The sequence below is a fragment of the Lacerta agilis genome, chromosome 14, assembly GCF_009819535.1.
Source record: "Lacerta agilis isolate rLacAgi1 chromosome 14, rLacAgi1.pri, whole genome shotgun sequence".
Classification (NCBI taxonomy): Eukaryota; Metazoa; Chordata; class Lepidosauria; order Squamata; family Lacertidae; genus Lacerta; species Lacerta agilis.
This window is the reverse complement of record NC_046325.1, coordinates 42549898-42605303: the sequence shown is the minus strand read 5'-3', so window position 1 is coordinate 42605303 and position 55406 is coordinate 42549898. Positions and strand designations below refer to the sequence as shown.

The window sequence follows — 55406 nt, the reverse complement described above, 5'->3', positions numbered from 1 at the left end:
TGGAAAGTGTAAATTTCCCTGTTCTGTGTGTCTTGTCTTTTAGATATTTGATAAACGCAAAAGGTAGGGTGGGGAGATGATTTCTTGCGGGTTTCTTATGCTTCCATTATATCAGAGCAATACTAAACAGCAAAGGGTCTCTTGCACTTTTATTTATTTATTTTTAAAATGTATTTATTAACTTTTTTCGAAACATCAACAAAGCACATAAAATAAAGCAATACAACAACTACAAACACACCACAAATACAAAAAAACAAAAACTATACGAACTACAAAATACAAAAATACAAAAATGAAAAATACAAAAAATTATTTGTTAAAGACTGCTTCTTTCCTTAACATTGTTGCTTGACTTCCTCACGTCTGCCCTTCCTGCGTTCACTGTCCTTCATCTTTAGTAATTTCTTTACATTATAGCAACCATATTTTTTTTAAAAAAAATCTTATCCATTTCTTAAATTATTTTCTTAATTCATTATTTCACATTTCGTTAACACTTAACATAGTTATAAATCTGCAGTCTAACATTTCTTCCAAGTTCTTTCTAAATTTCAGTCTTACTATATTTTTTCAAATACATTTTAAATTTCTTCCATTTTTCTCCCACTGCGTCGTCCCTCTGGTCACGGAGTTTCCCGGTCATCTCAGCAAGTTCCATATAATCCATCATTTTCATCTGCCGGGTCTCTTGCACTTTTAAAGACTTTTTTGAAGGACTCATTGTTAAAATATAAAAGCAGGATATTTTATTATGAAGCAGCGCAACGTTGTATTTAGGGACTTCTTATATGATCAGACAAAATCTGCTTTATACATTTGGCAGCTTCCCAAACTGTTGCAAATTTTCCACTGCAAGGTTTGGCAGTGCAAAAAGCATGTTTTATCATAGACCAAAAAAACCAGCCCTTGGTGACTTAACCCGCGGAAAAACATTTTTTCTCGAACAATCCCTAACCTGTGGGGTCACAATTTCATCAAAAATCAGACATTACCCAATTCACTCAAAAATGGTGCCAAACTGTTGCAAATTCTCCCCTGTAAGGTTTGGCGGTGGAAACAGAAGGGTTTTTATCATGGGCCAAAAAATCAGCCCTCGGCACCTTAACCCGTGCAGTCACAATTTTTTCCAAAAAATCCCTAACCCACGGAGTCACAATTTCACCAAAAACCTGACATTATCCAGTTCACTCAAAACTAGTGCTATTCACTCCTTTAGGTCCTATGAATGGTTCTACCGTTGTTCAAACATAACTGGCTGAGGTATAACCAGGCTGATATTTCCACCTTCTTTAAGAAAAGAAGAAGAAGAAAAAAACATTTCTAGAAGTTGGCTCCAGTGCAGGAGAAGCAGAAGGCAAGACCACCCAGAGAAAGTTCGTGTTGTTGCTGTTTCAAAATGGCGGCACACCTTGGAGAAGGATGGATAGCCTAGCTGTTGTTAATAATATTTAAAGGTGAGCTCTCTTGTGCTGGAGATGTACGGTGGGAGATGCATATCCCCAAAATAATTTAATACTTGTTTTCAGGTGTGGGGTAGAAGGGTCTGTGTTGCTCATGATGAAAAGTGGCCTGAGATAATCCATACAGTAAATGATGCGTCTCATTACTTTTCCCCAGGTATAAGTTATTGTAATTTAATTTCTGGAGGGGAAAGTGATCTCCTCAATGGAATTGTAACCTTGTGAGGAGACGCTTTGACGGTATTTATTCCTTGCGTAAAGCTGAAAGAAGAGGCTTTCTTGAGTCCATTTTTGTATGTGTATTTTGTTGCTGCTTTTTGAACAAAGTGGTTGGTAGGACATCTTCTGGGCAGCTCAGGAAGGACACATGTCATTATAGTAAAAACAACACATGTCAAAACTCCCAAGAATTTTTAAAATATTCCTGCCTCCCCCACCCCCTCCAATAACCGTATTTTTCGGTCCATAAGGTGCTCCGGACCACTAGACGCACCTGTTTTTTAATTAGTTTCCTGGTTTTCCTCCTCTAAAAGGCAGGGAGGGGGTGCGCTGGAGGGGGAGCCCTTCACAGCGGCTCATCCCTGCTTGCTTTAAAGGGACATGGGGACGGGGGGAGAACGCTCCATTTCTCCCCTCGTCCCCATGTCCCTTTAAAGCATGCGGGGATGAGCCTGCTTTTGGCACCCCGCTGTTTTCTCCACCACACCGCACCTTTGGGATCGGAGGGCAGCGTGTGGGGTGGTGGAGGAAATCCTCCACCAACCACCCTGCCGCCCACCGACCCCAAAAGCAGGCATTGCAGCTGCCTCACCCCACCTCCCACTGAACGTGAACGCGGCGGGGGATGGGGAGAGGCAGCAGGAAGCGAAGGGGATGATGCTGGATCGTGCCAGCACCTGGCAGGACCCAGCACCTGGCATGATCCAGCAACATCCCCTTCGCTTCCCGCTGCCTCCCCCCATCCCCCGCCGCGTTCGGCGGGAGGTGGGGGGAGGCAGCGGACATGTTGCTGGATTGTGCCCAGCACCTCCGTTCGCCGAAAGAAGCTTCTTTCGGCGAACGGAGGTGCTGACACGATCCAGCAACATCGCCGCTGCCTCTCCCCACCTCCCGCCGAATGCAGTGGGGGATGGGGGGAGGTCGCGGGAGCGAAGCCTTCGCTCCATAAGGCGCACAGGGATTTTCCCTTCCTTACCTCAGTTCTATGGGGCTACTTAGGGCTGTCACATTTAACTTCCTTCTTCACAATTTTAGCTGAATTGGGGGCCAATATTTTTAATTTTTATTTTATTTTTTAAATGCAAATTATTTGTACTGCAGAAGAGACCAAGCCAAATGAACCTTCCCTCTTGCTGATAAATTTCCTGAGTTGTGGCTGCCTTGTTTTTCACCACATGATGGGGCTATATTATCAACTTCTGTCTAAGTTAAGAGAAGCCAGTCTTTGGAATGTTTGCAGCATTCTGGAGCTAAAAAACAATCGCATCCAACGCGGTAGTGGTCTCTGGCTTGTCTTGTGAAAGGAAGAATATCTGCTGGCATTGCTCGAACTGCTGGCTGCACACCAGCTCATTTCAACAAGGCATTTTTATTATTTCAATTTAGATTTTTAATTGCAGTTCTGGGTTTTACTCTGTTCATTTGATTAAATTAATATTTGGACTACCTCTGTCCTGGTCTGGGTGTATTCTAAGGGTGGTACATCTCACTCCACAAGTTGCTTGTAGATCAATTCGAATAAGATTATAGTGGGAGGGTCTTGCTGGCCTCTGTGGGTCATGGAGGCAGTCATGGTGTGTGAACCATTAAGAGAATTTTGGATTCAGCAGAGCAACTGGCAGGGGCGTCTTACCCATAGACATTATTGGTGTAGGGCACCAGGGCGCCAGATTTGGGAGGGCAGCACAGCCACAGGCTGAGTGTCCAGGAAGGAAAGTCAGGGCGTGCTCCCTTCCACGCTCTGGGGCAGCCTGCTCCTCTCCTCTCAGCCACCCATCGGAGCGCACTGCATCCGGCTCAGTGAATCCCCTTTCCATCCCCTCCTGCCGGGGCTGCCTGGGCACCTGGCGGGTGCAATCAGGGAGGGGTGAGGTGCAGGGTGGGTGTGTCTCTCCCGCCCCCTCTGGCCGCGTCGCTGCCTGCGCGCCTCCCTGTGGAGTCTGCAAGCGGAGCAGGGAAGCGCCCTGTGTAATCCCGGTGCCGAGTGAGGATGGGACAGCTGGCGAGCCACCTGATCTGCTTGCTGGCCCTCCTGTTGCGTGGACTTCCCTGGATGGGGGCAGGTAAGGGGCGCCAGGCGCTTAGAGGGAGGCTTCACAGGAGGCCGTTTGGGCTGTGATCCGGTTGCCTCTTATGTGCAGCGCCGAGCACGTGTCGGACCATGCAATGTAAAACGAGCCGAACCAAAGTTCACCCCCTTAAACAAGGTCGACAACTCTGGGAAATTGGGGGGGGGGCAGAGATATATTTGCACCACGGCGCCGGATGTGCTTAAGACAGCCCTGGCAACTGGCCTAGTGACCTCCAGGAGCAAAGGCAATGCAAGGAACCCTGAGCCCTTGCCCCAGGATATAAATACAATAAAAATACAGCCGTACCTTGGTTTTCAAACAGCTTTCGTTCTCGAACTTTGGGGCTCCCGAACACCGCAAACCCAGAAGTGAGTGTTCCCCTTTGTGAACGTTCTTTGGAACCAGAATGTCTGACGTGGCTTCCGATTGGCTGCAGGAAGGTCCTGCAGCCAATCAGAAGCTGTGCCTTGGTTTTCGAACATTTTCAGAAGTCGAACGGACTTCCGGAACGGATTCCATTTCAGAACCAAGGTACGACTGTAATATGAACAAATCCTACCTACATTTTTAACATCATGAAAGCAGTTGGGAAAAGAAATGCTTTTTTTCAGAAGCAAGCCAGCCCCCACCTAAACCTAATCTGAAACACCCACCTAAGCTAACCCAACCTCTCTCCTCTTTCCTCACTAACACCTCTGATTCTCCTTCCTCTCTCTCTTAATGCCTCTCCTCTGATTCCATCACTGGACACTTCTGGGTGGCGACTGTAAAGCCAGCAGCAAGAGATGCCACAAAGGAGGGCAGGTCACTGTTCCCTGGACAACCCACCACCAGAACTTGATGGTCCTTCAGAACTTTCAGACAGAAAGTTGGTCTGATGGTCCATCAGCCAGGTTGCTTCCAAGTTCAACACCTCACTCCATTCCCATATCTCTGTTTCGGGTTCCAAAGGCCCTATAGATGATTTCCCTTACTGCAATGTAACATAATGAAACTTAGTGAAATGGGCATAAAAAGGCATATTTGCAGAGCCCAGCGCAGTGGGCCTGGGGGGGGGTCACTGGGAGGAAGGGCTTCGTTGTTGTTCAGAGCACACCAGGCACACCTATCCTTCACTGCCTCTCGCAGTTTGGCCAAACTCATGCCAGTCGCTTCAAGAACACTGTCCAACCATCTCATCCTCTGTCGTCCCCTTCTCCTTGTGCCCTCCATCTTTCCCAACATCAGGGTCTTTTCTAGGGAGTCTTCTCTTCTCATGAGGTGGCCAAAGTACTGGAGCCTCAACTTCAGGATCTGTCCTTCTAGTGAGCACTCAGGGCTGGTTTCTTTAAGGATGGATAAGTTTGATCTTTTTGCAGTCCATGGGACCCTCAAGAGTCTCCTCCAGCACCATAATTCAAAAGCATCAGCCTTCTTTATGGTCCAGCTCTCACTTCCGTACATTACTACTGGGAAAACCATAGCTTTAACTATACGGACCTTTGTCGGCAAGGTGATGTCTTTGCTTTTTAAGATGCTGTCTAGGTTTGTCATTGCCTTTCTCCCAAGAAGCAGGCATCTTCTAATTTCGTGACTGCTGTCACCATCTGCAGCGATCATGGAACCCAAGAAAGTGAAATCTCTCACTGCCTCCATTTCTTCCCCTTCTATTTGCCAGGAGGTGATGGGACCAGTGGCCATGATCTTAGTTTTTTTGATGTTGAGCTTCAGACCATATTAGGAAGGGCTTAGAAGCAACCAAAATGTTACTACACTGGCTTGGGATAAAAATGGCCACAACTTTATTGATTACAGATGTAGGCTGGTTTGGGCATAGACATTGGGTATGTACCCTGAATCAGCCAGCCCGATTGCTGAGTCATAACTCCGTCAGGGTTGATCCTGGGGTTCAGGACCCCTCCACGACTCAGATAAAATAGGGCAATCCCACCAGGATGCCATCAACCTCCATCTGAGCTTTGGGACAGAACCCTACCCAGGGTGCCCCGAATTTTGATCCTCTAGGTTTTAAACTAAAGAATCCAACCCAATGTCTACCTGCCAAAGTAGGGGCAGTCGCTATGAGGATGGCACACTCCCAGACAGGTCCAATTTGTCTGCAGGTAAATTCCTCCCTGGCCCCAAATACAGCAACTGAGTAATTCCATATCAAAGCCATGCCTGCGTAACCCCTGGGCAGAGCCACAGGGATGACCACTTTTGGACGGCACTGCCCGGTCACAGTGCAGCCAGCTTTTAGGCCCTGGCAGCAGCAGACCTGACAGAAGACTGGCTTTGCCAGGTCCACCACCAAGGACCACCCCTGAGGCCACTAGGGTCACGATTGGCCCAAAGGAGTTTAAATTTTGGCAGGCAATCCCACCAGCCCCCATGGCCAACTGGGATGCCAGCTGGTTGCATGGACAAGAAAGTTTACACACACACCCTCTGGTTCTCCAGTAGCTGTGTAGGGTCACAACTGCCATTGACGTCTGGATACAGAAAGTGGTATTTCTATTTTTGTGCCGTCCTCCAGAGACAGAACAGACCTGCATACCGGACTGGTACATCGATACCACCGCCTTTCCTATCTTGAGCCAATATTTTTTATCTCTCCTGTTATAAAAAGAAAACACCTAAAGTCTCTTCCGTCTTAATCAACCCACCTTTGTAGATTAGTTAAGTAAGTCATGTTCACAGCGAGTGCTTTTTTTTAAACTTTGATGCTTTCTAGCCTCAGATGTGAGTTACATTCTTCTACAATTTCGATTTTGATCATATGTCTTTGAAACTTCTACCCAGTTACTCTTTTTAAAATGCAGGGGGGTTTGTATTTGATGTAGTTTTATTGGCTACTGCTAAAATTGTTTTGCTTTGAACTTGCTTGGATAAACTTGGTTTAATCAAAATTATCACAGAAGTTCATGTCAAATCCTTTCATGAAGTTGGGTATTTTGTGGCATCCATTACAGTTTTGAAGGATAGGCGTGCCTGGCGTGCTCTGGTCCATGGGGTAACGAAGAGTCGGACATGACTGAACGACTGAACAACAACAACAATATCTTGCCTAGGGATGCGGGTGGTGCTGTGGTCAAAACCACTGAGCCTAGAACTTGCCGATTGGAAGGTCGGCGGTTCGAATCCCCACGACAGGGTGAGCTCCCGTTGCTCGGTCCCAGCTCCTGCCAACCTAGCAGTTTTAAAGCACATCAAAGTGCAAGTAGATAAATACAGGTGAAACTCGAAAAATTAGAATATTGTGGAAAGGTTCATTTCTTTCAGTAATTCAACTTAAAAGGTGAAGCTAATATATGAGATAGACTCATGACATGCAAAGTGCGCTATGTCAAGCCTTTATTTGTTATAATTGTGATGATTATGGCATACAGCTGATGAGAACCCCAAATTAACAATTTCAACTTTGGGGTTCTCATTAGCTGTGTGCCATAATCATCACAATTATAACAAGCAATTAATCTCCAGTAGCTAATGAAAACAATTGCTTACATAAATGGACTTTTCCATGATATTCTAATTTTTTGAGTTTCACCTGTAGCTACCGCTCTGGCGGGAAGGTAAACGGTGTTTCCGTGCACTGCTCTGGTTTTGCCAGAAGTGGCTTAGTCATGCTGGCCACATGACCCGGAAAAACTGTCTGCGGACAAACGTCGGCTCCCTCGGCCAGTAAAGTGAGATGAGCGCCGCAACCCCAGAGTCGTTCGTGACTGGACTTAACTGTCAGGGGTCCTTTACCTTTACCTTTACACTCCCAAGCTGGTTCATGTTTAAGGTAAAGGGACCCCTGACCATTAGGTCCAGTCGTGTCCGACTCTGGGGTTGCGGCGCTCATCTCGCTCTATAGGCTGAGGGAGCCGGCGTTTGTCCATAGACAGCTTCCGGGTCATGTGGCCAGCATGACAAAGCCGCTTCTGGTGAACCAGAGCAGCGCACGGAAACGCCGTTTACCTTCCCGCTGGAGCGGTTCCTATTTATCTTCTTGCACTCTGATGTGCTTTCGAACTGCTAGGTTGGCAGGAGCTGGGACCGAGCCATGGGAGCTCACCCCATGGCAGGGATTCGAACCGCCGACCTTCTGATCAGCAAGCCCTAGACTCTGTGGTTTAACCCACAGCGCCACCTGGGTCCCTGGTTCATGTTTACATGAGTATAATCTCATCTTCACCCAAGGGACAAGCAAAGATATCCTGTCTGCTTGGGAAAAGGGTGCCAGATTTCTGCAAGACCTTTGAGTGACTTCCAAGTGTTTCTGCAAGTTGCATGGCTAGTGCCCTCTGGGCAGCTTATGTGCTTAGGGGGACATGTTTTTTTAGTGCACAGTCTTCAAATGCAGCCCCACATAACTCCGCCTGTGTGTCAAACAAATGCAGCATTGTTTAATTTCTTTTTAAAACAGTGCAAAGAGCATCAAATGTTATTGGGCATTGCACGCAAAGCATGCTACTTAGCACTTTCTCAGCTGTTGGCTCCTGACAGGCAGAAGCATGTGGTTTCTAAAAATACCCTCAAGAACACACATTATCTTTCCAGTAGGAGAGTGTAAAGTAAATGTTGTGGCTGTCGCATGCACAACAATTGTCATTTTTGGAAAACAATGTTGTGTTATTTCGTTGGGCTAATGTAACAAACTGTGGTCCTACAGGACCAAATTCTCCCCACCCATCCAAGGGCACTTTGAAGCTGTTGCTGTGTCGTCCCCGTCCCCCCGCGGCCCCCTTTGCTATGGAAATTTGGTGTTAGTTGGGAGGTGCCAAGGCAGCCCATTTATAGGATTGGTCATCTGGAAGCCGGGAAGCCTTTAAAGAGCAGGAGTGATAAGAGATTTGTGTCACTTGGACGCCCTCGTGTTGCGAGCTTGGATGCCTTGATATAACAAAAGGGGGGCATGGAGAACGTGGACGTGTTCACTTGCGAAGCCAAAGGCAGGGGGCTGAAGGCAGTGAAGGAATTTTGGGCAGGAGACGTCATTTTCGCAGAACGAGCTTATGCTGCAGTAGTATTTGACAGGTAAGGAGGACCCCCCCCCCAATTTAAAAAATGGAAGTGTGTGGCTGAAAATTTGGACCTCGCTGCTGACAGTGAATGGAAGAGGGAGCTGATGTGGAAACAGCTGGGTTTAATTCATCGCAGTCTTAGCAGGGGGACTGCTGTGACTCCTTGTCTAATTTACTCATGAGAAGCCAGGGGCATTTCAGGAAGAGAGATGCATCCGGCTGCTAACTAGAAGGTTGGTGGTTCGAGCCCACCCAGGGACAGCTGTGGGCAGGATTCCAGTAAGAGGTTGGACTCGATGACCCTTCTGTGATTCTGTGACACTATAGCCAGGATAGAGCCGGTGCAGAGTGGCAGCTCAAAGACTGAGCTGCGTCAGAAAGTTCCCAGTTAATTTCTCACCTCTGCTGCGATCTCACTGGGTGGCCTTAGATAGGTCACTAGTTCTCAGCCTCAGTCTCCCCGATCTGTGCCATGGGGATAATTATACTGATCTGCCTTACATGGCTATAAGAATTAGTGAGATATGAAGATGCTTTAGCATTCAAAGCACTGCATGGCTGGCAAACATTTACCACCATGGTCACCTGCCACCAGCAGTCCTGCATATGAATGACTCGTTTGTACTATTCCACTGAGGCTACCAGACTGCATGCTACAGGGATATTTCCGCCTCTCTCTTATTAATACTGTACGTTTACTGTACTGAATTTTACAGAGATGCAGGTGAAACTCGGGAAAATTAGAATATCGTGGAAAGTTTCATTTCTTAAACTTAAAAGGTGAAACTCATATATGCAATAGACTCATGACATGCAAAGCGAGATATGTCAAGCCTTTATTTCTTATAATTGTGATGATTATGGCGTACAGCTGATTAGAACCCCAAATTAACAATTTCAACTTGGGGGTTTTCATCAGCTGCACGCCATAATCACCACAATTATAACAAACAAAGGCTTGACATATCTCGCTTTGCATGTCATGAGTCTATCTCATATATTAAACTCCAGTAGCTAATGAAAACAACTGCTTACATAAATGGACTTAACAAAATTGAAAATTCTTTCCAGTAGCACCTTAGAGACCAACTGAGTTTGTTCTTGGTATGAGCTTTCGTGTGCATGCACACTTCTTCAGATACCCACCTATAAATGGACTTTTCCACGATATTCTAATTTTTTGAGTTTCACCTGTATGTCTCTCAAGGGGTGGGAGTAGGGTTAACCGGGCTTTTTGTTTTTTTATTTTATTTTACAAGATTTATATACCATGTGATGGTAAGAAAACCTCTAAGCTGTTTACAGAAATATAAAGCATTAAAAGTCTAAATTAAAAAGTTAAAGAAAGGTACTTAAAATCATTCAAAATCAACAGCAGCTACAAAAAAGAAGAAGGGATAAAACACATGTAACTTCTGCATTTCTGGATAGGCTTTTTTACCATTTGCCCAAAGGTGCAGTATGCCAATGAATATTTCCTCGTTGAGTTCCTACCTTCCCTCTTATTCTCTCTTTTATTCCTTCTTCTCTGCTACTAAGTGGGGGCTTTAAAACCTGGTGATTGTATTCACATAAATATATTATTTAGTTTGGATCAAGCCTTGGAGAGGATTCCCAAAAATCACTGGGAATTAATTATTATTTTTAATTTTTTTTATAATTAATTTCCAGAAACAGGATATAAGCATAACAGTATCAAAACAATTGATTCCCCCTCTCCCACCCTTCCTCTGCAGCAGAAGACGAATGCAGCAAATTTGTACATAAACCTATATGTGCCAGTCCTCAGGGCGCTCATTTGAATACTTTATAAAGGGATGCCATGTTCCAGCAAAATCATCCGTATCAGTTGCATCATTCAGGGTGTGAACTCTTAGTGAGTTTCTCAGATACTTCCTGTTTCCATGGTGTGATATGAAGATGACCAAGTCTTTCCCAATCTTTTGCTATGAGCAATCATGCCGCTACAAGAAGAAAAGTGTTAAGTTCCTTGTGCAACAATTTATGTTGAGTACCGGTATCTTAAAAAATTCTTAATAAACCCAAGCATGAACCCCGATCTAGTGTCCTGAAGGCATTAGAAGGAATTGAAGAATTTGGACAATTAGTGGGGTTTAAATTAAATAAAAGCAAAAAGAAAATGTTGGTGAAAAACATGGTAAAGGACCAGATGGAAGAGTTACAACAAAGATGTGGTATAATGGTAGCAAAGAAAGTAAAGTATCTGGGAATCTGGTTGACTACAAAGATTATAAATTTATTTGAAGATAATTACCAACTGGTCTGGAAAGAGATTAAAAAAGATCTAGAGATCTGGAATAGATTAAAGTTGTCATTTAATGGGAGAATCTAAGCAATCAAGATGAATATGTTACCGAGGATGTTATTCTTATTTCAAACAATTCCAATAATTAAAGGGACAGGACAATTCAAAGAATGGCAGAAAATATTATCAAGATTCATATGGCAGGGGAAGAAACCAAGGATAAAACTTAAATTGTTAATTGATAAGAGTATCTTAGAACATTCTTAATAAACCCAAGCATGGGTTGCATTGTACACCCTAATACGCAATTTTGCTTGTTTCTGTAAATACCCTTTCCCCAAAATGGTTGCACTTTCAATTTAGTTGAAATGCTTTTTGAATCGAGCAGTTGTGAAGCCCCACTGGCTCCCCTGACTCACTCCGCCTTGAAACAAGCCACTTGCAAAGGTTTCTCTAACTCCCTTCTCCCTGGTGTGAACACTATAACTCCCCTGTGCACTGTAGTCAGGAACGGTGAATTTGTAGTGCATGCTCCCCTTAAGTAAAACCCAGCCTCAAGTGTCTTCTGTAATGAATCAGATCTTAGTTAGGGGATGTTCAGAAACCCATGGTGTTTTAGGAGTTAATGGGCACCCCAGTTTGAGTGGCAGATACCCCTTGGGAGGCGGGACCTTCCGCTCTTTAAAAGGAGGGAGCAGCTGTTAGTGTGGGGGAGAGTGGTGACTGGAAGAAGGAGGGTGTGGGGCCAGGTTAGGTTTAGGTTAGGTTAGGTTAGGTTAGGATTGTTGAAGATGTGTATATGTTGCTGAAAGAAAGAGCTTACACTGTTATGAAACTAAGCTTATGAACCATTACTGAAACCGTTATGTTCTGTAAGAAATAAAGATCTCTTGTTGTTGAGCTAAGAAAATATCGTCGTTCATTTGGTCCAGCGAGTTATATAGGCTCTTGAGGAGGTGAACTCAGGGAAAGGACAAAACTAAACTGAAGGGGGATAGTTTGTGTCTTGGAGTTCCCTCAGGAGGGGCTAGCGGGCGGAAACCCTGGTATTGCCACAGAGTTGCTAAGAGGGCTTAGCTAACTGGTATAGTGAGGGGATCTGATAAGGAGAGACCCCGAATTGTAGGCAAAGGAGAGGTTAACCCCTGAAGCCCTGAGCAGAGGATATAACCGGCCACGGCCGCTGGACAGGAAAACTCCCGTTACTAAGGGATCCCCAGATTATAGATAAAAGGGGATTGAAATAACAGACGGACCTCAGAGGGACAGGTGGGGTGCATTGTAATTTGACCCAGAACACCTGATTAAAAATTCACTTAGTAACGAGGGGAGAGTCTGAAGTGGAGGTTCGTCGCATCTTCCTAGAGACATTGATCTCCTGCTGCAGGCCTGTGTTGACAACCTCCCAGTCCAGCGGTGGAGGAAGCCTCTCGGGCGCCTGGGGAGGCGCGCCCAGGGGCGGGGTGAGGCGAGGGCGGGATGAGTCGCCCATAGGGGCGGGGCACACCACGAGGCCTCCGGAGTCTGCCTGCCCCTTCCTACTCAGCCACCCTACAGCTGGGGGAGAGGCAGCGGGTGGACCGTTTGGGCAGCGTGGATCCCAGGAGAGACACTTGGCTCCGGCGCACTGCGGGCGAGTGCATTTTGTCACCTCCCTCAGTGGTGACACCCGGGGTGGCCCGCACCCTCCACACACCCCTTCCTCCACCCTTGCCCCCCCCCTGGGGGGCTGCCTGGAAGTTAGTAAAACCAAGTAAATTACTCTTCCATGTTTGGAGCCTGAAGTCCGGCGCTATTTTTCTAGAAAAAGAGGTGCTAGAACTCACCATGAACGTCTCCCCCATTCTCTTAAAATGGCAATGGTGCCCACCTGAGAGGGGGCCAGAACTAAGTTCTGGTGAGTTTCAGATAAAGAAAAGCCCCCCTGAAGTCCATCTTCAAGGTTCAGCAGACAATTCACACCCCTTAGTATGCAGTTCGAATTTTGACTTCAAGAAATAGGCAAAAGATCTTCTAACTCTCCCTTCCAATTCATGCCTGTTTGAAAAGTAATAAGAGTTTTTTTCCTTTGCACACTTCATCTTCTGAGTCCTGGGCACAAAATTTGGCAGAGGCTCTGTGTTGTTCACACTAAGGGGGGGTGGCTTAAAAAGCCCCCTGCCTGCATCTTGGCTCACACAGGAGAAAGTGGTACAGGCACTGCAGGCTCTTGAGGGCAAACTTGGGATTGGAGGTTGTGCGCGAGGCTGGGTGAGATTGGAATAAAGCTGGTTGTAAATGAGAGTAAGATATTTCTTGGGAGGTGCGGAAGAGAGCAACGAATTCTCGAATTGCTATTCAAAACAAGTTGATTGCTCGAAACCGAAAATTGCAATGTTGCTTGTTTGGTTTTTATCTACGTGCTGCCTTCAACCATTTTGCACTTTTAACAGAACTGAAAAACGGGGGAAATTTGCTTCGCTTTATCTTGATCCTGTTTAAGGATCTGGTGTACAAACTTTAAAACACTGAAGTTGGTACAATTTTAAGACATGCAATGTCTTCCAGGCTCTTGTTGTTGTTCAGTCGTTCAGGCGTGTCCGACTCTTCGTGACCCCATGGACCAGAGCACGCCAGGCACGCCTATCCTTCACTGCCTCTCACAGTTTGGCCAAACTCATGTTAGTAGCTTCAAGAACACTGCCAACCATCTCATCCTCTGTTGTCCCCTTCTCCTTGCGCCCTCCATCTTTCCCAACATCAGGGTCTTTTCCAGGGAGTCTTCCCTTCTCCTGAGGTGGCCAAAGTACTGGAGCTCACTTGGTTGTAAACCCAGCCAGATGGGTGGGATAGAACTAATAAATTATTGTTGTTGTTGTTGTTGTTGTTTAATTAACAGTTTTATTGGAGGCTTTCCACATAAATAGGCAAGGCATGAAAGATATCTACATTTGCGCAGGCCCATACAACAGTGTCTCATTGTGGAATTCTTGATCATTATGTATACAGCTGTCTTCTGGCAAAAGGGTTTATATGTGTAGAAAGCAGGAACTGTTGATGTTACTCTTAACCTTGTTCCATATCACCATTGCTTGGATAGTAGGTGGTGAGCATGCCATTGCTAAACGCTGTATGCGCAAACAGATGGTGGTAGTTTCCCCCCTGTGCTGTTGCACAACTTAGAAAGCGTGACAGCTTGACTGAAGACTCATCTATACACTTCTGCTTTTTCCATGGCTTTCCCCAGAACGCAGGGCAACCAGAATTGGGTGTGAGCCTTCTTTTGATGAATGTTTAATCTGGCTCATTCACCCTGCGTGGAAGAAACAAACCATGGCTGGGCATCTGACCATGTGGGTCTTGGTGGCTGGACTGCTAGTTTTAATCACACGAGGTGATTTTATTTGTCTGGCACATCACCGGGATGAATTCTGGTCTTCATTGTGAAGTGCATACAACTTTTCTGTTAAGGAACAAACTCCCGTTACAAGTATCTTTGGAATTGCTCGCAAGTGTCAAAAAGTAGCCGAGGCTGTTTTGGCGTTTCTGGGTAATAACCCAACACAGATTTAAGAATATTCAATTCTGTACTGAATCGGTGAGTTCTGATAGCTCCTAAAAACAGAGAAATGCAATGCACTGGGCCCAGTCCTTGGTGCTTGCAACAGATCAGATGCACGGCAGCAAAGAAAATCTAGAGTGCAAGAATGTCCAACGTGTGAGTTGATTGCAAGGAATAGCCAGCCATGCATTCCAAAATCTTTTCTAATCAGTGCTGTCAAGTATCCCGTTTTCCCCGGGATTCTCCCTTATTTCAAGCAGTTTCCCGGTGCTCTCCCTTATTTTTTATTTCCCTTAAATTTCCCATTTTTAATGGAAGCAGCTCCTCCCCTGCTGGCCAGGGACTGGGTGGGAAGACCTCGCCTACTTGGAGAGAAAAGCCTCAGCCCTCAGCCCTCAAAGCAAGTGGGAGCCGTTTCTGGTGCTTACAGGGGGGTGTATTCCTCCCCCTGCATCAGCCCCTATCCGTTGCTGCCGAGCCCCTCAGCCGGCCAATAGGGTTAGCTGGCGGGCGGAGCCTGGCTGCCTTTGAGCAGCTGCTGCTTCCTGTCCTGTTTTGATGGGATCAGACAAGAAGACAATGGGGCTCCATCGCGCGGAGCACATGGCTGCCCTCCTCTTTGCTGGCTGCCCTCCTCTTTGCTCCGCTCCGAGCCCGAGGCCATTTGGAGTTTACATTGCTGCTCCACCCACTTTTGCTTCTGGCCACGCCCACCACTGACATGTGACTGTCCCCAGGATAGGTGAGAATGCTGATCCCTTATTTTCAAATCCGATACTTGACAGCTATGTTTCTAATCACAGGGATCTAAAAGTTATTGGTGCTTATGTCCACATGCCCTAGGACTTCAGTCTCTCCACTTGAATGTAGCTGGTAGTTTCCAGAATGCAATGTACTGGAAATCAAGGAGCACATTCTAGAGCTTGGCTCTGTCTCTAATGCGTTGACAGATTATTCCAGTATCTCACGTTACACTCGAGGCATTCATATTGGGCGAGAAGCTATGGCAACTTGACATAATGTAACGAGCTACTGTCCTGTATCCAATTAAAAGCTTGCATCATTGCTTCGGAGGATTATGATGAAGCAGTTTTTTAACGGATGAGATACTGTTTGGTAAAATACAATTGAGGTAGATGTCATATTTGGCTGGGAAGCTTATGAGAAACCATATACTGTATATCTCTGAATATCGATGATCATACCCTTTAACTATTTTGTGTAATGTCAGCCCTGATATAGTCAAAGGTTAAGTGTGCAGACTGAACAGCTCCACACTTAAATTAACAATGTTTGCTTTTTTTTGCCTGAAGAATGGGGCATTTGAGGGTCAGAGTGGCCTGATCTCCCCAGAGTAATGTGTTATGTCTTTGTCCAATTTGAAATGCATCTGAAATGCACCACAAATTTTGAAAAGAGGAAAGCCTTGCTGCAAAGCCTAGCAGTGGGGCATAGAGAGTAATCATATCTACATATCTACTCTGTAATAGGGGCAGATGAATGGGTCACTTTGGGTTTCTACCAGTTTCTCAGTTTTCCAGATCTCCACATTTCTGAATTAGTTGGCCCGTTCTTTTTAATGAGCCCTTGTGAAAATTTGTGCCAATTTCTCTTAATGCACACCTTCCTTTGCAAGCAATTTTCCTTAATATAATTCATTTTAGAGACTTTCCCCACTAATATATGCCTTCCAATAACAGACCAATCTTTGTACACTTTATTTGGTTGGAGCTCTGTATCACAAAATTCAGAGCAGCATGAATTTCAAAGGATCGCTGTGTTTAGGTTTACATATTGTTTTTTCATATTACAAATTGGGTAGGGTTCGCATTCAGATCCTAACCATATGGAACCCCCCCACCATCCCTACTCGGTAGTAAGTCCTGGTGCACATCTGGGAAATGAACATTTTAAAAGCTTCAAAAATTAAATGTTAAAAAATAAATGTTCACAAGATGGTGAGGCACGACTGTGTGAGAGGGAAGGTCTTACTGTTTTGACAGATGTTCTCCCCCTGCCCTCAGTTCTGTAAAAGTCTACATGAACACTCCTGCCAGGAGATGTCATTTCAATATAATACCCATTTTACTATATTTGGTAGATCTGAAATTATTTGCCAGAGGGGATTGAAGAGAGCTGGGCATGGATAGAAGCAGAAAGGAGGGGGAAAGTGTAAGTAGGACCTCCCCAGCTGATCTTGGGGGGGGGGGAGCGGAGCTGGGTGACGGCTGCTTGGCATATTCCTCACCTGGGTGGCTACCTGGAAGTTCAACCATCTTGCTGGAGGTCTCCCTAGCTTCAACGTGGCAGCTCAGAGGGATAGTTTCCCGTGTGGGGTCTGAAGTCTGGCACCTATAAAGACTGGGAAATTAGTGGATATAATGTGGTTGTGGGTCCCAGGGGTCAAGTTGTTGTTGCTGGCCTCCATCTTCCTTGAGAGACAATGGAGTGGGCCACCAGGGGAGAAGTCAAACCAAAGAGACTTCCCTGTGGCACAAGCTTGGGCAGTGTGGATGGAGGCCCTGAGCTGCCCTGACGACAGGACCTTCCTCTCGGCCTCGCTGATGTGGTCCAAAAGAAAGCAAAAGAGCAAAACGTTTGGCACCAGTTTAGCTGCAGGAGTTGCTGGAAGGAGGCGTACAGGGTTCCCTCAGGTTTCCATGCCCTGACAGGTTCTGCTGCCAATTCAGCACTCAAAGCCGAGACAGAAACAGCTGCCTCTTCTTCTTCTTCTTCTTCTTCTTCTTCTTCTTCTTCTGGAGATAAATTTCTTGCAGATAAGCTGAGCAACCCACACAACGTTCCATTTCCCCCTGTAGGACTAAACCAGGCAAGTGTTAGAGGGGGAACCAGACCGTTCCATTAATACAGTCCCCCTTAAGATGCGTTCAGTAGACACACTGCCTTCCACAGAACCCAAGAAACTTGGCGACGGTAAGGTGATGCAAACCCCGTACCTCAGGCTAGCTAATGTTGTGTTTACTTTTGGCTTTCCCTGTGTGTGGTGGTGAAAAGGATGTCCTGCTCTTGGCCTCGGGTGATCTGGGAAACTCTTCTGTGACAAGTAGCTCCCACTCACAAATGCATCATTACCAAAGGCGCTGAAAGACAGAGTCACACCGACAGGGATGCAATGGGTCGCTGGGCCATTCCTCAAAGGGCAGAGGAGGGCTATTAATAAAAATTGTAGGGCAGGGGTGAGACGTGACTGACCCACAGCTCCTTGTCAGGAAAAGGATGCTCTGCAGACACAACCCTGTATCTGTGTGATGCTTGCATCTAAAACTGTGCCACAGCGTATGTGAAGCACACGCCCTACACTAGCACTGCATTTATGACGAAGGAGGAATCCTCTTTCAAACCCTCTCCTTTCCCCTCGTCTTCCCAGTTTTCTTATTTTCCCCTCACAGCCCCCAGAACACCCTGTTCCCTGTGTCTGGAACATGGCCTTATCAAAGCTGGCAGCGTCCCAGGCAGTTGTCCATCCTCGACCCCCTTCACATGTTGCTCATAGGAGAAGGGGGTGGGCACCATACGAGTACTAGGATGGGAATGCAGCCATTACCTCTGGGATGAGACGCATGACCTCATGCATTAGCATAGTTGTCTGCAAAGCAAAAAAAAACCTACATGTGAATAGCTGCTAGCCCATAGACTTCCATGCAGCCAGGCAGGCCCGGCCCACCCATGAGGCAACACGAGGTGACTGCTTCAGGTGGCAGGAGCAACCGGGGCAGCAGATCCTGGTGTAGATCTTTATCCCCCCCCATGTTCTTGATGTAGATCAGGGACCAGCAACCTTTTTCAGCAGGGGGCAGGTCCACTGTCCCTCAGACCTTGTGGGGGGGGTGGACTATATATTGGAAAAAATAATAATAATGAACGAATTCCTATGCCCCACAAATATAAGGAATTTATTAAATTTTCCAATAAAACAAACAATACAAAATACAATAAAACAACAACAAACACAAACTACAAACCTACAAAAAATACAAAAATACAAACTACAAAAAATACAATAATCTAACTATCTTTTTCATATTCATCACATTGTATTGGGACCTCCTCACATCCTCTCTTCTGCGTTCATTTCTAAACTTCTTTAGTAACCTTGTAACATTGTAAAATCTTCTTTCTCACCTTATCTTAACAATATAAACCTTAATCCATATATAACTCTATTATAATCCTAATAAATTCCACATAACATAATTCTAACTACTTCTTATATCCTACTTTAAACTATCTTCTAGCAATACTGAAGCCTAAAATGTCCATCTGATTTCAATTTCAAATATCTATCTTTTCACGTTGTTTCAAATAGTCTTTAAATTTCTTCCAATCCTCTTGCACTGTTTCTTCCCTCTGGTCTCGGAGTTTCGCGGTCAGTTCTGCGAGTTCCATGTATTCAATCAACTTCATCTGCCAATCTTCCACTGATGGTAATTCTTCAGTTTTCCAATTTTTAGCTATCAAAATCCTAGCAGCTGTTGCGGCATACATAAAAAATGTTCTATCTTTGTTGGGAATTTCATAGTTGGTCATGCCCAGCAGAAAGGCCTCTGGTTTCTTAGGAAATGTGTTTTTCAACACCTTTTAAAGTTCATTATATATCTTCTCCCAGAACCTATGCCCCACAAATAACCCAGAGAGGCATTCTAAATAAAAGCACACATTCTACTCATGTAAAAACACGCTGATTCCTGGACCATCCATGGGCCGGATTCAGAAGGCAATTGGGCTGGATCCGGCCCCTGGTCCTTAGTTTGCCTACCAACGATGTAGATCTTCACAGTCCTTCTTCCCTGGTGGGGATTCGGGCACTATTTTGTGGTTCACCTCAGGTTTCTTTTCCTGATTTAGTTTCTATTAACAGCCTTTTGCTCGACTATGGAACCAGCAGAAAATATGCCACAGAACTGATGAGAGAGGATAGTTAATGACATTTTAATACAGGTCTTTAAAATGAAGATGTCACACCTTGCCTCTTAGAAGTCACCGAAACCTTATTTGTTAGGCAGGCTCCACTACCTTGCATGCTGACAAGGTCAATGGATTTATGTGGTCTATTTTTTTCTCGCTGGCAATCTGTCGCAGCCAAGACTTGGAGAAGGGCAAGTGCAGTCGCCGTGGGTTTCGTTTCAGGGACTTGAGAAGTTCATGTCCAGTGAACATGCTGAGGAGGGGAGCTTCTGCATCCTCTTAGTCAGATGACATATGGGAGCTGTAGCCCTCCCAGGGTTGTAGGACTTCTGTGCCTGTGGCTCTGCTGGCTGGCTGATGGAATCCAAACAACACGTGGAGATCTGCGGATTCCTCCTCTCTAGTGACGAAACACTCGCAGGAATGGTCATCTTCAGCTCTTATGCGATAGGGCTCTGGCCCAGCTTCCCATCCATCCATCCATCCAACACACGAAGGCACAGAACATGCCTGCCGCAGCATCACATATCCCAAATGCCTGCACATTGATCGCCAATGTTGAAACATATTTGCGAACAGCTGCATATGAATGGGCACTCCACTCAGTCAGGAACCCTGTGCAGTTGATGCTCTCATGAGCTGTGTCTTTACAAAGTCCACTTTGCATCCACCCAGCTTTGATCAAGGCTAGCCCTCTTATGGAAACTGCTCATCTTCTGATGCACCTGAATCATAGAGTCGGAAGGGACCCTGAGCATCATCTAGTCCAGGCATGTCCAACAGGTAGATCGTGATCCACCGGTAGATCACTGGACGTCTGTGGTAGATCACTGGTAGATCATTGCCTCCCCCCCAAAGAAGCAGAACAACTGTAGCTCCCCTAAAAAAGCTCAACATTTTACCACCTCCCTGAAAAAACTCAACAACTTTGACCCAACCCCCCCCAAATGGGCCTTCCTCCTTTCTAAAAAAAACAACTTTGACCTGAACCCCCCAAAAGGGGGTAGATCACTGCCAGTTTTTAACTGTGAGTGGATCATAGTCTCTTGGTAGTTGGCCACCCCTGATCTAGTCCAACCCCCTATAATGCAGGAATATGCAGTTGTCCTTTATGGGGATCGAACCTGCAACCTTGGCATTATCAGCACCATGCTGTAACCAACTGAGCTATCCAGTCATTAGTTTTAAAGTTTCCATTTAAATAAGGGCAACTTTGTCTATTTATTTATTTACTTACTTACTTACTTACTTACTTACTTACTTAATAGTATTTATGTGCTACTACATAACATAAATGGGACGTGGGTGGCGCTGTGGTCTAAACCATTGAGCCTAGGGCTTGCCAATCAAAATGTTGGCGGTTCGAATCCCCGTGATGGGGTGAGCTCCTGTTGCTCGGTCCCAGCTCCTGCCAACCTAGCAGTTCGAAAGCACGTCAAAAGTGCAAGTAGATAAATAGGTACCACTCCGGCGGGAAGGTAAACAGCGTTTCCGTGCGCTGCTCTGGTGTCAGTGTTCCGTTGTGCCAGAAGCGGCTTAGTCATGCTGGTCACATGACCCGGAAAATCTGTCTGCGGAGAGGACAAACGCCGGCTACCTCGGCCTGTAAACCGAGATGAGCGCCGCAACCCCAGAGTCGTTTGCGACTGGAATTAACTGTCAGGGGTCCCTTTACCTTTACCTTTACATAACATAAGTGTTCTGTGGGGAGGTTACACTCAAAGTCATTTTGCAATGTATGCTTAGTGCCAAATTTATTATCTCTGAGCAGGGATGGAAGGATAGGTTGGATTTTCTCGGTTTCTCGTACAGTTCTTCATGTTCCTGCAGCAATCTGCAAATTCTCTTTCTAAAAATCCTCATGGAAATTTGGTTTGGGGTGGGAACCGCTTTTGGGAATGAGGGTTGGTAGAGGAGATAACGTGAGTCATTTGTCCAAGTAGAAAAGTGACCCAGGCTCTTCCGAGTTTTAAGAGCTCGTGTAATTTTCTACTTAACCTAAGGTGAGCTTAGGGGAGCTCACCCACCTTTGCTCTTCTTCGAGAGTAAACTATTTTGTGATTAAACATTTTTGAGGCTCTGCACTGAGATAGGAAGGCAGGAACAAGTTTGAAAACCACTGGGTTGAATGATGCAGAAGTGTATTCCCTACTTCTGCAGCTGCCTTGCTGCCAATCTAGTAGGTTTAATTTATGTATGGAGCTGCTTTTATCTTATGCTGGTCTGTGACCATAATAAAGAAGAAGAAGAAGAAGAAGAAGAAGAAGAAGAAGAAGAAGAAGAAGAAGAAGAAGAAGAAGAAGAAGAAGAAGAAGAGTTTGGATTTGATATCCCGCTTTATCACTACCCGAAGGAGTCTCAAAGCGGCTAACATTCTCCTTTCCCTTCCTCCCCCACAACAAACACTCTGTGAGGTGAGTGGGGCTGAGAGACTTCAAAGATGTGTGACTAGCCCAAGGTCACCCAGCAGCTGCATGTGGAGGAGTGGAGACACGAACCCGGTTCACCAGATTACAAGTCTACTGCTCTTAACCACTACACCACACTGGCTCTGGAAGTGCTTATGTATCTCAGTTGGGTGCTGATCCTAGCTGTCAACCTTTCCCTTTTCTTTGTGTGAAATTCCCTTATTATAGCATTGGGAAACAGCAGGGAGGGTTGACAGCTACAGGTGAAGTTCGAAAAATTAGAATATCGTGGAAAGGTTCATTTCTTTCAGTAATTCAACTTAAAAGGTGAAACTGATTTATGAGATAGACTCATGACATGCAAAGCGAGATATGTCAAGCCTTTATTTGTTATAATTGTGATGATTATGGCGTACAGCTGATGAGAACCCCAAATTAACAATCTCAGCTTTGGGGTTTTCATCAGCTGTACGCCATAATCATCACAATTATAACAAACGAAGGCTTGACATATCTCGCTTTGCATGTCATGAGTCTATCTCAAACTCCAGTAGCTAATGAAAACAATTGCTTACATAAATGGACTTTCCCACGATATTCTAATTTTTCGAGTTTCATCTGTATGGTGCTGATTTACGTGGCCTGCAGTGCACTTGCATCAACATGGTAATGTGATATATAGTATCTCGGACAAGTGGTGATCTAAATAATTCCTTCCATTAATCCTTGCAGTGAGTCAAATGTGACTTATTTTCAGGGAGATGTGAAACAGAAGTGCGGTCTCATTCTTATGTATATTTGCTCACAAATAAGTCCTAAGGAGTGAAATGGGATGTAAGTGTCCCTCCTGCATTGCAACTTGTGTTTATCATGGCCTCCTCTAAGACTGTTTATTTCTTCAGGCAGCAATTGCATTTGTTTTATTTCTTTTTATCCCAGGCCTTTGTCTCCTTGCTGCCATATATGGAGGGCAAGCTCTGCTGCCCCTTGTCACCCTACTGACTTGGCAGCTGACGGAAACCAGAACTTCTAGAAGTGGCCGAATCTCAGTTTCTCTCAGTTTCTTGTTTTCCCAGTCTAAGGTTCACTTTGCCGCCGTTTCACATTGGTCTGACTTTTTTGAGAGCCCTCTTGAAAATTCACCTGCATTTTTAAAGTGCCCATTTCGTTTGCAATTTTGCCAAATACATACATGTTTGCAAGCAATTTCCCAGAACACAATGCACAATGCATCATTATATGTTATTTTTACTTTAGTATGCCTTTTGGTAACTACATCACAACATTTGGAGAAGTGCTGGAAAAGACAGGGATGGAATTGGTTAGGGGGCAGAACAGAACAAGATAAACTTATTATTTATTTAACCTTTCTAAAACAGTGGAACCTCAGTCCCCCTCCCCCGAACGTAATCCGTTCTGGAAGACCATTCAACTTCCAAAATGTTTGAAAACCAAGGATCAATGGGCAGTCAGCAAATTCCATTGAAAAAATGGGAAAACACGCAGCGGAAGCCATTCGACTTCTGAGGCGCGTTCGAAAACAGAAGCAATTACTTCTGGGTTTTCGGCGTTCGGGCTTTGAATAATTTGGCTTCTGAGATGCTCAAAAACTGAGGTTCCACTGCATGTCCTTTCCTGTTTTGACCTACATATGTTGTTGTTGTTCAGTCGTTCAGTCGTGTCCGACTCTTCGTGACCCCATGGACAAGAGCACGCCAGGCACGCCTATCCTTCACTGCCTCCCGCAGTTTGGCCAAACTCATGTTAGTAGCTTCGAGAACACTGTCCAACCATCTCATCCTCTGCCGTCCCCTTTTCCTTGTGCCCTCCATCTTTCCCAACATCAGGGTCTTTTCTAGGGAGTCTTCTCTTCTCATGAGGTGGCCAAAGTACTGGAGCCTCAACTTCAGGATCTGTCCTTCTAGTGAGCACTCAAGGCTGATTTCTTTAAGAATGGATAGGTTTGATCTTCTTGCAGTCCATGGGACTTTCAAGAGTCTCCTGCAGCACCATAATTCAAAAGCATCAATTCTTTGGCGATCAGCCTTCTTGATGGTCCAGCTCTCACTTCCGTACATTACTACTGGGAAAACCATAGCTTTAACTATACGGACCTTTGTTGGCAAGGTGATGTCTTTGCTTTTTAAGATGCTGTCTAGGTTTGTCATTGCTTTTCTCCCAAGAAGCAGGCGTCTTCTAATTTCGTGACTGCTGTCACCATCTGCAGTGATCATGGAACCCAAGAAAGTGAAATCTCTCACTGCCTCCTACATATCTCCTTCCCCAATTCTTTAATTGGGGAAGGAGTGGGAGCACTTCCTAGAGCTAAACTCCAGAAAGTTGTCTGTTAGTTCTGATTATGAAGATAGTTTTGCCTGCTTGTAGAACATGAAGCAGCTGTGTGAAGCTGTGGCTTGGATACAGAATTTGAGCACACTGCTACTGAAGAATGGAGCCTCTCGGAATGTGGCCTGACAAAAGGAGCCCTCGGTGGAAGCATCCCAAACACCTCACCACAAGACAAAAGTACCAGGTTAAAACGTAATTTGGGAGGAAAACAACAGAAGTGCCCAATCAAACACACACAGAGCAGGGAGTACCAGCACTGACTGTAAGGATGTTTGGTTCTTTAAAAAACGCAACCACAGGGAAGTTTGTGGCAGTAACAAGAATCTATTGTAGTAATAATAAACTTTATTCACATAGCCAGCAGCCATTGCAACAGAAGATACACAATGTACAGTTAAAAACAATAGCGGGTAAAAAGTTCGGTCAAATGGTTATGACTGTCATTCAAATAGTGGCCCATAATCTCATTGCGCCCTCAATAAATCTAGCAACGTTTATTGTTGTCAGCTCATTTAGATCAGATAAGAGAAAGAACAACGTATTCGCAGATGGACGGCCTGGGATAGTGAGTAAGAGTGGAGTAATAAATTCGGACCTCAGATCTTTATAGAGGGAGCATAACAGGAGGACATGATCCAGTCCACTGCTTCCAGGTTGCCGTTTCCGAATCTATAGTAGTTTATTCCCCTTGGTTTTTTTCATGTTCCCATTCAGTTCTGTAGGGCAAAAGCCTCATTTCTTGACACTGGGCCTCATCCTGAATTCTTTCCTCATCCACAGCAGTTATTAACTGACTCCAGAAGCTCTGTCCATTTCAGCTTCCAAGTCCCTGCCCTGTGATATATTAAAACATGCATCTTTGAAACCCACACTACTCTCTTGTCTGAAGCCCAAATTATGCTTGGCACTGGGCCTGTTTAAGCTGGCCAGTATGTGCACACCGAGTGGTATTTCCGAAGACCAGCAATGCCCATGGAGGTTTTTATCACTTTTCCAAATTCTATGTTGTCTGGTAGGTTCCCTATTTCTCTCAAGCCAAGGGACCATTTCATCATCTCTTAAAAAGTGTTTACTAGTTAACGCTTTAAAACTCAAATGCCCACACTTCCACGTGCAAACCATGAACTATAATGGAATCTGAAAGGCAGAGAGAGGCTGGGTTGCAGCTGTTGTGTCACCTTTGGCTAAATGTCCCCTACATTTAAAATGGAATTTATGGAGACAGCTGGTTCTTGTGCAAAGAGCAGCTGCAGCCAACCCATTTGCCGCGGCCTGAGAGGTGGCAAAGGTGTTCTACAGACCATGAAATAAACACCAAGTTTACAGAGATAGAAGTGCAGCTCATTATTCCGTATAATACTCAACTCTGTGTATGTATAATTGCCAGTTGATCCACTTCCATCACCCATTAGCAGTATGACAGAATTGCACGAGACATTTGTGTCTGCCTGCCTGTGTGAATAGCAGTACATCACATCTGCATTACATCTTAGTCTTCCCCAGAGATCATTTGGGAAGTCCAAGCAAACAACTCTGGCAGCCTAGGGGCCAAACCCCCAGCACAATTTCATTTGGCTCCTCGTGATCCTATAACCAATGAAAAGATTGTCCACAGATTCACTGGTACGGAATATGTGTTGGGAATTATGCTCGCTCGGAGATGGCGAACTCCAAGACCCCTGAGCATCTCCCAGGAGGCCCTCTCTGGCTGGCATGTCCCTTCAGTCCAGAGTGCCTACCTATCTGCGACCCTTCTCTTATGAGAAGAGCACACAAGTCTTTTAGCATCACGCAGCAAGAAGGAAACATCCATAGATCTAAACTACGTTTATTTACAGTCTGTATACATTATCACGTCTGTGTTCTCCAAGCTCTGGCAGAACAAGAAGCAAACTGCGACACAGCAGAAGTGAAACCAACTTACAATAAAACACTGAGACGGGAGAGATAAGACAGTCTTCCTTTCCCATACTCTCTCTCAGACACTCATGTGATTTATACTAATCACAATAGTCAAGCTGAAGCAGCAGAGGCTACACAAAATTCTAACAATATGTGCATGGGGGGGGGGAGTGTGGATGGGCAGCCCCTTCTCCCAATAGTTCCACTTCCTGGTTGCGATATTTCATGAATATTTTGCTACTTTATAAACTGCTGAGACTGGATCATGAATTACCGGTATGTGCTGCCACCCCTGTTGGCTGGTACATTGTGTTCCATATAAACTGAGGTGTGTAGGTGTGTTTAGGAGTGCAGGATGGTTGTGGATTAACATACAGTGGTACCTTGGTTCCCAAACGCCGAAAACCCAGAAGTAGGTGTTCCGGTTTGCGAACATTTTTCAGAAGCCGAACATCTGATGCGGCTGTCGGCTATTGTTCCTGGGGCACCTGCACCAAGCAAAAGCTGCGCCTTGGTTTTCAAACAATTCGGAAGTCAAATAGACTTCCGGAATGGATTAAGTTTGGTGCTTTTGTTTTTGCTGTTTATTTTGTGGGGGTTTTTTTTAAGCTGTTTTCGTTTATTTGTTTCTGTGACTGTGTGGAACCCAGTTCAGTTACTGATTGATTGATTGATAGTGTGACTGTGGAAATGGATAAAAGCCTCCCATCCAAACAATGACTATCATCAATGAAGGTAAGAAAAAAAATACCATATTTTTCGCTCCATAAGATGCACTTTTTTCCTCCTAAAAAGTATGGGGAAATATCTGTGCGTCTTATGGAGCGAATTGTGGTCCCTGGAGCTGAATTTCCCAGAGGCCAAAAGAGGATCATGCTTTTTATTTTACAAAGAGAAAAGGGAGTGTTGAAAGAACCCCGCTCAGCAGCTGATCAGCAAGAGGTCGTCAGAAACATAAGAGTCCCCGGCTCCCTTTCCAGCCCCGCCCCCTTGCCCAGGCCTCCTTTGTTGAATGTGCTGCAGAGGGAGGTTGTTTGTTTCCCCAGCGACATGTGACTGGCTGATTAGATTATCTTTCTGGAAACTGTAGAAAAGGCTCCCTTTCCTTTAGAAGCTGCAGAAATGTGAGTTGAACCCCATAAAAATGGGGCTTTTATTCTTTGCTTTTCCCCCTTTGCAAAAAAGCTGCAAAACTTTTAGCTGATCCTCAAAAAACCAGGGCTTTTCCCTTTGCAAAAAAAGCTGCAAAACTTTTAGCTGATCCTCAAAAAAACAGGGCTTTCCCCTTTGCAAAAAAAGCTGCAAAACCTTTAGCTGATCCTCAAAAAAACAGGGCTTTTAGAGGAGGAAAACCAGGAAATTTTTTTTTTTCTTGTTTCCTCCTCTAAAAACGAGGTGCGTCCTATGGTCCGGTGCACCCTATGGAGCAAAAAAACACGGTACTAATTTTATTTTTTATCATCTACAAAACTGTCTTATTTATTTTATCGTACAGTACATTGGTTATTGCGTTCATTTTATGGATCGATGGTCTCCTTAGATAGCACAACTCATGTTTAATTGCTGTTTTAGGGGTTGTGTTTAAAAGTCTGGAACAGATTAATCCGTTTTGCATTGCTTTCTATGGGAAAGCACGCCTTGGTTTTGGAACACTTTGGTTTTGGAATGGACTTCTGGAACGGATTAAGTTTGAGACCCAAGGTGCCACTGTACTAAAAAGTCTTGGGCAAACGCTGCCCAAGGCTAATGTTTCTTCTGTTCTGTTTCAGAAGGATCGCTGGTCAGATTGTTACAAAGCAGGATGTACAATGCAACCCATGCTTACATTTATTAACAATCTTTAAAGATACTCAATTTAAATTATTGCACAAGGAACTTATTGCTTTTCTTCTTGTAGCAGCACATAGCAAAAAAAAAAAAAGGCAAAAGACTGGATCATCTACTACAGGCATCCCCAAACTCGGCCCTCCAGCTGTTTTGGGACCACAATTCCCATCATCCCTGACCACTGGTCCTGTTAGCTAGGGATGATGGGAGTTGTAGTCCCAAAACAGCTGGAGGGCCGAGTTTGGGGAAGCCTGATCTACTATCTCACGCAACAGGAAGTATTAACAATTGCTTTATCTGAGAAACTAGCTAAGAGTACATGCCCTGAATGATGTGGCTGATATGAATGATTTTGCTAGAACATGGCATCCCTTTATAAAGTATTCAGATGAGCACCCTGATGGCTGGCACACACCAACTATGCAATTAGATTTATGGGAAAAGTTGTTGTATATATGGGGAAATTTGCTGGGGTGGGGCGGGGGGTAAGGGGGGGGAACCAGTTGTTTAGATAATGTTATGCTTATATCCTGTTATAAAATAAAAAAGGTAAGATTGGGAGGGTTTTGTGGTATTTTACCAGTAAGATACAAAGTGCACTCCCCCCCAACGGCTACAGATGAGTCTGCTTCTGTTATTATTATTATTATTATTATTATTATTATTATTATTATTATTATTAATTTCATTTCTATACTGCTTTATATTTTTAAGAAAAATCTCAAAGTGGTTTACAGACTATTAAAACATCAATCAAACAATCTGAAGAAATTCAAATATAGAGTTTACAGTCAAAGCAACACAATTAACAGAAAACTAAAACATTATCTTAAAGATTTCAAAATAAAACATTACAAAGGAGGTCAACTACAAAATACATATTTAACACAAACCAAGTTAACAAAAAAAAAACTTAAACATTTTTTTAAACACCATTGCTAAGTAAAGTCAAATATAAAATGCACATTTAAAACAGCATGATTAACAAGAGAATAAAATATAATAATAATAATAATAATAATAATAATAATAATAATAATAATAATAATTTATACCCCGCCCATCTGGCTAGGTTTCCCCAGCCACTCTGGGCAGCTTCCAACAGAATGTTAAAATGCAATAGTCTGTTAAACATTAAAAGCTTCCCTAAACAGGGCTGCCTTCAGGTGTCTTCTAAAAGTCTGGTAGTTGTTTTTCTCTTTGACATCTGGTGGGAGGGCGTTCCACAGGGCGGGTGACACTACCGAGAAGGCCCTCTGCCTGGTTCTCTGTAACTTGGTTTCTTGTAGTGAGGGAACCGCCAGAAGGCCCTCAGCACTGGACCTCAGTGTCTGTGCAGAATGATGGGGGTGGAGATGCTCCTTCAGGTATACTGGACCGAGGCCGTTTGGCATGACACGGCTGCTTGGCAGGCACCAAAAGATGGGGCAAAAGAATCCAATTTTTGGGGTTTGTTGTCGGGCATAGAGATGTTGTCCCTCCGGTCTCACCAGGAGCCTCTTTTCCAGCCTCACCCACCTTGTCTGCCACACCTGCTTTAAGCGGCACGAGAAGCTCCATCGTTGCGGTCAGTGCAAGTTTGCCCATTACTGTGACCGAACCTGCCAGAAGGACGCCTGGGTGAACCACAAGAATGAGTGCTCTGCAATCAAGAGGCATGGGAAAGCACCCAACGAAAACATCAGGTGCGTGGATAGGCTGATTGGCAACAAATGTGTGTAATTAATTGATCAAGGGCTATTAGGCCGATAACATTACCCTCACCCATGGATTTGTGCTTATGCAGCCATGGACAAACACAGAGGAAAAACACAACGGGGCACAATTTTGTCCAAAATTTACCCGTACACTGCTGCCAATCATTGTAGACAGCCCTAGGCCAGCTGTACCAATAGTCTGATTCAATATAAGATGACTTCCTATGTCTCTATAGCCACCCCATGGATTTCCAACTTGGAGAAGACTTGCTTCTTTCCCCAGAACTCAAAACCTCCCAGAAATACTACTAGTCTTCTAACCACAGGGCTTCTCCTTGAAGGATCTCAGTCTGGGCCACAAAGACTGAAGTGAAGCATATATCAAGTCTTCTTCTACTTGTGCTCTGTCCAAGGTCCTGAAAAATCTGTCTCGGGCTGCTTGGGGTCTTGTTCTTCCTATCCAACCCATGAGTGTGGTCTCTCCACAACATGCAATGAGCAATGGGGACAGCAGGATCAGTACTAAGAACTATCACTTGTTAAACAGCTTTTCAAACATCTGCAGGGGACCCAGATGTTTTCTGTGGTAGATCTGGAATAGTCCCACAACCTGATGAGGATGAAACAAACAAACAAAAAATAAATAAATCCTTCCGGTAGCACCTTAGAGACCAACTAAGTTTGTTCTTGATATGAGCTTTCGTGTGCATGCAACACTTCTTTCAGTAACTGATGAGGATGAACAGAGATCTGTGTTCTGCATGTGATGCGGCAATATTTTTTAATATTTCACAATGCTATTTATTTTTTTTCTTTATTTAGAAGAATTTATAAACCGCTTACGGGAGGGGGGGTTATTGGTTTGTTTTCCTTTTCCTTTATTATGCATTTTGTGTTTTTATGTTGTGAACTGCCCTGTGATCTTCAGATGGAGGGCAGTATACAAATTTAATTAAAAAACAAAAAAAAACCCAGTAAGCAGTGTACACAAAAACACGATCATGGTTCACCGACTCTAGAACACCTTTCTCAAGGGAAGGCTGCCTGGTTCCAAGCCTGATGTATTTTGGGCACCAGTTGAAGACTTTTTAAATTTTGCCCAATTATTCTAAATATTGCCATTATTCATATTTAAATATTGCTGCTGCACTGTTATGTTTTGTATTCGTTTTTAATGTCTTATTATTTTAACTTATTTATAAGCCTCTCTGAGAGCTCTTTAGGCTAAAGCAACGAAATATAAATGCCCAAAATAACCATTGCTAAACAAGGACAGTTTGCCCTGGTTTCTATTGCGGGGACAATGATTTTAAATTAAGTTTGCCACATAACAAGATATTCCCCTCTGGAGGCAAATGGCATCAGTAAAAAGAAGGTGGAGAATGTCTTGTTTTTCCACTGTCCACCAATTATTATTATTTTTAATTCCTGTAAAATAATAATAATAATAATAATAATAATAATAATAATAATAATTTAAAAACCTTCTTTAACACTAAATCCTGAAACAAGTAGATACAGTATCTCAAGAAGTTAAAAGGAAGATATCTTAAGCTATCGTCAGGAATTTGCACTTGTTCTCTATCAGGTTCAGCCACTGTGGGGTTCCTTTATCAACTTGTCCTATTTATGGAAGTGGCTAAAAATACTCCATTGTGATACACGAGACTGGAAGGTATTGTGAGCTGTAATGGAAAGAATGCTTCAGGCTACAGAGTTAGTCCTTCTGGAAGATTGCCAGCTGCGACTGTATTTGTAGGAGGGGGGAAATACCAGCATGGATTTTCCATTCTCAAATGCATAGGGGGGGAAATCTGCTTTGTTAGCAAGAGCAACCCAAGAAAGTAAGCATTTCTGTGCTGTTAATCTGATGATCTGGTCAACATCAGTGAACACAATGCCAAATCCTGGCCAATGCACTAACGCCCACTGGATCCTAGTCAAAGTTCGATTTTGTTCAGTACCAACAGGGCGTAAAAGCTTACAAATACCAAGACAAACTACAAGCTACTGAATGTAACTGAAATAATTTAAATTTAAATTTAAATTTAAATTATTTATACCCTGCCCATCTGGCTGGGTTGCTTCCAACACACATAAAAACGTAAGGCCTGCCTTCAGATGTCTTCTAAAAGTTGTGTTGTTCTTTATCTCCTTGACATCTGATGGGTTTATTACTATACAGAGCTGAAATGAAATGGAAATGCTATGAAATGTAGAATGTATACAGAAAATGGAAAATAGGAGATGGGATATGTAGCAGTTAAGATAAGGTGAAGGTAAAGAACCCCTGACAGTTAAATCCAGTCGCAGACGACTCTGGGGTTGCGGTGCTCATCTCGCTTTACAGGCCGAGGGAGCCAACATTTGTCTGCAGACAGTTTTTCCGGGTCATGTGGCCAGCATGACTAAGCTTCTTCTGGCGAACCAGAGCAGCACATGGAAACACTGTTTCCCTTCCTGCCGGAGCGGTACCTATTTATCTACTTGCACTTTGACGTGCTTTCGAACTGCTAGGTTGGCAGGAGCTGGGACAGAGCAACGGGAGCTCACCCCGTTGTGGGGATTCGAACCGCCGATCTTCTGATCAGCAAGCCCTAGGTTCCGTGGTTTACACCACAGCGCCACCCTGGCAGTTAAGATAAGATATTATCAAATGATTATCAATTGGGTGTGGTTTACATATGGATTAACTAATGGCATGTAATGACAAAGCAATAGGTCAAAGCAAATAACATAACTCTACCTCCCTCCAGCCCATCTAGTTGTGAAATAATTCTAAGTTCCCAGCATATTAGAGAAGTAAAAAATCATAGTTACCCAATGTAGGGTAGCAGAACAGAACCCCACAACAGTCCTTAGCATAGGAAAAGTGAGGCAGATAGCAGCAACCCCAGCTTCAACCCCCCAACCCAAAATAAAAGGATGTAGAAGAAGAACCACCTAGAAAAGGAAGTTGGATTGTTCCATTAATTTTTTCCATTACTTTACTATTAACATGGTTGGACCCACATAAATGTGGACTATGAATTGTCATAATCCTCCTGGGAGGGGGAAGAAAGATGAGCAACTGGGACCCTGTGGAATAATAATAATAATAATAATAATAATAATAATAATAATAATAATAATAATTTATTTATACCCCTCCCTTCCCAATTTATACCCCGCCCTTCCCAATGGGCTCAGGGCGGCTAACAACAAATATAAAACATTGATTAAAAATGACTTTTAAAACAGCATAAAGTACAACATAAATGTAGCATCACCGGGGCTAACTGTCCAAGTTAGTCCTGCTAGGGCCAGCAAGGAGACCAGGGAAGAATTTAAATATAGGGTCCTAGAAGGGTTTCTTCATAGAAAAAAGGAAGGGGAAAAGGATGGAGGATCCAGCTAAACTGAAGGCCAGGCAGAATAGCTCTGTCTTACAGGCCCTGCGGAAGGAGATCAAGTCCTGCAGGGCCCTAGTCTCATGGGACAGAGAATTCCACCAGGTCGGAGCCGTCACTGAAAAGGCCCTGGCCCTGGTGGAGGATAGTCTGGCTTCCTTAGGGCCCAGGACCCTTAAGCTATTATTATTCATTGACCTTAGGGTCCTCTGTGGGACATACCATGGCAATGTATCCTCCATTTTAATCCATCATGGCTGCTCTATTGTGTGCATATAACATAACATTTACACTTCCTAAAGCTTTTCGCGCTACAGAAGACAACCGCTGTGCCATGTTTCCGAATGTGAGAGAAGTAACCAGTTTTTCTGATTGTAACTCTATAAGGCCCAGTGGTTAAATGTACATTTTTGGCCTGCTAGGTTGGCTGCCCGAATCATGTGGAGAACGGAGAAAGAAGGAGGAGGCCTGACAGAGGGATGCTTGGTTTCCATTGACAACCTACAGAACCACGTGGATCACTTTGGAGACGAAGAGAAGAAGGAGATGAGGGTCGACCTGGAGAGCTTCTTGGAGTTCTGGCCGCCCGACAACAAGCAATTTGGCATGCAGTACATCTCTCACATATTGGGTGTGGTATGTCTGCCTAGTGACCCAAGCCTGGACGAATAAAGGAAAAGCTACAGTATTTAGATTGTGCTTCTCATCCCACCATTTAGTGCCACCTGATGTAGGCGTAAGGGGGCTCTGTTGGAGCTTTTGCATGTGCTGATTCAGGTTATGCAACAGAAGAAATCTAATGTGGGTTTTGTGTGGTTCTCAAGATGCCAGCTGACTAACCTTCCTTCAGATTTTGGAGTACTTGTAAGGCAAGAAAACCAGGCTTTCTTGTCCTCCTAGGTCTTCCCTGGTATTTTAACATCTTCTATATTTTTTGAAGACCACTTATCTTGCAAGCTGGTTTTTAACCCTATCGGTCTCTTTTTTAATGATAGCTGGTCAGGTTTTTTTTTTTAGCCCTCTGTTCTAAACCACCGAGCCTCTTGGGCTTGCCAATCAGAAGGTCAGCGGTTCGAATCCCCGCGACAGGGCGAGCTCCCGTTGCTCAGTCCCAGCTCCTGCCAACCTAGCAGTTCAAAAGCATGAAGTGCAAGTAGATAAATAGGTACCGCTGTGGTGGGAAGGTAAATGGTGTTTCCATGCTCTGATCTGGTTTTGGTGTTCCGTTGTGCCAGAAGTGGCTTAGTCATGCTGGCCACATTAACCAGAAAAACTGTTGACAAACTCCAGCTCCCTCAGCCTGTAAAGCAAGATGAGCGGTGCAACCTCAGAGTTGTCTGCAACTGGACCTAACTGTCAGGGGTCCTTTACCTTTACCTTTTTCATATGATGAAGCTGTTTTGGCTCTGGTTATTCTTTAAGTTTGATGTAGTTTTTTTTTTTACATTGCATTATGGTTTATATCATTCTGTGTTAGCACCATCACTTCATTGGTATGCCACCTTTCCACAAAAAAACTCATGCTCAAAGCTTGTAATGGCAATAACAGTAAAAGGTAAATGTAAAGGGACCCCTGACCATTAGGTCCAGTCGTGGACGACTCTGAGATTGCGGCGCTCATCTCGCTTTATTGGCCGAGGGAGCTGGCGTACAGCTTCCGGGTCATGTGGCCAGCATGACTAAGCTGCTTCTGGCGAACCAGAGCAGTACACAGAAACGCCATTTACCTTCCCGCCAGAGTGGTACCTATTTATCTACTTGCACTTTGACATGCTTTCGAGCTGCTAGGTTGGCAGGAGCAGGGACTGAGCAATGGGGATTCGAACTGCTGTCCTTCTGATCGGCAAGCCCTAGGCTCTGTGGTTTAGACCACAGCGCCACCTGCGTCCCTGATAATAACAGTAAAACACTGTTAAACCTACCTATTGAATGTTGTGACACAAGAATTTTGACTAAGAAAGGCAATGAATGAATGAATGAATGAATGAATGGTCAAAGAGCAGATTTGGCCAATGGGCAGCCTTAGAGCCCTACCCTAACCACAATTCACATTAGCTGGTCCGCAGAAGCCTACCAAGTTTTATTCAAGATGTAGAGAAAGAGTGCGCCTGTAGGAAAGAAAGGATTATTTCCCAAGATTGTACACATGTGAGAGGTTCCAATATTAAACATACTGTTGGATTTTATATATAAAGTGTTGATTCTAATGCTAGTCATACTCATAGCAGACCTATCACCATCATTTATTTACATTTACATACTGTTCTTCATCATAAGATCTCTGGACGGTTCACAAAATAAAATACAGGCTAAAAAGAAGGAAACCATTAAAGCAAAACAGCAAAAGCAATTACCGTACCTCTCTTCCCACAGAAACATTTAAAAGGTCGTAGAATATTAATCAGCCTGGCTGAAGAGGAACGTTTTCACCTGGCACCTAAAAATATATGAAGGTGCCAGGCAAACCTCCCTGAGGAGAGCATTCCACAAACAGGGGCACACATAGTTTGTAGTTGTTGTTCAGTCGTTCAGTCGTGTCCGACTCTTCGTGACCCCATGGACCAGAGAACGCCAGGCACGCCTATCCTCCACTGCCTCCCGCAGTTTGGCCAAACTCATGCCAGTCGCTTTGAGAACACTGTCCAACCATCTCGTCCTCTGTCGTCCCCTTCTCCTTGTGGGTCTTTTCCAGGGAGTCTTCTCTTCTCATGAGGTGGCCAAAGTTTAGTAGACCTAAATTAGTCATGCCCATTCACAGGGGTGTAGCAAGGTAAAATGGTACCCGGGGGCAAAAATTTTTTGTCACACCCCCCCCCCCTGGCATGGGAAGGTCAGGTGGTACCCAGTGCGGAAAATTTCTTGTCACCCCCCCCCCCCATTGATCCCCTCCGCAAAAATGGTTTTACGGTAGTTCATATTTTCTTACAAAGGAATAACAACAAGTAATAATAATTTTAAAAAACCTTTTATTTATATTCCGCCCACCCCGGCCGAAGTCGGGCTCAGGGTGGCTAACATCAGATACATAACATTGGTATAAAATCAAACAATAATTAAATTACCTCCTAGAAACATCTCAAAATCAAATTAAAGTCTAATTAGATGGCTTTCCACAGGGTTAGGGTTGGGAACAGTAAGTGCTCCACTGAACTGAAATTTCAGCCTTCATGACAGAGGAAAACTGCCAAGTAAACAGCTATTTTGGTGGAGGAGGGTCAAGATATTAACTGATATGCATGAAATTTCATATATAGCTATATAATCCCTAGTATAGTAAGATAAGATCTTCGGAGCAGGCATTAAATTTTTTATTTGAAAAAATTGTTCCTTGATAATTTGTCACCCCCTCCATTATGGAACCCGGAGCGGCCCACCCCCTGCCCCCCCTTGCTACACCCCTGCCCATTCATTTCAGCAGTTCTCCGAGCAGGAATAGCACTGGCTACTTGGAGATTTTGTTGCAGACCTTATCCTTTGCTATGCTTTGTGGCTGCGCAAACCAAAATACTTCTGCCCTACCTCTCAAAAAACCATCCAGGAAACAGCCCTGAAAATACAGAACATGGCTGCTCCCGTTCTGGAAATCCGCAGATCCCCTAATCTGTCTTGCTCTTCTATTTTGTGGAATAGATAAACTGCAATGGCTTCACTCTGAGTGACCAACGGGGGCTGCAGGCGGTTGGTGTGGGCATCTTCCCCAACCTTTGCCTGGTGAACCATGACTGTTGGCCCAACTGCACGGTCATCTTTAACAATGGCAAGTAAGTCATTTTCTTCTGTGCATCAATATGAGAAACTAAGCTTGTCAACTCAGGCGTTAAGATCACGTTTCCCAGAAAATTAATCTACTCTGAGTTGAGAGGTTGCCTGGCTCTGTTGATTCGTGTTTCGGAGTTGCATGGAAATACGTTCTTGTGAGCGTTTCTGTTGGCTTCTAACATTTCATTGGGACCTGATGAAGATAAAGATCCTATCAGTTCTTGGGGAAGTGGGGAGAAAACGTATTTGAGAAAGGCAAATTTCCACAGCCCGTTGGAAAGTTCTCCTCTGCAAGTCCCATTAAAATGATTGGGGGCTGTATGTGAGCATTTCTATTTTGGTGGGGTTTGTGCCGAGAGCATTGCTAAGGGTTGTGCTCAGAATGTGTGATTTTGACAACCCTGCAAAACAATCTTGGGTCTTGACAGATAAGTTCGGGGAAATTGATAACGTGTGAAGTTTAAGCGAACGTCAAAAGGAAGCTGCCAAATGTTGGTCTTGAAGACAACGGGGGCATATTTCCCCACAGAATCCTTTTCAGCTCATTTCTAACACAATTAAGCAAATTTGTGCATGCATTTGTGGTTCTGCAGGATTGTTGTCATGCAAACTGCATAGCTTTGCAAGATGGAAGCCCTCCCTTCCCCCCCCCCCAAAGCAGACAGGTGGCACCAGCCTGGATTTTAAAGAATCTGCAGCTGTAGTTAAAGGCATAGCTGAAATGTCTTTCCTCCAAAATCAAAAGCTTGTAACAGAAACTATGCATTTGTCTGCCTGTCAGATAAGTGCAGCCATAATCAGAATATGCTCAGTAAGGAAGGCGATGGTTTATACCAAGAATCTGATCTTCAACTTCTTCTTCTTTTACATTTTATCCTATTAGAGAAGTTTCCAAACAGTGAGACTAAAATATTGCAACAAAAGCATATCACAGTTTGGACAGAACAGGAACAGGAAAATGTAAATCACAGGACAGATAAATATCTGATACCAACTAGTGCACGGGAAGTTGCTGGGCTAGGGAATTCATCTCATCATTGCCATTACAATATTGATGGTTCTTCCCAAACAGCAAATTTATTTTAAAAAACCTTCCCCGAAAGCAAGAGAGATCATCCACCGAGTAGCATCAAGGCACAGATCCTAATGCTGAGCTTTCGAAGGCCTAAGTAAACACTCAAGTAGTTGTTATGAAACAATCCATTAGCAGCCTGTTCAGTTTTTTAAAAGAGAAAAAAACACCTGCATTATACAAATGTGACACTAGATGGCGATGGCGAGCTACGACAAATCCAGCACATATTTTTCAAAACGTTATTTTAAAAAGCATTTTCGCAACGTTTTTTAATATGTGTCTAGATTCCCCCCCCTGTGTTGAGCAGGGGCAATTTGGAGTGAAGAAGTGTGTGACTGTTTCTCTGCCTGTAGTTTCTCCAGTCCAAATGGCTCCTTCGCTGCTGCTCCCCCCTCCTCTTCCCCCATGAGATTTCAAACGGCTCTTTGTCGACTGAGAGGAAGGAAGCTTCCAAGTGGGTCTTGAGATCAGTGCTCTCAACCAGGCAGCTTAACGGCACAGATATGAAAAGTCTTTAGAGCCCATCTGAAGGCTGCAGGAAAGGGGTGGCAATTCCATCACCTGCCAATATCCTTGTAAAGTCATGGAAGAGAGTGTTCTGGCTTAGGACTCCAACTTGCAATTTGATATGCTACCCTCACTGCTGCCTCTGATCTCTACATTGGCCCTCGAAAGCTGTACGCTAGCATTTGATGTACTAAATGTATGGATTCCATTTGCTTTTCTTTCTCTCTTTCATTTTTTTTAGTGTGTGTACCTCTGTAAAACTGCAGATGTCTGTTTTTTTCTTTCTTTCAGTCATCAGGCTGTAAGATCAATGTTCCACACCCAGATGAGGTGGGTTGGCCTTGAAACCATAATATTTCCCCTTTCACTGCTCTCCCGCTCGGACACCTCCCGTATACCGGCCCCAAAGTCCCACAGGCAGTAATAACCAAGTTATAAAGATGACTATCAGCGCATTGTTTTTACTCTTTCTGCCACCTCTGTGCAACGTCCCACTAAACTCAACCCTTCATTTTGTAATCCCTGCATTTGTAGAGCCTTTCTTTAAAAAGTAGTCATTGTGACAAGACTTCCCTCTCTGTTCTGACAAACCTCCCCATACCTCTTAATGCCTGCTCCAACTTATTTCTCTCTCCTATCCTTTCAGCAGCAATGCTAGCATGATAATTTCTAACGATGGTAGTGTAACCGCAGTAGATCCAGTAGATCTTTTATTACACGAGCAAATAACGTGGCATTGTCTGATACTCTGATTTTGGCTGCATTGACAAACACTTTTTTGGCACCTGTTTAGAGTTACAAAACGTTAAAAACGATTAAAATGGCAAAAGCTGCAGGTGTTGCTGAAAGCTACAATATCAGTTTAGCCAGGGGCGTTCCTAGCCCCTTGGCTGCCCGGGGCGGGAAGCCAAGGGGCACCCCTGGGGGGCGGGGCATCGCGGCGCGTGCGTGCGTCATGACGTCATGACGCATACGCGCGCGGCGACGGCCCGGCATCCCCGGGGGCGGGGCATCGCTGCGTGTGCGTCATGACGCACGCGCGCGCAGCGACGCCCCCGCCCCTGGGGTATGCCGGGCGGGGGCTTGGGGGCATCGGCGGGCTACAAAGAGCCCCGAAGCCGTTGCCATAGCGCAAAGGGCTGCCAGGCTGCGGCTTCGGAGCTCTTTGCAGCCCACCGAGGCTCTGGAAGCGGCGGCCCGGCATCCCAGGGGGCGGGGCATCGCTGCGTGTGCGTCATGACGCACGCGCGCGCAGCGACGCCCCCGCCCCTGGGGTATGCCGGGCCGCCACTTCGGGAGCCTCGTCCGTGCAGCGCTGCTGCTCCCGGGGTGACGGAGGGAGCGGCGGCGCATGGGAGTGGTGGGACGCGCCGCCGCTCCCTCCGTCACCCCGGGAGCAGCAGCACCGCACACACCCGCCTAGGGGCGGCACGAGGGGCGGCCCGCCCCCACCGCCCCCACCCTACGACGCCCCTGAGTTTAGCTAGTTCTAGGCCGCAAGGCGACACCTGTTTCGGCTGAGGTCTTCCAAGCAAAGATCAGCCCTCTTGGTGGATCCTCTTTCTGCATTTGGGAATGAGTAGGTGTAGACGTGGGTGGCACTGTTGGTTAAACCACAGAGCCTAGGGCTTGCTGATCGTAAGGTCGGCGGTTCGAATCCCTGTGATGGGGTGAGCTCCCGTTGCTCGGTCCCTGCTCCTGCCCACCTAGCAGTTCAAAAGCACGTCAAAAGTGCAAGTAGATAAATAGGTACCACTCCGGCGGGAAGGTAAACGGCGTTTCCGTGCGCTGCTCTGGTTCGCCAGAAGCGGCTTTGTCATGCTGGCCACATGACCCGGAAGCTGTACGCCGGCTCCCTCAGCCAGTAACGTGAGATGAGCGCCGCAACCCCAGAGTCGGACATGACTGGACCTAATGGTCAGGGGTCCCTTTACCTTTAGGTGTAGATCCCATGGGGACAATCCAGCCAAAGTTAAGTACTTAAAAATATGTATAATTTTATGTATTAACTTAATAACACAATAAATGCTAAATTTCATTTATTTCAATGGAAGAGAGTTGAGCACATGGTGTCTTGGACTCGCTAGATGCAGAGGAATGGTGGAGGAAAACCAGCTGGAGAACCCCCAAGGGAAGAAAGCTCAGAGACTGGGGAGCGGTGGTGGGACAGTGATGAGTGATAAGAGGGAGAAGAGGGAACAGATTGGGAGGAGGAGGTGTCGGAAGCTGAAGAGGCAACAGGGCTTAGTGAGCAGGAAGAGGCTGTGGCAGAGTGCAGTTCAGACTCTGAGGCAGAAGCAGAGGCTGGGGAGGAGGGGGGCAAGGTCCTGAAGAAGTGAGGGTTTAAGGAGCCAGTGTGGTGTAGTGGTTAAGAGCGGTAGACTCGTAATCTGGTGAACCGGGTTCGCGTCCCCGCTCCTCCACATGCAGCTGCTGGGTGACCTTGGGCTAGTCACACTTCTCTGAAGTCTCCCAGCCCCACTCACCTCACAGAGTGTTTGTTGTGGGGGAGGAAGGGAAAGGAGAATGTTAGCCGCTTTGAGACTCCTTCGGGTAATGATAAAGCGGGATATCAAATCCAAACTCTTTCTTCTTCTTCTTCTTCTTCTTGCATGTCTCTAGAATAGCTGGCTGTAAAAAAAAAAGGCCTTTGTTGAGATATGTTGCATGCTTGAAACTTAAGTCTCCGCAACTAACATGTTGTTGTCTTTTTAAACCCATGTTTATCTAATTATGAACATGGTTAATGTGGCATGTAAAGGAACATCCTTTAAAAGAAAAAGACTGGTGCGTTCAGTTGAAAAGTTGTGATTGAGTTTGAGTGCACTGTGACAGATGTTTGCTATTGGTCCCTGCAAATCAGGTCTGGGGAACGCCATCATCCTTGACCATTAGCTAGGCTGGCTAAGACTGATGGGAGTTGGCGTTCAACATCTGGAAGTCCACCAGTTCCCTGGTCCTGCAGCAAATGAGCAAGCACTCATAGATGTGTATTCTTCATCTCCCCAACAAAACCAGGGTCCTAATGAACTGTTATGGGGCAGCACTGTTGAAACTAAACAGCCGTGGATCTGGTCAGGGAACTTCGTGCGGGCCTTCCTGAGCTTTTCCAGAAAGAGCAGGTTATATATGCCTAAAATAAATGAATTTTTTAAAAATTAAACAACTCTTGTGGTACCTGGAAGTCTACGATGGCATAAGCTTTTGTGGTCTCCGTCCCACAATAATGAAATGGCCATAATAAATGAGTCGGTCTTTAACTAGCCAAAGACTCTTTATTTGCGGCAATGGACTAACACGGCTACCCCTCTGGAAATTAAGGGGAAAGGTGGGGAAGACCGAAAGATCTTTACATGCAACATGCTTAGAAGAATTGCGGCCGAAAATATTTGACACCATTCTGCAATCTGGGGAGTCCCAAAACCTATTCAAGCGGCCCTCTTGAAATGACAATAGAACACAAGATGTTTCGGATGGTATGGTACACAAACACAGAGATGTGCTTGAAATGGAGATCTTTCAAAATGCATTCTTGTTTATGCATTTAGAGACCAACTAAGTTTGTTATTGGTATGAGCTTTCGTGTGCATGCACACTTCTTTAAACATAGGTAAAGGTAAAGGGACCCCTGACCATTAGGTCCAGTCATGTCCGACTCTGGGGTTGCGGCGCTCATCTCGCTTTATTGGCTGTGGGAGCCAGCGTACAGCTTCCGGGTCATGTGGTCAGCATGACTAAGCCGCTTCTGGCGAACCAGAGCAGCGCACGGAAACGCCATTTACCTTCCCGCCAGAGCAGTACCTATTTATCTACTTGCACTTTGACGTGCTTTCGAACTACTAGGTGGGCAGGAGCTGGGACCAAGGAAGGGGAGCTCACTCCATTGCGGGGATTCGAACTGCCGACCTTCTGATCAGCAAGCCCTAGGCTCTGTGGTTTAACCCACAGCGCCACCCGTGTCTTCAAACTTAGTTGGTCCCCAAGGTGCTACTGGAAGGAATTATTATTATTTTTTATTTTGTTTTGACTATGGCAGACCAACTCGGCTGCCTACCTGTAACTGGAACTATGGAAGGCACTTCATTTTAAAGCAACAGTTCTAATTTCTGATCCCTTCTGATGTACTCTAGCAGAAGCAGGGGGAATGAGTGAGGTAGGGAAAAAGCCGAATTAAGTATGCAAAATAACAAACCCCACCAACATTTTCTTGGTTTGCATACATTTATGCAGGTAGCCAGGGAACGCGGGTAGCACTGTGGTCTAAACCACTGAGCCTCTTGGGCTTGCCGATCAGAAGGTCGGCGGTTCGAATCCCCGCGACGGGGTGAGCTCCTGTTGTTCGGTCCCTGCTCCTGCCCACCTAGCAGTTCGAAAACACGTCAAAGTGCAAGTAGATAAATAGGTACCGCTCCGGCGGGAAGGTAAACGGCATTTCCGTGCACTGCTCTGGTTCGCCAGAAGCGGCTTAGTCATGCTGGCCACGTGACCTGGAAGCTGTCTGCGGACAAATGCTGGCTCCCTCGGCCTATAGAGCGAGATGAGTGCGCAACCCCAGAGTCGTCCACGACTGGACCAAACGGTCAAGGGTACTTTTACCTTTTATGCAGGTAGCGAAATACAGCCTTCCTTCGTGCAGGATTTGTGCTACCTTGGTGCAGGGTTTTGGTTGTGTGGAAAGGACGCACAGCTCTGGGAATAGAATAGATGTTTATTCGGCATTTGCGCCCATCATACAATACAATCATACAATACAAAACAAGCAGTCAATAAAAAATAAAATCAAATAAAACGACAACCCAATACAGGCCGCGGATATAATAACACAACTCACAGGGATCAATATTATCACTTCGATAAAACATATCTAAAAAAAAGAATTAAGGTTAAAATTGAGGCACCCAAAACTAAAACCAATGTCTAATTGTATTTTTGAAAAACATATCTAGTTATCAGTAATTGGCTGACATCCCATTTTGTCTCTTGTGCGAGATGACGACTGTTAGGAATCTAGCAACCTGTAGAGTTATATAAGGGTCCACATATTGGAGAACCCAAGCAAGACGTAGGTCAACTGGCTTATCAGCAATGGACTGAATTATCGGATTTAATATACTGACACATATCGATCTGTACATAGGGCAATTGAACATTACATGCTGTAGAGATTCAGTTGATTTATTTTCACAGGCACACATAGGAGAAACTTGGCCCTTGGTAAATCTATGACTCAGCACGTTCGATGGAAAAACATTAAATCTAGCTCTAATGAAGGCATAACCATGTGATGCAACCGTGAGTGATGTTAAATAAGACGGAACTCTGTAGATAGGGGTAATGCCGATATTTAATGGCGAACAAACTCCCCCACCAGTTAAGAGATTTGCTCTGGGAAGTAATCCTTTCGTCCTAGGCATCATGGGGGGTTCACTCCTGATATCTTTATTACTGGAAAGCTATACAGACATGTCTCTGGTGTTTATCTGGTGCTGCCTCTTTGCTTGTTTGACACCAGGATCGAGCTGCGTGCTCTGGGTAAGATCTCCGTCGGGGAAGAGCTGACCGTTTCCTATGTAGATTTCCTCAACGTTAGCGAAGACAGAAAGCAGCAGCTGAAGAAGCAGTATTATTTTGACTGCACCTGTGAGCATTGCCAAAAAGGAATCAAAGACGACCTGATGCTGGCTGTGAAAGAGGGGAATGAGAAGGTAGGTGGCTGAACTTGAACTTGAACTAGTTCCTTCTTAAAATGAATTTCTGAGCTCTGGCTGGTGCACATAATCAGGAATGTAATTGATCCTGGAGTTTTGCTAATAAAAGGATAATTGGGTTGCCAGCTGGGCACTTTTGGAAGAGTCTGACAGGAAGAGCTAAAGAAGCACGTTTGAATCGTTTCCCCTTGCCTCTTGCAGCCATCCAAGGAAGTGGTGAAGGACGTCATCCAGTTCTCCAAGGAAACCCTGGAAAAGATTGACGAGGCTCGTACCGAAGGGATATACCACCAAGTGAGTCACAAAAGGGTTGGTCCTCTGCTTCTTAATGTGTCGAGGAAACCCAGACAATTGTATCTCACGCGCACATTATTTTATAGCTAGGGACATGGTGGGGGGGGGGGATTATTTTCATGATCCCCATTTGCCTGCCCAAAAGAAGGCTCTGAGTGATTGGGAAGAACAAAGATAGAATACGTGAAAATAGTTCCTTCCCTTAACTTAACAGAAATATTTAGCTGCCAGGCAAAGTTTAAGGTTTTACCATTTGTGGATAAAGCCCTAAACAGCCCAGGTCCTTTTTTTTTTTATCTGAAAGGATGCCTTCCCCATGTCATCCAACTCAGGTGGGTCAGTGGTGTCCTCTCGTGGGTACCACATACTCCAGGAATTTATTTAATGAGTACTTGGGACTTTTAGTGTGAGGGTTGACCAGTGCTGTCAAGTATCCCGTTTTCCCCGGGATTCTCCCTTATTTTATGCAGTTTCCCGCTGCTCTCCCTTATTTTTTATTTCCCTTAAATTTCCCGTTTTTAATGGAAGCAGCTCCTCCCCTGCTGGCCAGGGACTGGGTGGGAAGACCTTGCCTACTTGGCGAGAAAAGCATCAGCCCTCAAAGCAAGTGGGAGCCGTTTCCCGTGCTTACAGGGGGGTGTATTCCTCCCCCTGCATCAGCCCCTATCCGTTGCCGCCGAGCCCCTCAGCCGCCCAATAGGGTTAGCTGGCAGGCAGAGCCTGGCTGCCTTTGAGCAGCTGCTGCTTCCTGTCCTGTTTTGATGGGATCAGACAAGAAGACGATGGGGCTCCATTGCGCAGAGCACATGGCTGCCCTCCTCTGCTCCACTCCGAGCCCGAGCCCGCTTGGAGTTTACCTTGCTGCTCCGCCCACTTTTGCTTCTGGCTCCGCCCACCACTGACATGTGACTGTCCCCAGGATAGGTGAGACTGCTGATCCCTTATTTTCAAATCTGAAACTTGACAGCTATGGGGTTGAGTGCAGGGTGGGGGACCAAACTACTCCAGAAGGAGCACGGTGTGTCCCCCATCAGAGGTACTACCCTTCCCCTAACACACCAAACACCCCATTTCCCAAACATGATAGTGTGCTCGCTGACAATGACAACTGTACAGGAAAGGAATAGCTATCCTCTTCGGAAACAAAATACCATATTTTTCCGTATATAAGATGTGGGAATGTTTAGGAGTGTGGATGATGATATATTACTTTATATACCTCATCGCAGCTTGTGTTAACAAGCTCCAAACTTAGCAGAGTTACATTCCTTTTAAACCATAGCAGAGACGGTTGCATAGGCTTGCTAAAGCCTCTATAAGAAATATATATTCCTGGCATATTCCCCTTCTTCCCTCTTAAAAGTAAAGACACAACACTTCTCTTTATAAAATATAAAAGAGTTTACTTACAGTCATCCTAAATTAGAATACAGTCTCAGAAAGGCAGGCTGGCTTAGATAAATGTATTTACATGTAGAAGCTAACTCCATAAAGAAGCAGGCTTCACTAAGAGAGCATTCTGTCCCTGAGATGCTCTTCCTTGAAGAGGCAAATCCAAAAAGAGAGAGATGGGGCCTGCTTCCTGTGGTTTTGTGTAAACCTCCCCAGGTGAAACCACACCCATCTCCAGTTACATAGAGGAAGTTGTCTCAGTCCAGGTAAACAGGAAGCTAAGGCTGGAGGACTGAGACACTTTCATGTCCACTCTAGCAATGTTGTGTTTTGACTGCTCTGTGTTTACACCCCACATAAGACGCCCCCATGTATAAGACTTCGGGGGGACTCAGATTTAAGAAAATTGGGGGGGGGAGATGTATCCATGTATAAGATGCCCCCTAATTTTTGACATTGTTTTTAAGGGAAAAAATCCAGTCTTACACATGGGAAAATACAGTATCATTTTGGATATGTGTTAAGCAGTTTACGAAACTGGTCATATATGTTTGCCCCAACTCCCTTGTAAGACATCGTGTCTTCAGAGCTATGCATTGCAGAGGCAGATTTGTTCTGCCACAAATGTACCTCTTTTTTATCATGTTCCTTTCTGTGTGTGGTTTGTCCTAGGTTGTAAAGCTGTGTCGAGAGTGTCTGGACAAGCAGGACCCAGTGCTGGGAGACACAAACCTTTACCTACTCCGGATCCTCAGCATCATGTCGGAAGTTCTCTCTTACCTCCAGCTCTTTGACGAGGCGGCTGGTTATTCAAAACGAATGGTGGATGGTTACATGTAGGTATATCCATTTTATTCATTTATTTGGAATATTTCTGGGCTGCTAAAAGTTACCAAATATTGTAGCAGCGTACAGCCGCAATAAAAATGCAACAAATAAAAATGATTTAGAAACAGTTTTCCAAAATGAAACGTGATGCTGACTGCAAGTCAACTCATCTTTCAATAACAATAGGGGAGCTTGAAACCTGCCTGCATCAATGAAAGCTGTACAATGTCATAACCTGCTTAGCTTCACTGGGCAGTGCCACCCTTTCTCCGCTCTTCCATGACTTATTTTCATATATACCGTATTTTTCGCTCCATAGGGTGCACCGGACCATGGGGCGCACCTCGTTTTTAGAGGAGGAAACAAGAAAAAAAATATTTTTCTGGTTTTCCTCCTCTAAAAGCCCTGGTCTTTTTGAGGATCAGCTAAAAGTTTTGCACCTTTTTTTTGCAAAGAGAAAAACCCTGTTTTTTTAGGATCAGCTAAAGGTTTTGCAGCTTTTTTTGCAAAGGGGGAAAAGCAAAGCTCCTTTTGCAAAGCGGGAAAAGCAAAGAGGAAAAGCCCCGTTTTTATGGGGTTCAACTCACATTTCTGCAGCTTCTAAAGGAAAGGGAGCCTTTTCTACAGTTTCCAGACAGATAATCTGATCAGCCAGTCACATGCAGCTGGGGAAACAAACAACCTCCCTTTGCAGCACATTCAACAAAGGAGGCCTGGGCAAGAGGGCAGGGCTGAAAGGGAGCCGGGACTCTTATCTCTCTCCCGATCTCTTGCTGATCAGCTGCTGAGCGGGGTCCTTTCAACACCCCCTTTTCTCTTTGTAAAATAAAAAGCATGATCCTCTTTTGGCCCCTGGGCAATTCAGCTCCAGGGACCACCATTCGTTCCATAAGGCGCACAGATATTTCCCCTTACTATTTAGGAGGAAAAAAGTGCGTCTTATGGAGCGAAAAATACGGTAAACAATGCAGTTAATATATTTTGTGTTGCCAGTAATGCTTGTTTTTATGATGCTACCAAAATGTACCAGGTCAAGTATGTGTGTTTTTTGTCAAGCGCCTCTCTTTTGGGCATGAACTGAGTAGGTGCTCAATACATAGTGATCTATTCCTGTTTTACCCGGGGTCCCCTGTTGGTGCAGTTTGGAGCAAGGGCTGGTGGCAAAGCTGTCCGCAAGTGAAGTAATGGAGTCAACTCGGTGGAAGGGACAGGGGAGGCATCAATGCTATGGGGGCCAGCGACGGAGCAAGCCGACCGGGCACCTGGGGCAGTGCATGTGCCCTGTGCCCAGGGGCGGGGCCAGCCACCTGTGGGGGATGCTCCACGGGGTCTCTGAGGAATCTGCCTGCATCCTCCTACCCACCCCCTACAGCTGAGGGGGAGGTGGCGGGCGGGCAGAGCCACGGCGTCACTCCCAGGAGAGACGCATGGCTCGGGCGCACTGCAGGCCCCGCGGTGAATGCCACCTGGCATTTTGTCACCCCCCTCAATGGTGACACCCGAGGCGGACCACCCCCACCCCACCCTTCCTCCGCCTCTGAGGTGGGCTGAATCTCCCCCATGCTCCTGGTGATTTCAGAGTCTGGGACACCACCTTCCTATGGCATCCTAGATTGTAACTGTTTACTAGTCCCTTAGCAATTACTGGGAGCCCTGGAGAATAAAGTCTATCACTGTCTGCATCATCCAATCTTTGGTGATCACCATCTAATCCAACCTTTATGTGGTTGGTCATGTGCTAAATCCCTGGGAACTAGATGCTTGTCTTTATGCATCCCAAAGATCTGTGAAATTCCATTGGCACGATCCCAAGGGGCTCCAGGCTTTCACCCTCACATAACCGTTTACCCCACCTTAAGCTTAGCATGTTCACTATTTGAACACCTATCCATCCGTTCAGCTTGCGCCTCCAACAATTCAGCATCACTGCTTCCAAGACAGGGTCCAAAGGCACAGCAGCAACGGTTGTGCAGTCCCAGAGACCTAGCATAACTTTCCATCCGGAAGGTTCAATCAATTTCCCCTTGCTGGGCTGTGCAACTCGACTGAGTGAGTAAGAGTTTTTCAAATATCACGAAAAAGGACGAACCCCTGGGATAAAAGTTTATATTCCAGCCAGATAAGGATTCCGGGAGTCGGCGGGAGATATTTTAAACCCTCTGCCCTTTTGTGGTCTGTTAAGATTAATTATAACCTTGGAGTTCGCTTTGAATGAGGTTACGTATTTTCGGCGGGGAAAAGCAACTTAAAGCTAGTTCTGAGATGGTTCTAACAAGGAAAACCTATAAAGATCTGGGAATCCCCCTTACACAAGCAGCTGAACCCCCCACAAGAGAAAAGCAGTCTAAAATCTCATACTACTTTAAACCTAAAGCTGACAATAAGCTGACTTTCCATCCATTATGGAGGCTGGAGTCATTGGTGGAAGAAAGGATGGAGTCAAACCTCCTTCTTCGGACTGAGCCCCACCATGAAGCAAATCGTCACATCTCCAACAAGCTGGAAACCCAGGCAAGAAGCAACATATATGCCCCAACACTGATTTGCAAATGTCAAATGGCTTCCTTGTGTATTTCCCCTAGGAAACTCTACCACCCAAACAACGCACAGCTTGGGATGGCCCTCATGAGAGCTGGAGTGACTCACTGGCATGCTGGCCTCATTGAAGCGGGCCATGGGATGATTTGCAAAGCCTACGCTATTCTTCTGGTGACCCATGGCTCCACCCACCCAATTACCAAAGATTTGGAGGTAAGTGACTCATGGTATTGACTCCAGCCAGGTTTGCTTGAACGTACAGTGGTACCTCTAGTTACGAACTTAATCCGTTCCGGAGGTCCATTCTTAAACTGAAACTGTTCTTTACTAGAGGCGTGCTTTCGCTAATGGGGCCTCCGGCGTACGATTTCTGTTCGTATCCTGCGGCAAAGTTCTCAACTCGAGGTAACTCTTCCAGGTTAGCGGAGTTTGTAACCTGAAGCGTTTGTAAGCTGAGGCATTTGTAACTTGAGGTACCACTGTATTTGGCGATTGTTCATGGGGAAGAAGAAGAGTTTGGATTTGATATCCCGCTTTATCACTACCCAAAGGAGTCTCAAAGAGGCTCACATTCTCCTCCCCCTTCCTCCCCCACAACAAACACTCTTGTGAGGTGAGTGGGGCTGAGAGACTTCAGAGAAGTGTGACTAGCCCAAGGTCACCCAGCAGCTGCATGTGGAGGAGCGGAGACGCGAACCCAGTTCCCCAGATTATGAGTCTACTGCTCTTAACCACTACACCACACTGGCTGGGAGAACAAATGATGTTGAAGACCCTGGAAACTGGATCTCCTTGCCAGCTGCTCGAAGTGGCAAATTGTTTCCAGGCATCCGCCTGGCATGTGCATTAGCTACAGCCATTCAGCTCTGTTCACATGCTCACAAAGGCCAGACGAACTGCCCAAGTGACCCAAGTGATTACTTGGCCTTGCAATATTTACAGCAGGGATTACAACTCCCATCTGTCCCAGGCAGCATGGCTAATGGTCAGGGATTATGGGAATTATAGTCCTGCATCATGAAGGACCACATCTTAGCCACCCATGATTTATAGAGGCCCCAAATATAGCAGTCTGCAATGCAAGAAATTATTATTATTATTATTACTATTATTACTATTATTACTATTATTACTATTATTACTATTATTACTATTATTACTATTATTACTATTATTATTATTATTATTATTATTATTATTTATTCTATACTGCCTCTCATCCAAGGATCACAGGGGGTTTACAATACGAAAACACAAAAGACATACCATAGTAGCAAACAAAAACATTAACACCCTCCACACACAATAACACTACCAGTGGTTGAAATTCACCAGGCCACTTGTGACCAAGCGAAGGTGCCCAGGTGCCTGGATGGTGCCTGACATCTCCACCATCTTGGAGGTGCATGCCTGTGGATCCTTGGGTCTTGACTGTTTTAACACACTGGCAACACCTCCTGTAGAATTATATCCGCTATATTTTATCTGCGCAGTCAGAATGAGTTGCAGGAACCAAAAAACTCATATTGAAAAATACGACTTTTGAGTTGTCTGCCCCCCCCCCAATTGCAACAAGGCATTCCATTTTGTTGGCAGGAGCATCCTACTCTCGTGTAGGACCCTGGCAGAGACACATGCCCGACTGGCATGTTCTCTCCCTCCTGGTCGGTCGTTCGGGAGCTTCGAAAACTTTCTTCTGCCCGAATATCACAGCGACTGATACCAAGAAGCATCAGCACACTTAGGGACCCGCAGTCTTCTTGTAAACAGACCTCAGTAACTCAGCATTTTGGCTAATCTACTTTATTTACATATAAACATACACGGATCACTGCAAGATGGCTCCCTCTCTCTCTGGCATCAGACAGGAAAGAGAAAGAACAAAGGACAATAGTCCCACTGGATGGAGCACAGTAGCACAAACATCCTGTCTCCATCACTTCTCATTCTGTGGAATGAAAACACATACCGTCATGTGATAGAGAACAATCCCATGACTGTAGACATGGGGAATGAATCTCCAACAACTGTAACCCTGATTTAAGCAGCCATTTGCCACCTAGCTTGTATATCTGAGTTTCTAACACTGCCCACTAAATGCCCTGTCCATAGCCTGACCAGTGGGATCTCAACTTGAATAGAAGAGCATGTTTCTAAATGTGATGACAATGAGGATTCACTTAAAAATGTGTGGACTTTATGAAACCTCAGAAGCCACAGAGTAGGGAATAAGCGAGAGTTACATTGGCCTTTATTAGTTTGCATAACCCCTAAGACTAGCAGAAGCAACATAAATTATGGAAGATTAGCGTAATGAAATGTGAATGGCAGATTTTTTAAAAACTTGTTTTTGTGCAGAGGGTGCACAACGTGTTGTATGACAAGGCAAAATGTTAGCAGTTTGCGATGGAAACTGGGTTTCAAGGTTGAGGGCTTCCTCACACATTGCAAGCAGAGCAGGATCCTGCCTCTCAAGAAATTAGCTTTGTGTCTCATGGGTCCTTCTTTGTCTCCATCCTTTCAGGCCATGCGCGTTCAGTCAGAGATGGAGCTGCGCATGTTCCAGGAGAATGAGTTTATGTACTACAAGATGCGAGAGGCAGCTCTTCAGAACCAAACAATCCAGGTCATGCCTGAGCCAGCCGCCAATGAGATTTCACCTGGCATCTTCCAGAAGAAATAAGAATGGGATTGTTTGCCGGCCTGGAGGTGTCTTGCTGAATTCCGACGGCTGGTGCAAAACCAGCCGTTTTGGTTCTGAACAGGAAGAAAGCGCCAAGGAAAGTGGGGGTTTGGTTCTGAATGTTCGGCTCTCCTGAGGACAGCACCAGAGAGACATGGTTTTTTCCTACATGTCCAGCATGTTGAGTTAGAAACATTTCACAGGAGCAGTCGAAGCCTACATTCACTCATGTCAATGATCAATAAAGTTATTATGACACATGTGGCTTCAACACTTGTTTCATTCACTTGTGTTTGGCTTACTTATGGAAGAACATCACTCTTCCACAGTTTGTCCCAGTGGTGTCAAGTATCACGTTTTTCGTGGGATTCTCCCGTTTTTAAATGCGTTTCCTGCTGCTGTCCTGGGTGATTGAAAATCCCGTATAATACCGGGTTTATTAAGGGAGCAAATATCTCAGACCAGGTAAACTCTTTTGGCTAAGGAGTTTTTGAGCAAATCAGGCTGCGATGGAATCAGGTAATGGCTTAGTGTAACTAACATTTACCCTGGAGGAGAGGGAAGTTAGTTGCTCCCAATTGCCTCTGAGGAAGGAAGAAGTAGGTTAAATATTAGCAAGAAGCAGCCATCTAAGAACAGCTCAGCAACAAAGAAGGATCCCAGGAGATATGGTAATACATCTAGTTTCAGAAGCCTGGGATCAGCTGAACTGAATAACCATAGGTACATGAAGGCATTTGAGGCTGACTTTTTAGAACAGTAAAATTCATTGGTGTCTGGCTGTTCTGCTTGGTGTTTGGATCTTAAATATCTGATGCTTGCATCTGACAATTGCTTAATCATCCCCTGTATCTTTGTAGAGGAGGAGAATGGTGTAAATTAATTTTTAGCCTGGGGGGATTACCGCGGTGTGGAACTATCCCTGGGACAGGTGAGGGTGCGCTGATCCCTTATTTTCAAATCCGAAACTTGACAGCTATGCATCCATCTCAGATGAAGGTTACATTTATACCCTTATTCCTTAAAAAGCATTTGAGTGTTAAGAAGTTGTGTTAAGTGCGTCCCAAGTACCGCCCCTCATTTGTCCCAAGTACCACCCCCTCATTGCATACCAGTTTAGCTTAGGTTAGGGGTTGGCAAGGTTTACCTTCCCTGGGCTGGATCACTCACGCGGAGATCTTCCATGGACCGGACCGGCGCAGCGTGATACCGGAAATTGCACCTGGTCATGTCTGCGGCGCTGGAAATTGCTTTTGCGCATGCCCAGACACTGAAAATCGCACCTGCGCAAAATTGATTTTTGGCTTCTGGGCATGCACAGAAGCAGTTTCCAGTGCTGCAGAAATGTGCCAATGCGATTTCCAGTGTTTGCACATGTGGCAGAAGCAATTTTCGGAGCTGCGGAAGAGAGTCCCCACGTTGCGCTGCACCGGTTTAGCGCAGTGTGCCGGGACTCGCAGACTGGGTAGCTCAGTTGTGGGGCGGCTCGTGGGCCGGTTAAACAGCCTCTGTGGGCCACTTCCAGCCCATGGGCCGCACGTCACCAACCCCTGGCTTAGGTTTTCTGAAGATAACAAATCTGGGTGTCAGGAAGCCCCCCTCCCCATGGCAGGCAGCATCCCGGGATCGTTTGCAGTACAGGGAACCTCCGCCATTGTTCACCAGCTCGTCATCCCCCTCCTCAGGAGGAAGCGACCATTCCTCCACTGGGGAGGGGGAGTTGGAGGCAGGAAGTTGGCGCAGGGGCTGTGAGCAGATCGCAGAGCCTGAGCACCGAAGGGAGAGCGGGGAACAGGGTCAGTTTCCCACGCTCTGAGGTTGCAGACAGGAAAGATGTGGAAGGGGGAGGCGGGGGTTCAGAATCCCGCACCTCTTTTGCTGGACAAAGAACCAGAAAAGGTCATTCCTGGGCTCTGCAGAGGGATGAGATGGACGTTTGAACTTTGGCTCCATTGTGAATATTTGCACAATAAAGAACTTCGTGTTAGGAGTTCTGCGTTTGGCTGATTTCTCATGAGCAATCACTGAACGTCCTTACACTGGGGATTCTTAGTTAAAGCAGCATTTATTTGCACTTAGTGCCTTCCTTTTTCTGGCTGAATGTCTGTCCTAGCAAAGCTATCCAGCTTTCCTGATGACCTTATGAGTGTTGAAAGTCACAAGTCATCAAGCATGAATCATAAAATATTAGGAGATTAGGGTTTCCATATTTCAAAATGTGAAAAATCCAGAGAGAAAAGTTGCTGAGCTTTTTAAATAATATATAGTTTTGGCCAAATAAATTGGGCCTTTTTGAGCTACTTCTGAGGGAAATCGGCAGAAACGACACTGCTGACATGGAGTGCCATATGTCTGGAGTTTTCCGGACATTAGCCGAATTCCGAGTGGACACTGCTTATGGCTGCAGTATTTGTATATGTCCAGAAAATTCCAGACGTATGGCAACCATATAATAAATCCTGTTAGGTTGTGAGAGAGACCCAACCTGACGCTAACTGTTGATAGCTGTCTTCCGTAGACCAATAATGACGGCAACGAAGAGGCGTTTGCATACATCTCACTTTATTGTACTACTTTTACACAGTAAAAGTATAGAAATGCCTGAGTTATCTAGATTCTTTTGCTGATTCTCTTGTACTGGATGTCACCCACGCTCAGCGTCTAGAAAGGGGAAAAAACCAAGGGCTTTAATCATCCACACTTTATATTTAATTTCTTTTTTTAAAAAAATTCATTGATACTTTCTCACTTTTTCCCAAAAGGGATCAGGGCAGCATATCCATGTTTGCACTTATTGTCTGCAAAACTGCATTGCTAAATTCAGAGGAGTGTGGATTTCAAAAAATGATTGTGTTCCGGTTCATGGATTGTATGGAAAGGTTTGAATTAGGTTGATTTGCCTAGACAAAATGAATTGAATTTCCCTGCACCCCGCTTCCCCAATCGCTACTGATCCTGTGCCCAGCATACACGATGTAATAATAATAATAATAATAATAATAATAATAATAATAATAATAATAATAATTTATTTATACCCCGCACATCTGGCTGGGTTTCCCCAGCCACTCTGGGCGGCTTCCAACGGAATGTTAAAATACAATAATCTGTTAAACATTAAAAGCTTCCCTAAACAGGGCTGCTTTCAGATGTCTCCTAAAAGTCTGGTAGTTGGTTTTCTCTTTGACATCTGGTGGGAGGAGCAAGCAAACTTTGAACCCAGAGTCTTGAGCCTAATGCACATTTGGTATATTATGGGTCCCCCAAAATCTTACCTCACTTGTATTCGGTATCACCGATCATTATAATAAAGGTAACAATCACTGATATATTGTCTGCAACCTATGCCTGACACCCTGTTATCTGACCCAAATTTTGTAAACCATTCTAGAATCATTGACAGTGGTGTTTTTTTTTTTTTGAAAATCCCCTAATAAATAAAAATGTAAGCAATATAGGCATAAAAAAACAGTAAGGGGATTTTGCTTCCTACTCAAAGTATATACATAAATACCATGAGGAATCTTTTTCAGGATGACCTCAAACTGCCTTCCCAAGAATGATTAATACTT

General features: G+C 45.1%; 2 protein-coding genes across 3 annotated transcripts in view; one reads left to right on the top strand and one right to left on the bottom strand.

The window, feature by feature from the left end:
* The first annotated feature begins 8576 nt into the window (after positions 1-8576).
* SMYD1 (SET and MYND domain containing 1) lies at positions 8577-52095 on the top strand. 2 transcript variants are annotated; one of them, XM_033170182.1, is made up of 10 exons: positions 8577-8758; positions 29473-29649; positions 33473-33686; positions 36681-36811; positions 38683-38721; positions 43904-44096; positions 44301-44393; positions 46458-46621; positions 49196-49364; positions 51676-52095. In XM_033170182.1, the coding sequence occupies exons 1-10, from the start codon at positions 8637-8639 to the stop codon at positions 51832-51834; spliced, it is 1461 nt and encodes a 486-aa protein (XP_033026073.1). In that variant the 5' UTR covers positions 8577-8636; the 3' UTR covers positions 51835-52095. The 2 variants fall into 2 exon arrangements, with proteins under 2 accessions (XP_033026073.1, XP_033026074.1); XM_033170183.1 differs by lacking the exon at positions 38683-38721.
* Positions 52096-54379: 2284 nt separating this feature from the next.
* The window catches only part of FABP1 (fatty acid binding protein 1), a 6463-nt gene continuing 5436 nt past the window's right edge, over positions 54380-55406 (bottom strand). The window contains exon 4 of the mRNA XM_033169679.1: positions 54380-54495. Coding sequence (XP_033025570.1) covers positions 54445-54495 — 51 coding nt within the window. The 3' untranslated portion in view covers positions 54380-54444. The remainder of the gene's footprint in view (positions 54496-55406) is intronic.

Coding starts and splice junctions, on each gene's coding strand:
- SMYD1 (XM_033170182.1), top strand. CDS start 8,637: ATGGAGAACGTGGACGTGTTCACTTGCGAAGCCAAAGGCAGGGGGCTG. Junction 33,687..36,680: donor TCTCTCACATATTGGGTGTG/GTATGTCTGCCT, acceptor TTTGTGGAATAG/ATAAACTGCAATGGCTTCAC. Junction 44,097..44,300: donor TGAAAGAGGGGAATGAGAAG/GTAGGTGGCTGA, acceptor TGCCTCTTGCAG/CCATCCAAGGAAGTGGTGAA.